Genomic DNA, 72,089 nt, shown 5'->3' on the forward strand with positions numbered 1-72,089 from the left:
CTCTGAAGAAGAATCCTCAGTAGAGGTATAAAGCTTAGAATAAAAGTCATGGAAGGCCTCCATTATTCTCCTAGGGTTTAGGGAGAATGAACCGTCAATCATCTTTATTTTAGGGAGAGTTCTTGATTGAAATCTAGGTGACAATTTATGTGCTAGCATTGGACCTATTTTATCTTTAAATTTATAGAAATTAGCTCCAGTCCATTTTATATCTTCCCCCGCCTTAGTCGTAAGTACCAGGTTCAGAGCAGATCTGGCCGCATCAAGTGCCTGAGTAGGAAAGTTATGAGGATCAGTTTTATGTTTTCTACACAGGTCTAAATAGTTGATTTCCAGTCTTTTTATTTCTAGGTTCTTCTGTTTTTTGAGGTTAGCGGCCAATTGTATTATTTTGCCCCTGATAGAAGCCTTGTGAGCAGCCCACAAAGTTTCAGGGGATATATCATCTGTATCATTGTGTTCAAAATATTCTAGAAGGGATTGCTCAATATCCTTTATTAGGACAGGATTTTTCAAAATAGATCTATTAAGTGTCCAATGAGATACTTTAGGAGAAGTATCCTCTCTCCTTAGTGACAAAAGAACCATTGAGTGATCCGACCAGGAAACATCAACTATATTAGATTTAATGGCTGCCGGGACGTGATGGTTTGATATCAATATATGATCTATACGAGAGTAAGACTGGTGGGGGTTAGAATAGTGAGTATAGCCTTTAGTTCTTGGGTTTAATTCCCTCCAGATATCAGTCAGTCTGTTTTGATGTAAAATACGTGCTACTTGTAAACTAATTTTAGTCGGTCTGATGACCTTATCGGCTTTAGATTTGGATTTGTCCAATCCAATGTCGAAAGCCAGGTTAGAGTCTCCTCCCATAACAATAATTCCCTCCATAAATGGACGGAGGGTATCAAGCATCTGAGTGAAAAACCGCTTTTGACCTCTGTTAGGAGCGTAATAAGAAACGAATGTGTACATTTTTTCATCAAGAGTACCTTTTATCAAGATAAACCTACCTTCCGGGTCTCCATATTCCTTGATCAAGTTAAAATTACAGTATCTAGAGAACAAAACGGCCACACCTTTAGTTTTGTTTTCCGCTTTAGCTAGAAAAAATAATGGATAGTGAGCATGCATAAAAGTGGGGTTGTATCGTTTAGGGAAGTGGGTTTCTTGAAGGAAAACCACATCTACATTAAGAGATTTGTAAACTTGAAGAGCTTTGCGTCTCTTAATAGGAGAATTCAACCCCTGAGTGTTGTGAGTGACAACACTAAGGGGTTTAGATACATCATTTGATCCAGCCATAAGTCTTGTCTACTACTATGGTTAGGCAGGACCGCAAGGATATCATCTGTAACACCGTTATTACGAGCAATGGCAGGCAGGCTAAAGAGAAGAAGAGGGCGAGAAGGAAAAAAGGGAAACAGAAAGAAGAGGCAAAAAGACAAGAATAAAAAAACATACTGCACAACAAGTCACTAAATCGTGCAAGGTCAAATCGTGACCCAGAATGGGGGAAGAGAAAGAGTCTCCTTCCCTCATTCAAACGAAAAACATTAGCATAGTCCCTTAAATGGACTATATTCTTACCCATTGGGTCGACAAAGTGTCGCTCCAAGAGGTAAGTTGAGGTCCAATACCTCACCGTCGTCAGTCGTCGACAGATTAAACTTTACATCATAAAAACTTTTTCAAGAACAATGGCATTCAATTAATAGGGACCATAAAAAATAAAAAATAAATAAGGAGAGAGGGGTAAAAAAAGAAAGGGGGAAAACCATACTATATATGTATTATATTATATATTTCAGAAATGAAGAAGTAACCTCCTCCGTATTAAATAGTAAAAATAAGAGGGGAAAAAAAATAATAATAATTTCCCTTCTCCCTTTTCCCTCTCTCCTAAAAAAATAAAAAAAAATCATCTCGGACACTGTGTGACATAAAAAAAATCCTGAGAGACACTTCCTGGGTAAGACTATTCAATATTCAGGTGATGGAGTCTTTTCCAACTTTTCTGTATTTGACCTTGTTCCAAGGATTCAGATTTGGACTAGTAGGTGTGGTCCTCTTGCCTGATGGTAGTTGAGGTGAAGTAGTGTCCATAGCTGGTTTAAGAGAGATAATTTTTAGATCAATTAGAAGTTTTTCACCCTCGCGGAGATTATGTATCACATGGTGTCTGCCATTGTGATTGAACTTTAAGGCGAAGGGAAAGGCCCATTTGTATTTGATGTCATTGTCCATGAGGGCCGACAATAACGGTTTCATCGCTCTTCTTCTCTGGATGGTGTATGGAGAAATGTCAGAAAATATTTGTATTGTAGCACCATGGTATTGGAGATTCTCCTGTTGTCTAGATCTTTTCATAACGTCCTCCTTGGTGGAGAAATAATGAGGCTTGACCACCACATCTCTGGGTAAACCATCTCTTCTTAGTGGACCCAATGATCTATGAGCCCTGTCTAATTCCATTTTTGGAGTAGGTATAGATGGTAGAAGGATTTTTATAATGTCCTGTATTGCTGAGTGGACATCCACAATGGATTCAGGAAGACCCCTGACCCTAAAATTCTCCCTTCTTGACCTGTTTTCTAAATCATCAATCTTATCCTGAGCAGCCTCCAGTTGATCTTGCAAGAAATGCATATGGCTATCATGTTGTTCAGTTTTCGAAACGTTAGCATCTAACTTATGTTCTATAGAATCAATCCTGTTGCCAAGACAATGAAAGTCAGCCCTGATATCGTTAGTGATTTTCTTGGCAGTAAGAGCTAAACCCCTTTCCATCATTTCAGATATTTTGTTATACGGTTCAGCAACATTGAAAGAAGCTTCCGGAACATGTTCAGTATTTGCAGTTACCTGTTTAGGATCCTGAGAGACGGACTCAATAGGAATCATGTGGTCAGCCATTGTAATTGTGAGAGCTCCCCCAATTGTAGAAGGATATAAATTTAGAAGCTTTGCTGAACCCAGAGAAGGAGGTGATGAGGTGGGAAGTAGAAGTGACGAGACTTGTCTGTCGAACTCAGTATCTCCAACAGATGTCTGAGGGCTTGTAGAAGGAGGGGAGTCTATATCATAAAGAGACTCTTTGATGATTCTATTTTTGTTTTTTTTACTTTGTTTCCCCTTCATATATATGAAGTGTTAAAATAAATATCTGACAACAGTATTCAAATATCAATGTATTGCGAAATCTGCAGTGTACTCCTATACCAGCTCCCTTAGGTAGAACTCTCTTACCACAATTATCAGTCAGCAGAAGTTAATCTTGCGAACAGCCTAAACCCAGCTTAGAGTATATAAGTAAAGGAAAAGACCATCTTTATGGGAATGCCATAAAGTTCATACCATTCAGATATCCTATTAATAATTAGGGAGATTCAAATCTGCTTCTTTCGTCGACAGACTTCGGACGGTGTGTAAGAATACCTCAGTGAATTCCCATTACAGGGATAATCATAGTATAATCCGACGGTGTATATGACAGCCACTGAGAACTGTATCCAGTCGGTAGCCTGACTTTGATATCAGCGGACAGTTTCCTAGTGCAGTCAGGTGGTCAGGGCATATGAATAAATAATCCAGTTTAGAAAGAAATAATAGCACAAAATATTAAAAAAAAAAAAAAAAATATATAAGAGAAAAAAAAAAAAAAACACTATAAAGTTGTCAGAAATTCATATTGACATTGACAGTCCTGTTCCTTTAATCTTCACAAAACCGAGGTATTATGGTCCATTTGTATAGTGAAATGTTATGGTGTCCAGACAACTAGATTTAATAAGATACTGTCAGTGCCCTGTAAGCGAATAGCTGGGTAATGGTTTTATGCTGTAATAAACGTGTATACCACAAGATGGCGTTGTTACCTCAATGGAAGAGTTTCACAGTGCATCACAACCAGGCAATTCCTGCATTCAGGTAGCTAGATCAGTGTTTCTCAACTCCAGTCCTCAGGGCGCACCAACAGGTCATGTTTTCAGGATTTTCCTCAGATGAAACTGCTGTGGTAATTACTAAGGCAGTGAAACTGATAAAATCACCTGTGCAAATTAATGGAAAGCCTGAAAACAAGACCTGTTGGTGCGCCTTGAGGACTGGAGTTGAGAAACGCTGAGCTAGATAGTAATAAAGCAATTCAGTAAGGGAAAGATTACCCGTTAGGTATCAAATATTGATAATATCAATAACAGACCGGGTCTTAAATCCTGCACTGTAGTGTGTTAACATGAATCACATAAATTGCAAACAGTTACATGAGACTTCTGAGGAGAAGGTGTTTCAAGAAACTATCAGGCCCTTGTAAATATATTGCTGGATTATGAGCCTCTGTCCCCACACTGAGCTGCAGTCTCCTGAGGTAAATTATATGAGGACAGCGGTCAAGTACATTAATTATCACCTCAGTTTATGTATTTCTAGCACTTGGAGATCCTAAAATGGTTTCGGATTCCTATTATATAACATATAATTATCTCTTGTCCGTGCAGAGTCTACAAAAGAGGGATGTCACATAGCCTCCTCAGAGCATATCCATATACCTCCCGTCCTGGCCTCTGACACCCTTTCAACTGTTACATATAACCATCAAAGGGTATTATGCCATAAAATAAAGAAATGGCCTATCCACCTTGAAGGATGTAGGGGAAGCAGTATTGAGCCCTGAGGAGAAAGGGGTATATGAGAGTTGAGGCAGTGGGTGAAGCAAGATGGCCGCCAGGCCTCCGGAGGTAGGCCGAGACCACGGGCCTTGAGTGACTGAGGGAGGTGAGGGAGTGTCGCCTGTCACTTCCGACGCCTATAGCAGTGTATCCCGGGTGGACGGAGGGGTGGATGCAGCTTAATGGGCTCAGCGATCCGTACTCGAGTCCGGGGCTGTCCGATAATCTGTAGGCCTCAAAATGGCGATGACGCCACTGTATGAAGAGGAGGCCCCGAGTCACAGCAATGGATGAGTTCGTATCGAAACTCCTCAAGAAAGGTATTTTATAGATCAGGTAAAGTCGCTGATACAGGATGGGGTGTTTTTGTAATTAAAACGGTAATACCGGTAACCGATGGCTCCAGATTACAATCTGCTAGACAGAGCTCGTCCAGAAAGCGTCCATCACCATCCTCGTCCGGCCACGCCCCCTGTTATCTTTCTATCACCTGGAACCAGTCTGACCATTCTCAAGGCATTTTCCTCCACACAAATGCCGCTTGTGACGGTATCGGTATGATATCCCCGTCAAGCATTCCCTCCTCTCCATACAAGAACATCACAGGATCATCCACACATGAGTCAAGACTGGATGCTGGAACCAAGACACTTTATTGACACAAAAACTCAGCTTATATGTGGTTACAGCCTGTTAGGTACGCCCCCCTCACACAGTGGGGTTTCCCATACAGATTATAGGAGACAAGTCGGAGCCGACCATGCAGACACGTTTCTTTAGATAAAGACATCAGGGGAGTTAATTAATACACTGAAGCAATCAGAATAATTAACATACTACTTCTCTAATCATTTAGCCTGATGATACAATACACATCTTTTAAGGGTAAACACAGATCTTCTTTACACAACACAATAGATCAATTAACCTTTAGAATAGTGAGGGGACATTAGCACGTCAATAACCGGTCAGAGGAATGAATCACACATGAAATTCCTTTCTACCTCTACAGATATGGCAAGCAGGGAGCAGTACACTGAGACATATAGGCAAATGTATCACAATGGCCCCCCTTTTGCTCCCTGCTCCGGCAAATCCGGTTGGACCTTCCCTGGTCCAGTAGGGTTGACGGGTTCAGAGCTTTTAGTCCGAGGTTAACTCCGTTTGGCATGACTGACCTCCCTTGGCAACTGCTTCAGACTCAGGTATGTCACCGGGTCGTCAGATCACACGCCGGTCAGTCCCCAAGTCTTTGTGCGATCTGCAAAGTCACCAGAAGTCAGTGTGAAGACAGCGAATGGGTCTCTGCGCCGCCGTCTAGGTGTCCCGCTATGGGAGGGGCAGGTTATGGCTCTGAAGTGACGATCACAGGAGATTCATAAAAAGAAAAAGTTATATTTGTTGAAATGCTGTAGCACTGGTGCTCAGAGTCCGGGGGGGGGGGAGGGGGGACTCAGAGCCCCATAAGGTCAGCCACCCCCTGCTCCCTCCGCAGCCGCCGGTTCTCCTCTTGGAGCTTCTCCAGCTCCATCTCCAGTTCATGGAGCCTGGGGGGGTCAGCCCGCTGTGACCTCAGGTGGTTGTTCTCCTCCTCCATGCGGCTTATGCACTCCTCCAGCTCTATGTACTCACGGATCAGCTCCTGCTTGCTCATGTCCTGCAGGCTCTCCACGTGGTCCTTCATCATCAGGAACTGGGTGGTGGTGTAAGGGGCCACCGGTGGGCTCTTGGCGAACATCTCGGCCCGCATCTGGGACGCCCGCTGCGACTCCCTCTCCTCCAGTTGCTTCTTCTCCTCCCAGGTCAGCTTGTTATACGGCTTCCAGGACCTCTTCTTCTTGAAGGGTGGCCGGCGGTGCCTCTTTCTGCCCAGCTCCCTCCAGGGCCCCTCCGGCTCAGGGCTGGAGCCCATGACCAGCTGACAATGGTGTTCCCTGTTGTCCGTAATAGCAGATTGTACCATGAGGGCTTCGTAAGGGGTGCCCAATGGTTCTTCCCGACCCAGCTCCTGGGGATCCCAAGCCGAGTCTACACAATGGGCTGCTGCTGGTGGGCGGTACCCAGGTTGAGACCAATTTGACCTGGTGTTGTCATTCATAGGGCAATTCTGCTTGAAGTGACCCAACTGTTTGCACCGGAAGCAGCGTTGTTCGTTGTCCTCCTGGCGTGGGTAGCGAGGGCTATATGTCATCGGTCTGTTAGGCGGTTGGTATCTAGCGGCTGGTGGGTGTGAGGGCGCCGTTGGTTGTGGGGGTTGTACCCGTGGTGTGACCTTGTTTGTCTTGCGAGTATCCGCATATTCATCCGCCAACTTCGCGGCCTCTGGTAGAGTCATGGGCCTGCGATCTCTCACCCAATCTTTGACATCCGTCTGGATGTGATTGTAAAATTGCTCCAGGAGCATTAGTTGCAAAATGTCCTCTGCGGAGGTGGCCTGGCTGCTGTTAACCCAGTTAGAGGCCGACAGGGACAGCTGGCATGCCCATTCTGCGTAAGAGTCTTTCGTGGTTTTGCGTGAGTCCCTGAACTTCTGTCGGTGGGACTCTGGGGTTACTGCATAACGAGCCAGGAGCGCTTCTTTAACCCGGGCGTAGCTATGGATATCCTGATCTGGCACGGTCCGGAAAGCATCAGAAGCTTTGCCTGACAGTTTGCCTGACAATATTGAAACCCACTCTCCTCTAGCTATTCGGTGCAGGTTACATTGTCGCTCAAAATCCGCCAGGTAGTTATCAATCTCACAGTCCTTTTCATCAAAAGCTTTAAAAGCGCTAAACGGAATCTTCCTTGCGTCTGCTGTGCTGTACTCACTGTTCGTAGAAGGTGCGGCTGCTTGTTGGACTGCTGCCAGTTTTAACTGTAGTTCTGCGTCCCTTATTTGTTTATCCTTCTGTAGCTCTGCGTCTCTTATTTCTTTAGCCTCCTTCGCTAACAGGTCCATCACTTTCAGCACCACATCCGGCGTTGGGTTCGGGCCGAACCACGCTAGCTTCTCTCTCATTAGCTTGTTGGTTGGTGACTCCTCCTGAATCACTGGTGTCTCCATCTCTTGTACCGCTGGCGTTGCTGCAATCACGTTCTCCTGGTCTAGCTCCATTAATTCTGCTATGATGACCCGCTTGGTTTTGTTGCTAGCAATCCTTCCACGAACTTCCAGTAGTTCTTCCAGTGTCTGCTTGGAATCCGGGTGTAAAGGAGAGTAGAAGGGAAGATCCCGCTGCTGCCAACCAATTTGTGACGGTATCGGTATGATATCCCCGTCAAGCATTCCCTCCTCTCCATACAAGAACATCACAGGATTCCCCACACATGAGTCAAGACTGGATGCTGGAACCAAGACACTTTATTGACACAAAAACTCAGCTTATATGTGGTTACAGCCTGTTAGGAACGCCCCCCTCACACAGTGGGGTTTCCCATACAGATTATAGGAGACAAGTCGGAGCCGACCATGCAGACACGTTTCTTTAGATAAAGACATCAGGGGAGTTAATTAATACACTGAAGCAATCAGAATAATTAACATACTACTTCTCTAATCATTTAGCCTGATGATACAATACACATCTTTTAAGGGTAAACACAGATCTTCTTTACACAACACAATAGATCAATTAACCTTTAGAATAGTGAGGGGACATTAGCACGTCAATAACCGGTCAGAGGAATGAATCACACATGAAATTCCTTTCTACCTCTACAGATATGGCAAGCAGGGAGCAGTACACTGAGACATATAGGCAAATGTATCACACCGCTCACTGGATATTTTCTCTTTTTCTCACCATTTTCTGTAAATCCGAGAGATGGTTGTGTGTGAAATTCCCAGAAATACTCAGACCAGCCCGTCTGCCACCAACCACCATGCCACGTTCAGAGTCGCTTCAATCCCCTTTCTTCCCCATTCTGATGTTCAGTTTGAACGCATTTTCAAGTCTAGATGCTTTGAGTTGCTGCCGTGTGATTGGCTTATTTGTGTTACCAAAGCCTCGGAAAGGCTTGGGGACAGCTTAGCTGAACTCGGTAAACCTTGGAAAGGAGTATTTTCAAGTTTTTCTGAGTATTTCTGAACGGGTCCGATTGGCTCCGCTCCAGCACCCCACCTCAGGCCAAATGCGGTACTGCACACTGCTGTGGCTTGAATCACAAACCGAGTCAGGATTTAATAAAATACAGTGCCGTATATTGCGAAACGCTCGTTAAACGCGTTACTCGGAATCCGAGGTTTCACAGTATATTACTTTAACCACTTAAGGACCGCCTCCTGCACATTTACGGCGGCAGAATGGCACGGCTGGGCACAAGCATGTACAGGTACTTCCTGTGCTATTGTCCAGCCGTGGGTCCGAAGCTCCTTGACCGCGGGACTCGCGGACCCGATCGCCGCTGGCGTCCTGCGATCGGTCCCCGGAGCTGAAGAACGGGGAGAGCTGTGTGTAAACACATCTTCCCTGTTCTTCACTGTGGCTCCGTCATCGATCGTGTGTTCCCTGATATAGGGAACCAAAATCAATGATGTCACACCTACAGCCACACCCCGCTAGAGTTGTAAACACACATGAGGTCACACTTAACCCCTTCAGCGCCCCCTGTGGTTAACTCCCAAACTGCAATTGTCATTTTCACAGTAAACAATATATTTTTTGCTGTGAAAATGACAATGGTCCCAAAAATGTGTCGAAATTGTCCGAAGTGTCCGCCATAATGTCGCAGTCACGACTGATCGCCGCCATTAGTAGTAAAAAAAAATCATAAAAATGCAATAAAACTATCCCCTATTTTGTAAACGCTATAAATGTTGCGCAAACCAACCGATAAACGCTTATTGTGATTTTTTTTTTTTTACCAAAAATAGGTAGAAGAATACGTATCGGTCTAAACTGAGGAAAATGTTTTTTTTTTTAATATATATATTTTTGGGGATATTTATTATAGCAAAAAGTAAAAAATATTGCATTTTTTTCAAAATTGTCGCTCTATTTTTGTTTATAGCGCAAAAAATAAAAACCGCAGAGGCGATCAAATACCACCAAAAGAAATCTCTATTTGTGGGGAAAAAAGGACGCCAATTTTGTTTGGGAGCCACGTCGCAACGACCGCGCAATTGTCAGTTAAAGTGACGTAGTGCCGAATCGCAAAACCTGGCCGGGTCCTTTAGCTGCCTAAAGGTCCGGGTCTTAAGTGGTTGACACGTTTGAACACATTTACTCCCATGGACAGATCTATGTGCTTTGCTAATTCACAAGCCTTCCCTTGGAATGTGTGGTCATGTGTGAGCAGCTTTTTTTTGGGCCTGGAGCTCCCCTTTAACATTTCCCCATAGCGGTTTCCATATCTCAGTCTTTGGCCCCCCAGTGGGGAGTGCCGGGATTACGTCACACATTGGGCTTCGGGGCTCTCGGCACGGCTCCGCAGTCTCTGCATTGTTCTCATGTATGACGGCCTACAATATGTCATTGTGTTCTGTATATACAGTGTATTGTCCATACCGACCCCCCCCCCCCCCCGACACATGGAAACCTCACCGCTTCCCCCATTCCGGGGCCCAGATAGCGATCGGCTCATGGGAGACGCGATTACGTCATTTTCAAGAGATCAGCAGCATTGTGCTTTGTATGACTTAACCACTTCCACACCGGGGGGCACTTACCCCCCTTCCTGCCTAGGCGAATTTTCAGCTTTCAGCGCTGTCGCTGTTTAAATGACAATTGCGCGGTCATGCTACACTGCACCCAAACAAACAGTGGCCCGGATTCAAGAAGCAATTGCACCTGCGTAACCATAGGTTACACAGCGCAATTGCTTACTTGCCCCGGCGTTACGAATGCTCCTGATTCAGGAACATCGTAACGCCAACTGCAGCCTAAAATCTGCGTGGCATAAGGCTCTTATGCCACGCAGATTTTAGGCTGCATTCTTGCGATGGCCGCTAGGGGGCGCTCCCATTGTGCTCAGTGTATAGTATGCAAATTGCGTACTAACACCGATTCACAATGTTGCGCGAGCCCTGCGTACGCAATTTACGTCGTTTCCGTACGGCTTGTTTAGCATAAGGCTGCCCCTTCTAATAGCAGGGGCAGCCAATGCTAAAGTATACCCGTCGTTCCCGCGTCGTGACGTTCGATTTTTACGTAATTTGCGTAAGTGATTCGTGAATGGCGCTGGACGCCATTCACGTTCACTTTGAAGCAAATGACGTCCTTGCGACGTCATTTGCTGCAATGCACGTCGGGAAAGTTTCCCGACGGAGCATGCGCTCTACGCTCGGCGCGGGAGCGCGCCTAATTTAAATGATTACGGGATCATTTACATTAGGCGCCCTTATGCAGGGCAAGTTTACACAGCGCACACGCAATTTACGGAGCTACTGCTCCGTGAATTCGCGGGTAGCGCAGTAAATTTGCGGGGGCGCAGGGCAAAAATGCTGCCCTGCGCCTCCGCAAATAAGGGGCAATTCTACCTGAATCCGGGCCGAGTGTTATCATTTTTTCCTCCCACAAATAGAGATTTCTTTTGGTGGCATTTGATCACCTCTGCGGTTTTTATTTTTTGCTAAACAAATAAAAAAAGACAATTTTGCAGAAAAAAACGTTTTTTTTTAAAACTTTGTAAATAAGTATGTTTTCTCCTCCACTTATGGGCACTGATAAGGCGACACCGATGAGGTGGCGCCAATTTGGTGGCACTGCCGGGCATTGAAGGGCACTGATAAGGCGACACCGATGAGGTGGCGCCAATTTGGTGGCACTGCCGGGCACTGACAAGCAGCACTGATGGGCACTGATAGGCATCATTGATGGGTGGCACTGATATGTGGCACTGATAGGCGACACTGATGGGCACTTAAAGGCTGCACTGATGGGTACTTATGGGTGGCACTGGCACTGCTGGGCACTGATAGGCATCACTGATGGGCACTGATATGTGGCACTGGTAGATGGCACTGGTAGGCATCCCTGGTGGCAATGGCAGTGGTAGGCATTGTGGGTGGGCAGTGATTTGCAGCTGCCTGGGCACAGATTGGCATTCCCTGGTGGTCTAGGGGGGCACACCTGGTGGTGCGGTGGGGTGGCCGTCCTGGTGGTCCTGGGCGGGATCCGAGGTGGGGCTGCGCTGATAAACTATTAACACAGACCCCCGCCCTGTTAGGAGAGCAGCCGGTCGGCTCTCCTCTACTCGTGTCAGACGCCAATGAGGAAAAGCCGATCAACGGCTCTTCCTGTTTACATCGTGATCAGCCGTGAAAGACTGTTTACCACATGATTAGCCGTGTCCAATCACGGCTGATCACGATGTAAACAGGACTAGATGTGCCCCCCTTAGACCACCAGGGAATGCCAATCTGTGCCCAGGCAGCTGCCAATCAATGCCCAGGCAGCTGCCAATCAGTGCCCACCCACAATGCCTACCAGTGCCACCGGGGATGCCTACCAGTGCCATCTACCAGTGCCACATATCAGTGCCCACCCACAATGCCTACCACTGCCAGTGCTACCAGGGATGCCTACCAGTGCCATCTACCAGTGCCCATTAGTGCCACATATCAGTGCCCATCAGTGCCACCTATCAGTGCCACCCATAAATACCCACCAGTGCAGCCTTTCAGTGCCCATCAGTGTCACCTATCAGTGCCCACCAATGCCACCCATAAGTGCCCATCAGTGCTGCTTGAAAGAAGGAAAGTTACCGCTCCAGGTGGATTGTGTTGGGATGATCAGTGTGGTCTCAGGAGGGTGCTGGCAATGCACAAGGCAACAAATAGAAAATATGGACAGCCGCACTCCAAAAAACCTTGAATCTTTATTTAAAAAAGGAAAAATGCACTACAAGTCACAGCACACAACACGGGAGTAAAACAGCTGACGCGTTTCGCACCATAAATTAGTGCTTAATCATAGCTTGCTGTGACTTGTAGTGCATGTTTCCTTTTTTAAATAAAGACAACCATCAAGATTTTTTGGAGTGCGGCTGTCCATATTTTCTTTTTCCATCAGTGCCGCCCATCGATGCCCATCAGTGCTGCATATCAGTGCCACCCATCAATGCCTCCTTCCAGTGCCCATTGTCAGTGCCCGGCAGTGCCACCTATTTGGTCCGTCGGAAACTCTTTACCTAGATCGGAGTTGCCGTGTGTCAGACTGACACACCGCAACACCGATCGCCGCGATGCGCGCCCCCCGGGGGCTTGATATCCTGCCGACATCGTATGACATCGGGTCAGGATATCGCACCCACTTTGCCGCCCTCATTTTGCTATATGGCGGGTGGCAAGTGGTTAAAGTGGAGTTCCACCTAAAAATGGAACTTCCTCTTAACCCACTCCTCGCACCCTTACATGCCACATTTGGCATCTAATTTTTTTGGGGGGGGAGTGGGGGCTTCAGGAGAAGGGGACTTCCTGTCCCACTTCCTCCTTCCGCCGAGGGGCTGGAAAGGCGATTAGCTTAATCGCCTTTTTGCAGCCCCTCCCTGTAGGCGAGCGCCTGTCCAATCGGACCGCGCCGCTCGCGCATGCGCAGTGGGTGCCCGGCCGTGAAGCCGAAAGCTGTCACTGCCGGGTGCCCACACTAGGAATGAAGACGCCGGCCGGCGAGGGGGGGCGAGGAGCGGAGCCCCGGCCGGCGCGTCGCTGGAGCCGTGGAGCAGGTAAGTGTCTGTTTATTAAAAGCCAGCAGCTACACTTTTTGTAGCTGCTGACTTTTAATAAACTTAAAAAAAAGGCTGGAACACCCCTTTAAGAAGAACTCTGGATCTAACTTTGCTATTAAATTGTATCTAAACCAGAGAACAAAAGATGTCATATATTGCGGCTTACCAGCCCTTAGAAGAGGCGGCTGCATTTGTTTTCTTCTTTTTTTCCCCAGCCTTTTCTCCTAGTAATCCTGCCTGTCACACACTTCCTGTGCTAGGGTGACAACGCTCACTCACCGCACTGTATCTATGGAGGAGCCGCATTGGCTGTTCGCTCCTGATTTGGACTACAGCGGAACCTCGGATTACGAGTATAATCCGTTCCAGGAGAATGCTTGTAATCCAAAGCACTCTCATATCAAAACGAGTTTCCTCATAGAAGTCAATGGAAACAAAGACAGTGGGCTAGATTCAAGTAGCCCGCCGTAAGTTTGTGCGGGCGTAGCGTATGTTATTTACGCTACGCAGCTGCAACTTACACGGGCAAGTGCAGTATTCACAAAGCACTTGCTCCGTAAGTTGCGGCGGCGTAGCGTAAATCAGCCGGCGTAAGCGCGCCGAATTCAAATTTGCTAGAGGTGGGCGTGTTTTATGTAAATAAAACATGACCCCGCGTAAATGACGTCTTTAACGAACGGCGCATGCGCCGTTCGTGAAAGAATCCCAGTGCGCATGCTCGAAATTCCGCCGCAAATCGTCAATGCTTTCGACGTGGACGTAATTTACGCAAAGCCCTATTCGCGAACGACTTACGCAAACGACGTAAAAAATTCAAAATTCAACGCGGGAACGACGTCCATACTTAACATTGCCTACGCCTCATAGAAGCAGGAGCAACGTTACGCCGGAAAAGCCTTACACAAACGACGTAAAAAAAAATTCCGCCGGGCGCACGTACGTTTGTGAATTGGCGTAACTAGGTAATTTGCATATTCTACGCCGAAAACTACGGAAGCGCCACCTAGCGGCCAGCGTAAATATGCACCCTAATATACGACGGCGTAAGAGACTTACGCCAGTTGGATCTTAGGCTAATTTCGGCGTATCTTGCTTTCTGAATACCGAAGGAAGATACGCCGGCGCAGCTTTGAATTTACGCGGCATATCTATAGATACGCCGGCGTAAATCAATGCTGAATCTAGCCCAATTTGTTCTTCTATGGCATGCAATACCGCATGTGGCCAGAGGTGGGGGGGGGCACCGGAGAGCCTCGGAAAGGCTCAGGGACAGTTCGGCTGAACTTGGAAAACCTTGGAAAGGCTCGGGAACTGAGTATTTCCAAGTTTTTCCGAACATCTCCGCTCGGCTCTGCTCAGGGACGGCGCCCCCCCGCACCTATGGCTGAATGCGGTACTGCACGTCCCTTTAGCTTGAATTCTGCTCGTTTAGCGAGACAACACTCGCAAACCGAGTCAGAATAAAAAAAAAAAAAAAAGTTGCTCGCTATTCAAAATGCTTGTTAACAGCGTTGCTCGTAAACGGAGGTTCCACTGTACTGAACACCTAGGCCCAGATTCTCAAAGGGCTTACGACGGCGCAGCGCCATGTACGCCGTCGTAAGTCCTAATCTGGCCCGTCGTATCTATGCGACTGATTCTTAGAATCAGTTACGCATAGATATCCATTAGATCCGACAGGCGTAAGGCTCTTACGCCGTCGGATCTAAACTGCAATTTTTTTTTTGCCCGCTAGGTGGCGCTTCCGTCGATTTCCGCGTCAAGTATGCAAATTAGCTAGATACGCAAATTCCCGAACGTACGCGCGGCCGACGCAGTAAAGTTACGACGTTTACGTTAGGCTTTTCCCGGCGTAAAGTTGCCCCTGGGTCTATGAGGTGCAGCCAATGTTAAGTATAGGCGTTGTTCCCGCGCCGAGTTTTGAAATTTTACGTTGTTTGCGTAAGTCGTTCGCAAATACGGCTGGACGTAATTTACGCTCACGTCGAAAGCATGACGATTTGCCGACGTCATTTGGAGCATGCGCACTGGGATTCAGTCGCGGCCAGCGCATGCGCAGTTCGTTCGGCGCGGGGGGGCGCATCATTTAAATTATACACGCCCCCTACCCGCCAAATTTGAATTCTGCCGGGTGATTTACGCTACGCCGCCGCAACTTTACAGGCAAGTGCTTTGTGAATAAAGCACTTGCCTGAAAAACTTGCGGCGGCGTAACGTAAATGAGATACGTTACGCCCGCACAGTTTTGCGCGTATATACGTGAATCTGGGCCCAAGTTCCTCTTGACTTCCTCTCCCTCTGCACTGCCACTGCGGTTGAGCGCCACCTACAGTGCAGAGAATAGACTGCACCCGCCTACAGGCATTTACACAAAAGGGTAATAATAACGCATTAAAAACACATTTCAACTTTTTTGAATACAGATCTATGTTTGCCCCAAGCTTTGTTGGGAACTTTCCTTACCCTTTAACCACTTCAGCCCCAGAAGGATTTACCCCCCTTCCTGACCAGAGCACTTTTTTGCGATTCGGCACTGCGTCACTTTAACTGACAATTGCGCAGTCGTGCGACGTTGTACCCAAACAAAATTGACGTCCTTTTTCCCCCCCACAAAATAGAGCTTTATTTTGGTGGTATTTGATCACCTCTGCGGTTTTTATTTTTTGCTCTATAAACGAAAATAGAGCGACAATTGGTACGTGATTCAGCGCAGGAGAACCGCCTTGCTGCCGTACATCGAAGTGACGCGGTCATCAAGCGGTTAATATTGCTGTATTTACTACATTGTTGGAAACGTTGGACTGAGCTTTGAGGCTGTGGCCCCTTTCATGTTAATTAGATTTTTACTTCTGATGAAATCACTGAGACAACAACGTGACTCAACTGGTGCTGCTTTCCATAAATCATTCACAGCCATTGTGTGTCAGGAGCGACGTTCACTGCCGGTAATAGAGAAACACCGGAGGCGGGGAGTCTTATACACACAGACCTTCATATACTGTATATACACACAAATAAGATACATTATATTGCCAAAAGTATTGGGACACCTGCCTTTACAAGCACATGAACTTTAATGGCCTCCCAGTCTTAGTCCCGTAGGGTTCAATATTGGGTTGGCCCCGCCCTTTGCAGGGACGTGTCCGGTGAGTCGTACAGACGACCGAACATGTCCGACGGACAGGCTTCCAGCGGACATGTTTCTCAGCATGCTAAGAAACATTTGTCCGCTGGAAACCTGTCCGATCCGCCGGACATTTGTCCCGTCGGCCGTACACACGACCAAACATGTCTGCTGAAACTGGTCCGCCGCGGACATGTTCGGTCGTGTGTACGAGGTCTTACATTAAAGTGAGAAGCGGGGAGTGCTGACTTCTTACCTCTTCTCCCATGCAGCCAGCGAGTTGAGAAGCGGGGTGAGGGGCCGTGAGGGTGCAGGGACTTCTCACTATGCGGGCCTTTAGTACTTTGGGGGGCCCTCTGCAGCTTTGCGGGGCCCTAAGCGGCTTGCATAGTTTGCCTATAGGGCGGATCGGCCCTGGACAACGCCCACATGTGATGCTGAGCCACCGCGATTGAAGCGTCTCCCCAGGGGCGCCTCATTGCCCCCCGGGACGGAGGAAACGATCATTTCTTAGCAATCTATGGCCGGGGGCCACAAAGTGAGAAGTGATTTCGCTCATCTCTATAAATACGGCCAATGAGGTTATTACATTCTTCCCAGGCACCTTCTTCCATGTCAGCTGAGGATGGGAATACAAGTGTGGGTGTGGACCAATAAACACTAATCGTCCTTTGTTACATGATAATTATATGGAAATGGGTGACTGCGATTCCTGATGTGTGAATCTTCGTGCTCAACAGGATTGGCCGGTATGAGCTCTAAAAATAACACAGGTAAGTCTGATGATATGACCTCCGTCCTTCCCTTCAGTCTGGCACAGTTGTATGGGCTTCACTCATGGCCTGAAATGGCTGCTTCTGATTTTACTGCACACTGTGAGCTTCTCACAATGTGCATTAGAAGCTGCAGCAGTTCTTTCAATCATGGCAGCTCAGTGTCACATGGGGGGGGGGGGGCGTTCTCTAGGGTGGTCTGCATTAGGGGTGGCTGGTGAAGTTTTAGGATGAGGGGGTGCCAGCCCCCGCCCTTCCTTTTTGACCATCCCACTTCTCATAAACTCCACCCCTTATAGAATCCACCCACTCTGTCCCCTGTATTCCACTTGGTTCCACCCATAGTGTCAGGAGTGTACAGCCCCAGAATCACAGGACAGAGTATACAGCTCAGTAGCACAGACAGGGTATATAGCTCAGCATCACAGATAGGGTATATAGCTCAGCATCACAGATAGGGTATATAGATCAGCATCACAGATAGGGTATATAGATCAGCATCACAGATGGGGTATATAGCTCAGCATCACAGATGGGGCATATAGATCAGCATTACAGATAGGGTATATAGCTCAGCATCACAGATGGGGTATATAGATCAGCATCACAGAGGGTATTCAGATCAGCATCACAGATGGGTATATAGCTCAGCATCACAGATGGGGGTATATAGGTCAGCATCACAGATGGGGTATACAGATCAGCATCACAGATGGGGTATACAGATCAGCATCACAGATGGGGTATACAGATCAGCATCACAGATGGGGTATATAGATCAGCATCACAGATGGGGTATATAGGTCAGCATCACAGATGGGGTATAAAGATCAGCATCACAGATAGGGTATGTAGCTCAGCATCACAGATAGGGTATATAGCTCAGCATTACAGATAGGGTATATAGATCAGCATCACAGGGTATATAGCTCAGCATCACAGATAGGGTATACAGATCAGCATCACAGATAGGGTATATAGCTCAGCATCACAGATAAGGTATATAGATCAGCATTACAGATAGGGTATGAAGATCAGCATCACAGATAGGGTATATAGATCAGCATCACAGACAGGGTACAGTATATAGCTCAGCATCACAGATAAGGTATATAGCTCAGAATCAAAGATAGGTTATATAGATCAGCATTACAGATAATGTATATAGATCAGCATCACAGATAAGGTATACAGATCAGCATTACTGATGGGGTATATAGATCAGCATCACAGATGGGGTATATAGATCAGCATCACAGATAGGGTATATAGATCAGCATTACAGATAGGATATATAGATCAGCGTCACAGATAGGGTATATAGATCAGCATCACAGATGGGGTATAAAGCTCAGCAGCACAGATGGGGTATACAGATCAGCATCACAGATAGGGTATATAGCTCAGCATCACAGATGGGGTATAAAGCTCAGCATCACAGATAGGCTATATAGATCAGCATCACAGATGGGGTATATAGATCAGCTTCACAGATGGGGCATATAGCTCTGCATCACAGATGGGGTATATAGGTCAGCATCACAGATAGGGTATATAGCTCAGCATCACAGATAGGGTATATAGCTCAGCATCACAGATAGGGTATATAGCTCAGCATCACAGATAGGGTATATAGCTCAGCATCACAGATAGGGTATATAGCTCAGCATCACAGATAGGGTATATAGCTCAGCATCACAGATAGGGTATATAGCTCAGCATCACAGATAGGGTATATAGCTCAGCATCACAGATAGGGTATATAGCTCAGCATCACACATGGGGTATATAGCTCAGCATCACAGATGGGGTATATAGGTCAACATCACAGATGGGGTATAAAGATCAGCATCACAGATAGGGTATGTAGCTCAGCATCACAGATAGGGTATATAGCTCAGCATTACAGATAGGGTATATAGATCAGCATCACAGGGTATATAGCTCAGCATCACAGATAGGGTATACAGATCAGCATCACAGATAGGGTATATAGCTCAGCATCACAGATAAGGTATATAGATCAGCATTACAGATAGGGTATATAGATCAGCATCACAGACAGGGTACAGTATATAGCTCAGCATCACAGATAAGGTATATAGCTCAGAATCAAAGATAGGTTATATAGATCAGCATCACAGATAAGGTATACAGATCAGCATTACTGATGGGGTATATAGATCAGCATCACAGATGGGGTATATAGATCAGCATCACAGATAGGGTATATAGATCAGCATTACAGATAGGATATATAGATCAGCGTCACAGATAGGGTATATAGATCAGCATCACAGATGGGGTATAAAGCTCAGCAGCACAGATGGGGTATACAGATCAGCATCACAGATGGGGTATAAAGCTCAGCATCACAGATAGGGTATATAGCTCAGCATCACAGATAGGGTATATAGCTCAGCATCACAGATGGGGTATATAGCTCAGCATCACACATGGGGTATATAGGTCAGCATCACAGATGGGGTATATAGGTCAGCATCACAGATGGGGTATAAAGATCAGCATCACAGATAGGGTATATAGCTCAGCATCACAGATAGGGTATATAGCTCAGCATCACAGATAGGGTATATAGCTCAGCATTACAGATAGGGTATATAGATCAGCATCACAGATAGGGTATATAGCTCAGCATCACAGATAAGGTATATAGCTCAGAATCAAAGATAGGTTATATAGATCAGCATTACAGATAATGTATATAGATCAGCATCACAGATAAGGTATATAGATCAGCATTACTGATGGGGTATACAGATCAGCATTACAGATAGGGTATATAGATCAGCATCACAGATAGGGTATATAGCTCAGCATCACAGATGGGGTATATAGATCAGCATTACAGATGGGGTATATATATCAGCATTACAGATAGGGTATATAGCTCAGCATCACAGATGGGGTATACAGATCAGCATCACATAACATCACTAAACACCCCCCGCTCGCATATCTTGCTGCACTAAAAGCACCCCCGAGGCGCGTGGCTCACCGCATAGTGACACCCCTCCCAGCCCAGGCGCGGGGCTCGCGGCACACTTAGAGCTACTTAGCACTCACCGGGCTTGGATGTCCTCTCCTCCTGTGTCTCCTCCAGGCAGCAGCAGCGGCGGCGGCAGAGGAGTGCGCTTCTCATGCTTCCACCGCTCTGTCTCCTCTTCCGCCAAAGCACTGGCCATCCAATAGGATCGCCTGCCGCTTTGGCCAATTGGGGAAACAGGTCTCACTGACCTGCCTCCTGATTGGCGGGGAGGCATTGTGGTGTAAAAATAGAGAAAATGCATTCGCTATGGTCACACAATTGGGTGGGATCAGGGCGCATTCTCTACCCCCCGAGCCTCATCTCACCCTTTTTTGAAGCCTATTAGAGCCTCTGGCTCTAATCAGGTGCTTAAAAAAAACACCCCCTCTCACCCCCCCCATCGGAGTCCATGCGTCCTGAAAGGGGCCGGGGAGCATGGATAGGGAGGTGGCGGCAGGGACGGGGGGCGGCACCCGTGGGCCCACAATGCACGGGCCGCCACTGGCCTGCATGCAAATACAGAATGCCCACTCCTCCAGACTGACATCCCCCATAATGCATAGGCTTTTTTCGAAGCCTATTAAAGCCTCTGGCTTTAATCACGTGCCTAAAAAAAAAAACACCCCCACCATTGGAATCCATGTGTCCGGTGCCCTGCATGTAGATCAGGTGGCCGGATGCATGTATGGGGGGGGGGGGGGGGCGGGGCCCGTGCGACCCTAATGGATGGGCCACCGCTGGTCTTAGGCCGCATTCACACCTGAGTGTGAAGTTTGGGAGCATTTTTTTTGCTTTTTGTTGTGTGTTGTTGCATGTTTTTTGTACGGCGTTTTTAAAGTGTTTTTGCGCTTTGGAGTTTTTTAATTAGCCAATAGAGAGAAATATCATCTGGTTCATCATTTGTTGTAATGTTTTTCATTTTTTTTCATCTGTTTTTATTTATTATTTATTTATTTATGTTTGATGGGGTTTATTTATTTATTATTTATTGTTATTATTATTATTATTATTTATTTATTATTATTATTTATTTATTATTTGTCGTTGTTATGATTAGTATTTATTTATGATTATTTATTTATTATTTGTTGTTGTTATCATTATTATTTATTTATGATTATTTATTTATTATTTGTTGTTGTTATTATTATTATTTATTTATGATTATTTATTTATTTATTATTTGTTGTTGTTATTATTATTTATTTATTATTATTTATTTATTTATTATTTGTTGTTGTTATTATTATTATTTATTTATGATTATTTATTTATTATTTGTTGTTGTTATCATTATTATTTATTTATGATTATTTATTGATTATTTAACCACTTGACCTCCAGAAGATTTACCCCCTTATGATGAGGTCTCTTTTTGCGATACGGCACTGCGTTACTTTAACTGACAATTGCACGGTCGTGTGACGCTGTACCCAAATAAAATGTATGTCTTCCCCCCCCCCCCCCCCCCCCCCATAAATAGAGCTTTCTTTTTGTGGTATTTGATCACCTCTGCGGTTTTTATTTTTGAATTTATAAACAAAAGACCAACAGTTTTAAAAAAAAAAAACACACAACAATATTTTTTACTTTTCGCTATAAAACATATCCAATAAAAAAATATATAAAAATTTAATTTCTTCATAAATTTAGGTCAATATGTATTCTTCTACATATTTTTGGGGGAAAAAAAAATCCCAATATGCGTAAACTGATTGGTTTGCGCAAAAGTTATAGCGTCTACCGTCTATAGAGGATGTATAGTAGCACCTAAGAGATACTGTATATCAATATCAGAGCTCAGAAGAGGATACATTGTATTATTAGGAGAATACATTTTATTGTTGTGCATAAATAGAAACACGGATCAGATATACAATATGATTGCATAGAGGAGGGAGGGGTTGCCATTCTGTGCACTGTATATTGTATATTGTATATCACCCTGTATAGTATATACATAGAAACACAGATCAGATATACTACTGTACTCTACAGGTATATTATAAAGGAGTATATAGTATATATAGAAGTACAGCGGAGGGAGGGGGGGGGGGCATTCTCTGCACTGTACAGGTATATTATAAAGGAGTATATATATATATATATATATATATATATATATACAAAAGTATAAAAGTACAGACAAGAGAGGGAGGGGGCCATTCTTTTCACTGTACAGGCATATTATAAAGGAGTATATAGTGTATATAGAAGTACAGAGGAGGGAGGGGTGTCATTCTCTGCACTGTACATATATATTATAAAGAAGTATATAGTGTATATATAGAAGTACGGAGGAGGGGGGGGCATTCTCTGTACTGTACAGGTATGTTATAAAGGAGTATATAGTGTATATAGAAGTACGGAGGAGGGAGGGCATTCTCTGCACTGTACAGGTATATTATAAAGGAGTATATATATATATATATATATATATATATATATATATATATATATAAGTACAGAAAAGAGAGGGAGGGGGCCATTCTTTTCACTGTACAGGCATATTATAAAGGAGTATATAGTGTATATAGAAGTACAGAGGAGGGAGGGGTGTCATTTTCTGCACTGTACAGGTATATTATAAAGGAGTATACAGTGTATATATAGAAGTACGGAAGAGGGAGGGGGGCATTCTCTGCACTGTACAGGTATGTTATTATTATTATTATTATTATACAGGATTTATATAGCGCCAACAGTTTGCGCAGCGCTTTACAACATCAGGGAAGACAGTACAGATACAATACAATTCAATACAGGAGGGATCATAAAGGAGTATATAGTGTATATAGAAGTACGGAGGAGGGGGGGGCATTCTCTGCACTGTACAGGTATATTATAAAGGAGTATATAGAGTACTGTATATAGAAGTACAGAGGAGGGAGGGGGGGGGGGGGTCATTCTCTGTACTGTACAGGTATATTATAAAGGAGTATATATATATATATATATATATATATATGTGTATATATGTATATATATATATAGAAGTACAGACAAGGGAGGGAGGGGGGCATTCTTTTTACTGTACAGGTATGTTAAATAGGATTATATAGTGTATATATAGAAGTACGGAGGAGGGGGGGGGGGCATTCTCTGCACTGTGCAGGTTACAGATCAGCAGGTGCACACACAGATCACCTTGCATGGAATGTTCCTGCCCTTCCCTTGTCATCACAGGCATCAGCCAATCAGTGCAAGCCCTCAGCTGAGGAGGAAGAGATAGAATTTCTACCTGTTGTGAACAATAAACAAGTGCGGAGAATCTCAGGGAACTGAGAAAGAGGAAGGCGACATTTAAAGAGGGAGAGACCCCAACACATGGCCTGATCCCTATGGTGCTGATCCCTATGGTGCTGTGTCCAGGGCTGGACAAGACTCTGCTGGCTCCAGGTGAGGAGGTGAGTCTTCACTTCTCTGGAATCTTTCCCATAAAAGGGCACGTCAAGTCTTTCTGGGTCATGCTGTAAAAAACTATATAGAACTACAAGTCCCAGGATGGGGGCATTTACCTGCACAACAGCCAGAGAGTAAGGGGTTAACCCAGGATATTCTGGGGGAATAGAGGACTCAGGAAGTCTTTCGTGGGCCCCCATTTACCTCCCGGGCGGTCCACAATAGATGGACCGCCCGCTGGCTTTTCTGGCCATACATAGCAGTGGCGTCTTCCTCCTCTTCCAGCACTCCCTGTAATTTCGCTTTCAATAGATTTTTCATTTTTCAAATACAGAATGCAATTACAGTATGACCAAAGGCTGGGTCTACATCATCATAACATTCAACAAACAAGGCATGGTGTCAGCAACAAGCAGTGGCGTCACTAGGGTTGGTGTCACCCGGTGCGGTAAAACATGGTGTCACCCCCCCTCTGTCTAGGCTGCCCAGCACCAAGCAGGCAGCGCACGGGGCGCACCCCAAACCAGCCCCTGTAAATGATAGTATAGGGCAGTATAGTGGCAGGTTAGGGTAGTATAGAGTGGTATAGTGGCAGGTTGGTGTAGTGGGGTGGTATAGGACAGGTTAAGGTGGTATAGGGCATGTTGGGGTGATATAGGGTAGTTTGGGGTGGTATAGGGCAAGTTAGGGTTGCATAGGGCAGGTTGAGGTGGTATAGGGCAAGTTAGGGTGGTACAGGGCAGGTTGGGGTGGTATAGTGCAAGTTAGGGTGGCATAGGGCAAGTTGGGATGGCATGGGAAAGGTTGGGGTGGTACAGGGCAAGTTAGGGTGGCATTGGGCAGGTTGGGGTGGTATAGGGCAAGTTATGGTGGCATAGGGCAGATTGGGGTGGTACAGGGCAAGTTAGGGTGGCACAGGGCAAGTTGGGGTGGTATGGGAAAGTTTGGGGTGGCACAGGGCAGGCTGTGGTGGCACAGGGCAGGCTGGGTGGTACAGGGCAGGCTGGGGTGGTACTGGGCTGTTTGGGGGGTACAGGGCAGGCTGGGGTGGTATAGGGCTGTTTGGGGTGGTACAGGGCAGGCTGGGGTGGTACAGGGCAGGCTGGGTGATACAGGGCAGGCTGGGGTGGTAAAGGGCAGGCTGGGGTGGCACAGAGCAGGCTGGGGTGGTACAGGGCAGGCTGGGGTGGTACAGGGCAGGCTGGGGTGGTATAGGGCTGTTTGGGGTGGTACAGGGCAGGCTGGGGTGGTACAGGGCAGGCTGGGTGATACAGGGCAGGCTGGGGTGGTACAGGGCAGGCTGGGGTGGCACAGAGCAGGCTGGGGTGGTACAGGGCAGGCTGGGATTGCACAGGGCAGGCTGGGCATGTCAGGTAAAAAAAAAAAAATGGGATGGTGTCACCCCTCTAGCGGGTGTCACCCGATGCGGACCGCACCCCCCGCACCCCCCTAGCAACGCCTCTGGCAACAAGGCCTCAATTGATTTCATTTTGCCCAACTGTGGGCTGATTAAAGGAAGCATACAACCTTGCTAACAGGGGAAGGGGAGGAAAAGAAGTGAATAAACATCACCCAAAAAAAAAAAAAAATTCTTCATGAGTTTAGGCCAATATATATTCGTCTACATATTTTTGGTCAAAAAAAAATCGCAATAACGTATATTGATTGGTTTGCATAAAAGTTATTGGGCCAGATTCAGGTAGATCGGCGTATCTTTGTTCCGGCGTAGCGCATCTCATATGCGCTACGCCGACGTATCCCGGAGAGGCAAGCAGAGTATTCACAAAGCACTCGCTCCCTACGTTGCGCCAGCGTAACGTAAATCATTCGGCGAAAGCCCGCCTAATTCAAAGTAGGTGGACGGTGGGCGTGATTCATTTAAATGAACCGTGACCCCATGCAAATGATGGTCCGAACGAACGGCGCATGCGCGCGCATGCTCAGAATCACGTCAAACATACTCTCTAAGATACGACGGCTCAATGCCTACGACGTTAACGTAACCTACGCCCAGCCCCATTCACGTACGACTTACGTAAACAACGTAAAATACGACGGCTGTTCCGTCATCCATACCTTTGCATGGGATGCGCCTCCTATAGGTGGAACAACTTTACGCCAGACGTACGCCTTAAGTAAACGGCGTATACTACTGCGACGGGCGCAAGTACGTTCGTGAATCGGCGTATCTCGGTCATTTGCATATTCGATGCGTAAATCAATGGAAGCACCCCTTGCGGCCCGGCGTAAATATGCGGACGGCGTAGGAAACTTACGTCGGTCGGATGAAGCCAAATTTCAGGCGTATCTTGTATTAAGAATCAGGCGCATAGATACGACGGCGCATTTGTACACTTACGCGGTGTATCTACACATACGTCGGCGTAAGTGTTACCTGAATCCGGGCCATAGCGTCTACAAAATAGGCAATAGATATATGGCATTATTTTATTATTTAACTAGTAATGGTGGCGATCATCGATTTTTAGCGGGACTGCGACATTGCGGCAGACAGATCGAACACTTTTGACACATTTTTGGGACCAGTGACATTTATACAGCTATAAAAATGCGCTGATGACTGTGTAAATGTCGCTGGCAGGGAAGGGGTTAACACTAGGGGGCGATCAAGGCGTTAACCGTGTTCCCTAGTGTGTGTTTCTAACGGAGGGGGGATGGGACTGACTAGAGTAGGAGACATATCGCTGTTCCTACTTAGTAGGACCACACAATCTGTCTCTCCTCTCCTGTCAGAACAGGAATTTGTGTGTTTACACACACACACACACATCCTCGTTCTAGCTGTCGTGCCCGCAAACGTGCGTGGCCGGCCGACATCGCGCCCTCCGGCCACGAGCATCGGTCCCAGTTGCGCACGCCTGCTATAGCTATTGAAGGGCCGACATACAGCTACGGCGATTTGCGGGAAAGAGCCAACCTGCCGCAGAATAATGGCGACGGCTGGTCGGCTAGTGGTTAATAAACGCACACTCACCTGTCCCACGGTCCAGCGATGGGGTCATCCGAAGCCTCGCTTCTCTCCGTCTCCTCTCTGCAGCGCCTGCATCACTACTGTGGGCACCCCAGGCTGTGACAGCTTGCGGTTTCACAACCGGAATGCGTGCTGCACATGCGCAAGTTGCGCTGCATGTCCTAAATGGCTGGTCAATAGTCTGGGACCTGTGACATGTCCCAGAAGATTGCAGGGAGGGAGGGGCTTCCTAGCTTCTTAGGCAGTCCGAGCGGAAGTGGGAACAGGTGGCCAGATTCACAGCGGAGATACGCCGTCGTATCTCTGTTTCTATCTATGCAACTGTTTCATAGAATCAGTTACGCATAGATAGCCCTAAGATCCGACAGGTGTAATTGTTTTACACTGTCGGATCTTAGGATGCAGTACCGCGGCCACCGCTGTGGGGAGTTCGCGTCGTAAACCAGCGTCGGGTATGCAAATTAGGAGTTACGGCGATCCACAATGTTTTTTCGCGTTCGCTACGTCGCTGCTAGTCTAGTTTCCCGTCGCAAATTTAGTCGTCGTTTTGGGTGCCCTAACTTTACACAGCAAACGTATTGCTGTATAAAGTATGGCGTAAAGTAAACGGCTTACGTTACACGGGCGCAATTGTACCTGAATCTGGCCCAGGGTACCTGTCAAAACGATATAAATATAATATAATATAAATGACAACACAAAAACTTTTCTCTCACTCATGGTTAGTGTTTGGCTGAAGCCATTTATTATCAATCAACTGTGTTTACTCTTTTTAAATCATAATGACAACAGAAACTACCCAAATGACCCCGATCAAAAGTTTACCCTGGTGATTTTGGCCTGATAACATGCACACAAGTTGACACGAAAGAGTTTGAATGGCTATTAAAGGTAACCATCCTGTGATCTGTTTGCTTGTAATTAGTGTGTGTGTATAAAAGGTCAATGAGTTTCTAGACTCCTGACAGACCCTTGCATCTTTCATTCAGTGCTGCACTGACGTTTCTGGATTCTGAGTCATTAGGGTTAGGGGGTTAGGGAGTTTAGGGTTAGGAGTTAGGATTAGGGGTTAGGAGTTAGGATTAGGGGGTTAGGGATTAGGGGTTAGGAGTTAGGATTAGGGGGTTAGGGTTAGGAGTTAGGATTAGGGGTTAGGAGTTAGGATTAGGGGTTAGGGTTAGGGGTTATGGGTTATGGGTTAGGGGTTAGGGTTTTCCCTTGAAGAAGAAGGGTAGGACTCAGGAACTGGAACAGGGACCTCCCCCAGAGGTCAACGGTCAGACGGCGGGTTCTCAGAGGTCAAAGGTCATGGGGTGTGGCTGACCCACCCCCACCAAAGTGTACCGCCTACCCAAACTAAGTCGGGGAATGAACAAGTCGAGGAAAACGTCATGGGGAAAGCAAAAGAATTGTCAAAGGATCTGCGGGAAAAGGTAGTTGAACTGTATAAAACAGGAAAGGGATATAAAAAGATATCCAAGGAATTGAGAATGCCAATCAGCAGTGTTCAAACTCTAATCAAGAAGTGGAAAATGAGGGGTTCTGGTGAAACCAAACCACGGTCAGGTAGACCAACTAAAATTTCAGCCACAACTGCCAGGAAAATTGTTTGGGATGCAAAGAAAAAGCCACAAATATCTTCAGATGAAATACAAGACTCTCTGAAAACATGTGGTGTGGCTGTACAAGAGGCACAATAAGGAGGCACTTGAAGAAAGACGGGCTGCATGGCCGAGTCGTCAGAAGAAAGTCATTACTACGCAAATGCCACAAAGTGTCCCGCTTAATTACGCCGAACAGCACAGAGACGAGACTCAAACCTTCTGCCACAAAGTCATTTGGAGAGATGAGACCAAAATTGAGCTTTTTGGCCACAACCATAAACACTACATTTGGAGAGGAGACAACAAGGCCTATGATGAAAGGTCCACCATCCCTACTGTGAAACACGGAGGTGGATCTCTGATGTTTTGGGGATGTGTGAGCTACAAAGAAAATATGATCAAAATTGATGGCAAGATGAATGCAGAATGTTATCAAAACATACTGGAGGAACATTTCATTCATCAGCATGGAAGCTGCACATGGGACGTACCTGGACATTCCAACATGACAAGGATCCAAAACACAAGGCCAAGTCCACCTGTCATTGGCTACAGCAGAATAAAATGAAGGTTCTGGAGGGGCTATCTCAGTCTCCTCACCTCAATATCATTGAGCCTCTCTGGGGAGATCTCAGACGTGCCGTTCATGTGAGACAGCCCAAGAATTTACAGGAACTGGAAGAGGAACGGGGAGCTTCACCACCTGAGAAGATAAAGAGCCTTCTCCACAAATACCACAAAACACTTCAAGCCGTCATTGATGTCAAAGGGGGCAATACACGGTATTAAGAACTGGGGTATGCAAACTTTTGATTGGGGTCTTTTGGGTGGTTTCTGTTGCCATTATAATATAAAAAGAGCAAACACAGTTGATTGATAATAAATGGCTTCAGCCAAACACCAACCACGAGTGAGAGAAAAGTTTTTTAGCCAGATTCACGTATCGCGGCGTATCTTTATGCCGGTGTAACGCATCCCATTTGCACTACACCGACGTAACATAGTGAGGCAAGTACAGTGGCCCAGATTCAGGTAGGGGCGCGCACTAATACGCTAAGTAATTACTGGAGCTACGCTGCTTACACGAAGCATTTGCTCCGTAATTTGCGGCGGCGTACCTTAAAAGGGGCCGGCGTAAGCGCGCGTAATTTAAATGATCCCATAGGGGGCGTGGATCATTTAAATTAGGCGCGTTCCCACGCTGAACGTACTGCGCATGCTCCGTCGGGAAAATTTCCCAACGTGCATTGCGGTAAATGACGTCGCAAGGACGTCATTGGCTTCAACGTGAACGTAAATGGCGTCCAGCGCCATTGACGAACGAGTTACGCCAACGACGCAAAATTTGAAAATCGCGACGCAGGAACGACGTCCATACTTACCATTGGCTGCGCCTCCTAATAGCAGGAGCAGCCTTACGGTGAAAACGACGTACGCAAACGACGTAAAAAACGAGCGCCTGCCGCGTGTACGTTTGTGAATTGGCGTAAGTATGCAATTTGCATACTCTACACTGACAACTACGGGTGCGCCAAGAGACTTATGCCAGTCGTATCTTAGGCTACAGTCGGCGTATCTATCTTTCTGAATACAGAAAGTAGATACGCCGGCGCTACTTAGCAATTACGCTGCGTATCTATGGATACGCAGGCGTAATTGCTCTCTGAATCTACCCCAGTATTCACAAAGCACTTGCTCCCTAAGTTACGTCGGTGTAGCGCAAATGGCCCGGCGTAACCCCGCCTTATTCAAAGTAGGCATGTAGTGGGTGGGCTTCATTTAAATTAACCGTGACCCCATGTAAATGAGGGCCGTTGGTACGGCGCATGCGCGCATGATCAGAATCATGTCGCAAATACTCCCTACGTAACAACGTCGGCTCAATGCTTTCAACGTGAACGTAAACTACGCCCAGCCCCATTCACGTCCGCTTACGCAAACGACGTAAAATACGACGGCTGTTCCGTCGTCCATACCTTGCATGGGCTGCGCCATCTTTTTGGTGGTTTATCTTTACGCCGCAAAAACGCCTTACGTAAACGGCGTAGCTTACTGCGACGGGCGTACATACGTTCGTGAATAGGCGTATCTTGCTCATTTACATATTCGACGCGTAAATCCACGTACACTCCCCTAGCGGCCAGCGTAAATATGCACATAAGATACGACGGTGTAGGAGACTTAAGCCGGTCGTATCTTAGCCAAATTTAGGCGTATCTGGCTTCCAGAATACGCTTAAATATACGACGGCGCGCATTCGGACTTACGGCGGCGTATCTACTAATCTTTTTGAATCCGGCTATTTGTGTTTTCATTCATATTCTCTGAAAAATGGCCAAGAAATCATAAATTCTGCCAGGGTGTGTAAACTTATGAGCACAGCTGTGTGTGCGACTCCCGATATCGCTCTGCGCCCGTGACCGGGGGCTTGGGTCCAAATTTCTGTATGAAGGACTCGGAGATGGGAAAGGAACTCTCTTGTCTCTCTTCTTAGGTACAAACACGGGGCCAGATTCACAAAGAGATACGACGGTGTATCTCCTGATATCTACAGATACACCATCGTATCTCTGACTTACACTGGTCCTATCTATGCGCCTGATTCATAGAATCAGATACGCATAGATAGGGCTAGATCCGACAGTGTTACAATGTGTTACACTGTCGGATCTTTTTTTAAATTTAAAAATGGCGCCGGGGGCGTTCCCGCTGATTTACGATAAATAATATGTAAATCAGCGAGATACGCAAATTCACGAACGTACGCGGACCCGACGCAGTCTTCTTACGACGTTTCCGTAGCGGCGTACCCGTCGTATACTTACCCTTTCTTTTATCAGGCGCAGCCAATGTTAAGTATAGCCGGCGTTCCCGCGTCGAATTTGAATTTTTTAACGTCGTTTGCGTAAGTCGTTCTCGAATACGGACGGACGTCGTTTACGTAAGCGTCGCAACCACTGACGTCCAAGCGACGTCAGTGGGAGCAATGCACGCCGGGAAATTTCGCGGACGGCGCCTGCGCATTTAAATCGGCGCGGGAACGCGCCTGATTTAAATATGACACTCCCCTAGCCGCGGAATTTGAATTCCGCCGGGGGAATTAGGATCCGCCGTCGCAAGTTTGGAGGTAAGTGGTTTGTGAATTATCCACTTGCCTCCTAAACTTGCGGGAGCGGATCTTAATTCACGTAGATCGAGCGGATCTATAGATCCGCTGAGCTACGTGAATCTGGCCCATGAACTTTACTGACAGTGAAACTTGGAACTTCAGCCTTGGAATGGAAAGTGACGTCAGTAAAAGTTCCTTCGCAGATAATAAGGAAAGTTCCGGAGCCACAATCAGGGCTGTGTGTTGATACAGAAAGGCGTAGCTCCATTTATTACCAAGTGCAATGTCCGCTGTGCTGGGTGATTGGAGTTCAGATCATCGCCCATATAGGGGGGCGGGGGGGTGCTTTACATTCTTCATCCATTACAAACGGGGGGCTTACTTTACAATCGTATTACACCCTCTGCGTTTTTTTACAGTAGCTAAACACATTGAGAAAAATAAAATAAACATTCCCCAAGTAAACTGAATTCTTACCCCAGGACTTGCAGTGTGCAACTCAATGCTGCTGACTCCTGTTTTCTCAGTGCTGCTTCTCTGAACCTTTGATCCTCACAGTGGTCAGTGTAGTGCCCACTTACATTGGTGGTCAGGGTAATGCCCCCCTTACATTGGTGGTCAGTGTAATGCCCCCCTTACATTGGTGGTCAGTGTAATGCCCCCCTTACATTGGTGGTCAGTTTAATGCCCCTTACATTGGTGGTCAGTGTAATGCCCCCCTTACATTGGTGGTCAGTTTAATGCCCCTTACATTGGTGGTCAGTGTAGTGCCCACTTACATTGGTGGTCAGTTTAATGCCCCTTACATTGGTGGTCAGTGTAGTGCCCACTTACTTTGGTTGTCAGTGTAATGCCCCCCTTACATTGGTGGTCAGTGTAATGCCGCCCCTTACATTGGGGGTCAGTGTAATGCCGCCCCTTACATTGGGGGTCAGTGTAACTGCGGCGGCTGGTCGGCAAGCAGTTAAAACACCGCTGCACGAATACCGCGTGACATAAAATATTGCAACAATCGCCATTTTATTCTCTAGATTCTCTGCTAAAAATATATATAATGTTCGGGGGGTTCTAAGTAATTTTCTAGAAAAAAATACGGGCTCGGATTCAGTAATATTTGTGCATAAATTACGGAGGCACAGGGCAACGATTTTGCCCTGCGCCCCCGCAATTTTTTTGCGCTGCCCTCGATTCACGGAGCAGAATCTCCGTAAATTGCGCGGGCGCGCCGGCAAAATGCCCGGCGCAAGAGCACGCAATTTAAATGATCCCGTAGGGGGCGGGAATCATTTAAATTAGGCGCGTTCCCGCGCCGAGCGTAGTGCGCATGCTCCGTCGGGAAAGTTTCCCGACGTGCATTGCGGCAAATGACGTCGCAAGGACATCATTTGCTTCAAAGTGAACGTGAATGGCGTCCAGTGCCATTCACGATTCACTTACGCAAACTACGTAAAATTCAAATTTCGCGACGCGGGAACGACGGGTATACGTAACATTGGCTGCCCCTGCTAATAGCAGGGGCAGCCTTGCGCGAAAACCGCCGTACGTAAACAACGTAAATTGCGTACGCAGGGCTCGCGCAACGTTGTGAATCGGTGTTAGTATGCAATTTGCATACTATACGCTGAGCACAACGGGAACGCCACCTAGCGGCCATCGCAAGAATGCAGCCTAAGATATGTGGGCATAAGAGCCTTATGCCGCGCAGATCTTAGGCTGCATTCGGCGTAACGAGGTTCCTGAATCAGGAGCATTCGTAACGCCGGAGCAAGTCAGCAATTGCGCTGTGTAACCTACGGTTACACAGGCGCAATTGCTTCTTGAATCCACCCCAGTGGTGTTAGAAGATGCACATTATACAATGAGACTCTTTTATTTGGAATTTTGATACATTGTATATGATTTTTGATACTTTGTGTATTATTGGTCATTGCTGATCCTTTGCTACATCGTATATTTTTACTGGTTGGAATTTATACATTTTGATTATTTCTATTTGCTCTTTGGACTTGCTGATCATTCTGACTTGCGCTTTTCATTGGAGGACACTCCTGCTTCTGTATTTTTTTCGTAACAGGTTCTGCTTGAATTGCACGGTTTTTATGACATCATAAACCATGATCAGGATCGTTTATTTTTTATTTTTATTTTAGACTTCCCAGCCTAAAGGAGAGATGTGAGGTCTTATTGACCCCCCCCCCCCCCATATATCACTGTAAAGAGGACCTGTCATGCCATATTCCTATTACAAGGGATGTTTACATTCCGTGTAATAGGAATAAAAGTGATCAAAAAAATATTTATTTTTACAAAAGTGTCAAACTAAAAAAAGTAAAGTACAATTAACAATAAAAAAAAACGCCCCTGTCCCCGTGTTTGCACGCAGAAGCGAACGCACGCGTATGTCCCGCCCCCACATATGAAAACAGTGTTCAAACCACACATGTGAGATGTCGAAGCGATCGTTAGAGCGAGCGCAATAATTCTAGCCCTTGACCTCCTCTGTAACTCAAAACATAACCAGCAAAATAAATTCAAGCGTCGTCTATGGGGATTTTTAAGTAGCGAAGTTTGGCGCCATTCCATGAGCGGGCGCAGTTTTTGAAGCGTGGCAAGTTAGGTATCTAGTTACTCGCCGCAACTTCATCTTTCACATTCTACAAAAAAATTGGGCTAACTTTACTGTTTTTTTTTCAGTGGTCCCTGCTATCTTCTGGGAACCGTGGGGGGGGGGACATTGTAGGCGCCGGAAGTGGCGTAGGCCAAGAAGTGGGAGTAAATACCTGGATTAGACAGGATTCCGAAATGTGAAAGTTCAATTGTTGGATGGAACTCCACTTTAAACAAGTATGTTGTATGGACCTCAACTCGCATCAAAGTCGGACCAAAGTAGTGCAGGGACCACTTTGAAGTCGCACAGATATGAACGGCACTCATTGGAAATCATGGGTGGGGGGGGGGGGGGGTACGACTTGCCTCGCGATTTTGCAGTCCCAAGTCGCAGGACAAGTCGCACGCGTGTGAAAGGGGCCTTATCTATGAAAGTTGTAAACTGGAATTGCCGGGGGAAAATAATTTTTAACAAATAGTTTACCGGGGAATGTTTATTTTATCCGTAAGCCAAACGCCTCCGAGGGTTCAACGCCGCTTTACCTCCCCGGCTTCTCTCCAACCCTGAAATATCAGTTGTAGGCGGAAGGAAATTTTGGAAAGCCACCAAATTAAACATCTAGAATCTGATGCGGCGTGATTACGTACTTCGACTTTCTGCCTGTGTTCAATCAGGAAATCCGTAACTCAAAAGGTTTCTATAATTAGCGCAGAGTGGTGCGAAAACACAAACGGGGGGGAGATAAAGGAGCAGGCCTGAAGTTTTAACTCCTAAAATCCCCGTGAAATAGACGCCGAGGAACCAAAAGACCTCCATGGTTGGCGACGTGGTGAGTTAACGCCTAACCGGGCTGTAGGACCTCGGTGAATTAGGTCGGCGCATTTCGGCCGTCTCCATCCTGAGCGCAGAAGATGAAAGCTGTGGCGGGAAGTTGTGCGGAGTGCAGACAAAACACGTCTTTTTCATAGAAACTGCAACAACTCCTGTCGTGTATAACCTGGGATGTCTTTTTCGCATGGGCACTGCCCAGGGGCCACAGGGGCATCGGGGGGCCCCTGAAGATTTCCCCATTTCCCAGCATGGGGAATTGCATGTGGATAGAGCAGGCAGGGGGGGGGGGGAAGAAAAGCTGGAAGCTGGCAACCTTTTGTGGCTCACCCTGCAGCAGCTGAAAGCCGGTGTTCTGACGAGAAAAGCCCCCTGTCGAAAAATGCCCGCCCAGTACTGCGCATGCGCAGTTCGGAGCGACCGAAAGCCGCGGAACATTGGGAATACGCTCACGATGCTCGTGCAAGGCTGCAAGGGGCAGACTTGTTGATGATGGGCGTGTGTGAGGGGTGGATGGCAACAGAAGGGGGTGTATGTTGTAATGATGGGCAGTGCTATTAAGATGGGGGCAGTTAATGATGGGATGTGGGGTTCCAGCACCTTGTACCGCTGGACCCCTTTACATTACATAGCACCGCACCTCTGCACCCCTTTACATTACACAGCACCCCGCACCTCTGGACCCTTTTACATTACACAGCACCCTGCACCTCTGGACCCCTTTACATTACACAGCACCCTGTATCACTGGACCCCCTTATATTACACAGCACCCTGCAACTCTGGATCCCTTTACATTACACAGCATCCTGCACCTCTGGACCCCTTTACATTATATAGCACCCTGCACCTATGGACCCCTTTACATTACACAGCACCCTGCACCTCTGGACCCCTTTACATTACATAGCACCCTGCACCTCTGGACCCCTTTACATTACACAGCACCCTGCACCTCTGGACCCCTTTACATTACACAGCACCCTGCACCTATGGACCCCTTTACATTACACAGCACCCTGCACCTCTGGACCCCTTTACATTACATAGCACCGCACCTCTGAACCCCTTTACATTACACAGCACCGCACCTCTGAACCCCTTTACATTACACAGCACCCTGCACCTCTGGACCCTTTACATTACACAGCACCCTGCACCTCTGGACCCCTTTACATTACATAGCACCCCACAGTTTGTTACACAGACACCCCCTAACAGTTTTGGACCCCCCTGCATGTTACACTGGGGGAGACGTGACATGCGGCCCGCGGGCCGCCACGGCCCACCGGGCATATGCCCGGTATGCCCTATGGCTAGTCCGGGCATGCTCCTAAACATACACGGTTTAGGAGATATTTTCAAAAAAGACAGCCACCGATGTCTATGGCGCATGTGCGCCATAGACAACGGCGCAGGCGCACTGAGCGTGCCGTCAGTGAATGGGGTCACGCCGTTAGTGGCGGCTCCCGCGCACATGCGCGCCAGTGACGTCATCGCGGCTCCGGCCAGTCACAGCGCTGGACCTGCGATACCCGGAAGTCACTCCGGGAGACATGGCGGCGACGGAGGAGGCGAACGAGGGCGTCTGCGGGGGCTTCGATCTCAGGTAAGTACTTCATAATGAGCTAGTATGCTATGCATACTAGCTTTTTAAGGAGGCTTTACTTCCTCTTTAAGGGCAACACACGTAGGAAGAGTAGCTGGATTATAAGCTCTTCTACCTTCTTCATCCATCCATGATATCCTAATAGATTGTAAGCTCTTCTACTGTCCTTATCCGTCCCTTATACCCTAATGCCTTGTACACACGATCAGAATTTCCGATGGAAAAAGTCAGACGGAATTTTTTTCACAGGATATTGTGTGTGTGCCCCATCTGAGTTTTTCCATCGGAAATTCCGACGGACTTAGAAAGAGAACATGTTCTCTTTTTTTTTACGATGAATAAAAATTCTATGGGAAATTCCGTTCGTCTGTATGGAACTTCCGACGGAGAAAAAAAAACCGCATGCTCAGAATCAAGTCGACGCATGCTCGGAAGCATTGAATTTCATTTTTCTCGGCTCGTTCTAGTGTTGAGCGTCACCGCGTTTTGGACGGTCGGAATTTGGTGTGATAGTGTTAGGTTGATTCAGGTACATTGGTGTAAACTTGCGGCGGCGTAGCTTAGCGTGTTTAGGCTACGCCGCCGTAAGTTATCTAGGCAAGTACATGATTCACAATGTACTTGCCTGCTAAGTTACGCTGGCGTAGCCTAAATCGGCGGGCGTAAGGGCGCCTAATTCAAATGTGTTTGAGGGGGGCGTGTTTTATGTCAATAGTGCTTGACCTCACGTTTTTAACGTTTTTTGCGAACTGCGCATGCGCCGGGCGCCTACATTTCCCAGTGTGCATTGCGGCTAAGTACGCCGCACGAGCCTATTGATTTTGACGTGGACGTAAACGACGTAAATCCCGATTCACGGACAACTTACGCAAACGACGTAAAAAAAATCAAATTTAGACGCGGGAACGGCGGCCATACTTAACATTACTATTCCAATAGGGCTAAGCTCTAACTTTAGGCGGCCTATCTCTTGCGTAAACGGCGTAAAAGTACTGCGTCGGCCGGGCATACGTTCGTGAATCGGCGTATCTACTCATTTACATATTCTACGCCGACCGCAATGGAAGCGCCACCTAGCGGCCATCCGAAATATTGCAACCTAAGATAGGACTGCGCAAGCCGTCGTATCTTAGATATGTTTAAGCGTATCTCTGTTTGAGCATACGCTTAAACATAATTCGGCGTAGATTCTGAGTTAGGTCGGCTTATCTACTGATAAGCCGGCCTAACTCTTACTGAATCTACCTATGTGTGTGCAAGACAAGCTTGAACGGAATTCCGTCAGAAGAATCCGTCCGGATAATCCGTCCGGGACACACTGTCACACCAAATTCCGACGCGTCCAAAACGCGGTGACGTACAACACTAGAACGGAAATTCCGATCGCGTGTACGGGGCATAACAGATTGCAAGCTATTCTGTATCCTCCTCTTCTATTTTAATAGATCTTGTGTTAGCTTTTCTATATCTTCCCTTGTTACAAATAAAACATAATACAGTAAAACCTTGGTTTGAGAGTAACCTTGGTTTGAGAGCGTTTTGCAAGACAAGCAACATTTTTTTAATAAATTTTGCCTTGATGTACAAGCGATGTCTTGATATAAGAGCAGCGTCATGTCACAACTGAGGATAAAAGAGAAGAGAGAAGCCTCTAAGTGTAGCAATATGGTTACATTTAACCACTTAAGGACCGCCTAACGCCGATATACGTCTGCAGAATGGCACGGCTGGGCATTGTATATTGCCCAGCCGTGGGTTCCGGACACGAGCCCACGACCCGGTCCGAAGCTCCGTGACCGTGGGACTCGCGGACCCGATCGCCGCGGGAGTCCCGCGATCGGTCCCCGGAGCTGAAGAACGGGTAGAGCTGTGTGTAAACACGGCTTCCCAGTTCTTCACTGTGGCGGCGTCATCGATCGTGTGTTCCCTGATATAGGGAATCACAATCGATGACGTCACACCTACAGCCCCACCCCCCCTACAGTTAGAAACACACACTAGGTGAAACATAACCCCTTCAGCGCCCCCTAGTGGTTAACTCCCAAACTGCAATTGTCATTTTCACAATAAACAATGCATTTTAAATGCATTTTTTGCTGTGAAAATGACAATGGTCCCAAAAATGTGTAAAAATTGTCCGATGTGTCCGCCATAATGTCGCAGTCACGAAAAAAATCGCTGATCGCCGCCATTAGTAGTAAAAAAAAAAAAATTAATAAAAATGCAATAAAACTATCCCCTATTTTGTAAACGCTATAAATTTTGCGCAAACCAATCGATAAACGCTTATTTACCAAAAATAGGTAGAAGAATACGTATCGGCCTAAACTGAGGAAAAAAATTGTTTTTTTTATATATATTTTTGGGGGATATTTATTATAGCAAAAAGTAAAAAAGTATTGCATTTTTTTCAAAATTGTCGCTCTATTTTTGTTTATAGCGCAAAAAATAAAAACCGCAGAGGTGATCAAATACCACCAAAAGAAAGCTCTATTTGTGGGGAAAAAAGGACGCCAATGTTGTTTGGGAACCGACCGCGCAATTGTCTGTTAAAGCAACACAGTGCCAAATTGCAAAAAGGGGCAAGGTCCTTTAGCTGCATTTTGGTCCGGGTCTTAAGTGGTTAATGAAGGTACAATATTTAGGAACTTATTGCTACACTCAGGCCTTGTACTCACGACCGGATCTGTGCGCTGGAAACTGTCTGCCCGACAGTTTCCGGCGTACAAGGCTGATTTGTGTTTTGTTCCGCTGGCGTGTACACACCAGCGGACCAAATTCCCGTCGTACCGGAACGCGTGCACGTAAACTACGTACGACGTCACTATAAAGGGGAAGACCAAAGTTAATGGCGCCGCCCTCTGTTCCTCTTTTGCTAGTTACGTGTTTGCTCGTGTTAGTGAAGGTTTGGTTAGAGCTGATTCGCGCTTCTCGGTCTCCAGGCTTTGACAGCGTGTATTCACGGGTTCAGTGCGTGTGCTTGCGGTAACGTAGTTGTCATTCGGCTATAGGCAAGCAGGTTGTTTCTGCTTTAGCAGTTGCATCCTGTGCGCTCGTATCTGTTTGTCACGCGTTTGTCGCAGGTAGTGCTGGATTTGCGAGTGCTTTCTGTTTCAGTGTGTTCTTGACTGACCAGCCGGCCGGTTTGAAGCCATGATGGAGCAGCAGCGTCAATTTTCGCGAGTTGGTGCTGTTTATGGGATGGCTGCTGGATATGTTCATTTGTCCAGTACTTTGGCCAGAAACAGGGGGCGGAGGCGTTTCTGGACCAAGAATTGGTTGCGCCAGCGTGACCAGTTCTCACATATGCCTCTGCTTAGGGAACTCCAGGAGAATAATCCTAATGACTTTAGGAATTTTCTCCGCATGACGGACCCCGTATTCAACCGTCTGCTGGATCTTCTGTCCCCCTATATCACGAGGCAGGACACTGTGATGCGCCAAGCCATCACGGCCGAGCAGAGGCTTATTGCCACGTTGCGGTACCTGGCGACTGGGAGGAGCCTGCAGGACCTCAAGTTCTCGACAGGCATCTCTCCGCAGGCGCTTGGGGTCATCATACCGGACACGTGTGCTGCCATCATCAAAGTTATGCATGAGGAGTATATTAAGGTAAGTTTCCTGGCTCTAATAATGTGGCCAACTAACTTTATTTTTATTTTCCCAGATATGCTGTGTGTTTAACTAACGTTACCTTTTCTCCCTATGCATGTTGATATCAGCTTTACATGTTTTATTCTTGGCCTACCTGCATATTTGTCCCTTACCCAATATTAACCTGTCCAGCATGCTATCCTAGGGACAAACCCACCTTGCCATTTTTTCAAACAGGACTTTTTGGTTTTTGTGTCCCCCCCTTCAAACTTTTATTGTCCCCATCAGAGGGCTGTGGAGTCTCTTAATGAAGTGGCCCTATATATTTCATTTCCCAAATTCTCCATGCACATTTTTCTAATGCAATTTTAATACTGTGAACTGTCACAAGGATGCTTGTAGGATGTATTTGTTACAAAGTACTAAATCTCTAATTTTGTTTGTCCCCACAGCTACCCTCCACACCACAGGAATGGCAGTCTGTGGCTTCCCAATTTGCCCAGCGGTGTGATTTTCCAAACTGCGGTGGAGCAATAGATGGGAAACACGTCCGCATTGTGCCCCCACCCCGCTCGGGGTCCTACTATTATAATTACAAGGGTTATCATAGTATTGTGTTGATGGCGGTGGTGTCGGCACAGTATGAGTTTCTATATGTGGACGTGGGGAAGAACGGCCGGATGTCTGATGGGGGAGTGTTCGCACGGACTGATTTCTATGATCGTCTCCAAGCTGGTGGTCTGGCATTGCCACCAGATGAAGATAATGTGGAAGGACTTCCGTTTGTGTTCCTAGCGGACGAGGCTTTCGGGCTTGGTCCTCACCTCATGCGGCCTTTTCCCCAGAGGACCCTCACCTCAGAGAGGAGTGTGTTTAATTTTCGGTTGGCCAGGGCTCGGAGGGTAGTCGAGAATGCCTTTGGGATACTCACCAACCGGTTCCGCCTGTTCAGGACATCGATACATCTGGCGGAATATAAATTGGACACCGTTGTATTTGCCTGCTGCATTTTGCACAACTTTTTACGCAGGCACTCCCAGACGTACCTACCCGACATCGGTTCTGAGGCAAGACTACCCTCAGATCCCCTTCCCGGGCTGGACACTGGTCGCGCTGGCTTGGCCCCCCAATCAGCTCGTGAGGTACGCGACAAATATGTTGAGTACTTCATGGGTCGGGGGGCCATTGCTATGCCAGATCATATTTCTTTCTAATTCGGCCCCCAAAGAAAGGAATATTCTAAAAAATAATAAATAATTAGACCATTGGACTTTATACAGTTGTTTGTCATTAATGCTTTTTCTCTTTTTCTGTCTTCCTGGTTCTCTAACTAACTTCTTCAATTGTAATGCATAATTGATTTCTCCACTTTTAGTAACTAACCACATTTTGCACAGTATTCACTCATCTACAAACAGGGTATTGAGTCTAGAAATAAGAAGCAACTCCATTTGTAAATGTTGAGGTCAAGTTTTTTTAATTTTTGCTTGTTCATGACCCCAAAAATAATTTTATATTTTTTTCATTACTCCCTGCTTTTGTACTTAGGAGTCTTCAAAAATTTTTTAAACTTTTTTTTTTTTTTCAGGTAATTCAACCAAAAATATTATGCAGATTATACATTTATTAACAAGTTCACTTTTTTTTTACTCAAATATAGTTAGATTTATTGTTTACATATATATATATATATAGATTATATTTGGTGGGGTGTTTACCGCCTTAAATTTTTTTTTGGCCATATTTTTTAGGCACAAAAAACAATAATTTTTTAACCATTTTTTTTGTTTTTGGTGTGTTTTTCTAAAAGAAAATTTTTAGGTGAGAATTTGGAGTCAAATCTCTACTTCACTAAATTCAGTGATTAGAGAGATTTATAATTCTATATATATATTTTTAAAAATTTTTGGCGTTGTTTATTCTTTATGGTCTAAACTTTATAGTATCCCAAAATGTTCAACATGGTCAAAAAGTAACAAAATCCAATTCCAAAAATATAAAAACTCACAACAGCAGTCAGTCATGGTGTGCTTTCACACTGGAACACGCCAAAATTGGAAGATACACACATTCAGTGCAAACTCGCCAAATGTCATTGGTTCAACAGACAAATGGCCACATGTGCTATCTGACATCATGGGTGATCAATGTCTGTGTTTTGTGGGAGCAAACCCTTCCTCTCAACTACTTGAGGATGGAGGAGGGGGTTGGACCCACAAAGCACAGACATTAGATATTCTGTGATGGCAGATAGCACATGTTGGCACACTGTGTGTGTATCTTCAAATTTTGGCGTATTCATTATTCAAACTGTAAAAATGTTTGTGGGGGCGGGGGATGGGCGGGGGGTGTTTCAGTCTTTGACACGGCCCATCATGTCAATAATGTTCTTAAAATTAGATTCGATGACCATCATTCTTTGCCGCATATTGTCCATTTCCGTGCTGCATTCCAAAAGGACATTTGTTACATTCTGTTCCATGAGAAACATCCTTTCACGCATATTGTGCATTTCAGTGCTGCACTCCATTACCTGCTGAATAATTATAGCAGCACTTGCACGTGAAAATATTGGCACACCATCCTCCTCCCCTAAAACAAAAAAAAAAAATGGCATTTACAATATTATTTTTCAATGAGGCCTATCTACATATGTTTTTTTGAATCAAGCTAGGGTGACACTGACCTGATGGGCTTCTCCTTTCCACCTCTTCGACATCTTCTATCACTCCTCCTTCTTCCACCACCTCCCCATCATCTTCAATCACTCCTCCTTCTTCCACCACTTCCCCATCATCTTGGACTCCTCCTTCATCCATCAATCCACCTTCTTTCAATTCGCCAAATTGTTCTTCCGCCACTTGCCCTTCATCTGCTATGACTTCTAAGTCCAAAATTACTTCTTCCTCCTCTCTTCCTTCCTCCTTTCTTCCTTCCTCCTCTCCTTCCACATCCTCCTCTCCTTCCACATCCTCCTCTCCTTCCACATCCTCTTCTCCTTCCACATTCTCCTCTCCTTCCACATCCTCCTCTCCTTCCACATCCTCCTCTCCTTCCACATCCTCCTCTCCTTCCACATCCTCTTCTCCTTCCACATCCTCCTCCTCCTCCACATGTTGAGATGGCAGATTTTGGCCTTGTCTGGCCCTCTCTGCCTCCTCCAAATGCTGGCGACTTCTTTCCCCTGAAATAAACCAAAAAAAATGTAGACTCATCAGCACACAGATATTGGAGAGCATAAATCGCACACATTGCTTAGAAGATGCTTTCATTTAGTTACTTTTATCTTTCACCAAACCTACATTTTGCAATTACTTCTATATGGCAAGCTCTGATCCTGCCCCTTTTTAGCAAAGTGACACACATGGATGTCCCCCCTAAACTGTATTTCTGGGAGACCCTACCAAAACCCATTTTTGATTTGGGGAGACACAGGTGCTCTGCATTGCAGATGTGAAAACATCTGCTTTATTACCATATTATTTCTAGAACTAGCTTTTACACAATGTTTACAAACAAAGTTTTTGGCCAGTGAGCCATGTCCAGGTGTGTTGTTCCTGGAATAACCGAGCCTTTCTGATAAACTATGTGATGTTACGTTGTTTACTAAGAACACTGTTTGTAAATATGTAGTTATTTATGTTCTAAAAAATAAATAACAACATGTCTTTAAAATTACAAGCAGGCCAAGGAGGCAGATGGTGAAATATACATGGCAACACATTATTGCAGACAATCACCACCCCCCCCCCCCCCAACCCCAATATATATTTACTTACTTTTACGCAGAATTTTAAGTATTTTCTTCATCTGATGTGGCTCCCTCAATTTTAAGTCTGACCAGCGTTTCCTCAGCTGTTCCTTGGACCTGGTGATCCCAAACATCCTCTGCATTCTCCTCGCCACCTTGTCCATAATATGTGCCTTTCGGCGGTTAGGGGTCTTGTATGGCCCTAATTCACCATCATAGTCCTTTTTTCGCATGATGTAAACTAACTCCACCATTTCCTGGAACCGCATATTAGTGGCTTTATATCTTCTTTTCCTTGATCGGGACGTCCCTGCCTCTGTCCCTTCACTTGTGGCATGAGAGCATCGTGCCCGCTCGTGTGACATCGCCATCTTTCCTTTCCCGCAGAGATTATGGGCGTGGAAAAGATGAATTCTTACGCCATGGGCGGAGAAGAGGGCGGCGTTTAATACATACGCGGAGTGTAGAGAATGCAAACAACGTGTTTACGTCCGTTACGCGGAGAATCTTCGAGCGCATCCAGAACATACACAGTTAACGCCATATTTCCTAAACTCATTGATTAGGGGCCTCGCAAAGGTGACGAGGGCGGGGTTTCATAAATACGCGGAGTGTTTAAAAGGTTTACGCCGTGATTACGCATCTTACGCGGTAATTAGGCGAGCGTGAGAAACGAGGAGCGAGAGACAGGAAGGTAAGGAAATTAAAAATGTGATCAGCAGAGGCCTTGAAAATGTAGACACATGGGATGGGGGTTTGGGCTGTTGGTTGCACCCTTTTTAAGCTATTCTGTCTATGGGGTACCACAATGTTATTTTGGTATCCAAATGCTTTTGGACACCTCACAAAATAGAGATGTGAACAATGCTGTACCTCATTGACAAGTTTTTGAATGGTGTATTCAGATCAGGCAAAGTATTGTTCAAGTGTTGGTTGTACAGAGGTCATTAGGAAGTGTCTTTTATGTCATCCATTGTCAGGGGTATGAGATTTACACATGAAAGAGTGCCTAGATGAAAACTGTCATTTGTAAGCATTGTTTAATTTAATATATTTAAAATATTTACTGCAATGTGAACAATGGCTCTGCATCTAGCAAATCAATGTTTGGTACAAGCAATGCGGCCGAGCTGCCAATCATTGTTTAAACAAGAGAGACTGTGTTTGGAATTAGATATAGGTAATAAATTTGAAGACACATATTAGATCAAGGTCAACGCTGATCCTTTGGAATATTTATTTTTCTGTGGTTTATGTTTTTGTAATCTAGACTCAAAAAGAAATATAATTTTGCAAAAATTGCAATGGACCTCCTACAAAGCAAGGAATCTATAGAGGCCTTACTTCAAAAATACCAGGACACGCCCATCCTGTGGAATTCAAAACACTCGTTATATTGCAATAAAGAGGTACGAGCGGCAGCACTAGAAGAGCTAGCAAATTATATGCAAACTTGGGTGCCAGGATGCACTGCCAACATGGTGAAGGATAAACTTGCCAACCTCAGAAGCACATACAGGAGAGCATACAAAGCTAATAAAATCAAAAAATCGGGAGCAGCAGCAAGACAAGCAAAGGAACCCAAACTGTGGTATTATAAACAGATGGCTTTTTTGCGGGACGAAATGGAAGGCAGGAAAACGATGTCCAGTCTTTCTTCCAACCTTTCCTCCATGCTACCTTCCAGCGGACATTCCCCAGATGACCACAGCCCTGCAGAGTCGGAGGAAGAGGGCCTGGCTGACAGAGATGCAGATCTGCCACCCTTCGATGAGGAGGTATAGTAGTTTCCTCTATATTTATGGCGTAAATAATTCTTGGTGGATTAATGATTAGATATTGTAAAAAAAAAACCAAGCTGGAAAAAAGCAAACAAAAAGGTGTACAGACAAATAGGTGTCAGGGATGACAACTGCAGGGGTCAGAAGTAGAGTGTATTCAAGTAATAATGAACAGAAAATACTGAACGAAAAACATGAAAATGAGTGTGGTTTTATTTAGCGAAATTGTAAAAAAATTCTTTTTTTTTCCACACAGGAAGAAGAGATCAGCCAGGAGGTGGCAGATCCTCAGGTGTCTGTCAGCCAGGAGGAGGCCGGGGTCAGTGGCAGCCAGGAGGAGGCCGGGGTCAGTGGCAGCCAGGAGGAGGCCGGGGTCAGTGGCAGCCAGGAGGAGGCCGGGGTCAGTGGCAGCCAGGAGGAGGCTGGGCCCAGTGGCCTGCAGCAGGTCCACCCGGCCAGGAGAACCACCACCAGCCAGTCTTCTCCCCCCCAGGTGAGGCCATCAGGCCGAAGGAGGCAGTTGAGGCCTGTGGAGGAGGCAAGCCTCCGCATGATCCAGGAGGCAAGCGCCATCATGAGGGCCCCCCTCAACCCCACAGAGGCCTTCAGTGCCTCATTGGCCCATGATTTAAATGAAGGGGAGGAGGACCAGAGAAGACTGGCAAAGGCCCTGATGAACCAGGTCCTTTGGTGGATGCAGAGGGGCCTGCTGACCCCAGACACTGGGCTATGTGACCCGGCCCGGCTTGCGGAACACCATCCTCCTGCTGCCACATCAACCCCACCTGCAAGACCCCGTGTTCGATCCGCTGGAAGGCTGCCTGGAGGGAAGGCTGGAAAGAGGAGGAAACGTTGATTTTCTGCCTTCCATTTCCTTCCACATAAAGGACATCTTGTTTGTACTACCACAGTTTGGGTTCCTTTGTTTGTGTGCTGCTGCTTCATATTTTTGTGTTTGGCTCCTGAGGCTTGGAAGTTTATCCTTCACCATGTTGGAAATGCAAGTTTGCATATAGTTTGCTATCTATTCTAGTGCTGCTGTTCTTTTTATTTTTTGTGATGACATTTGCCTGAATAAAAGGCCTTTTGCTTTCATTTGAAAACATGTCTATTGTTTGATATACTGTGGGGATTATTAGGCAGCAAACCTTTAATAAATATACAATGGGTAATTTACAAAGGACACACTCCTTGGGGGGGGGGGGGGACATTTGGTGTGCCAACATGGTTTAATATTCTCTAATGAAACACCAACAAAAAAAAAAAAAATTTAAAAAAACATGTAAAAAAAAAAAAGTTTAAATGGTGACATAACTAGAAACAAAAAAGAAATTAAAAAAATGCACATTCCTTTACAAAAATGACTACTCTAAATTATGGAGGACCACCAACCAAAACACACGTCTGGCATAGAAAACATTATTAAAGGATTACATCACAAGCAAGAAATGTGACATTTCAGTATGGGACAACTCTATTGAAATTGCATCAGCAAGAGAACGGGGTTATTCTAGCAAGAGAAGAATTAATAAAACGAGGCTTTAAAATGTGGTTTAGTGCGCCTTTTTAAGACATTGTTCTCTTGCTAGAATAAAAGGTTTCTAATGACGAATGTGCCATATCCCAAAGAAACGCGAGTTTTACCTGAACGAGCGCTCCCGTCTCCTCATTTGGACTGAGCATGCGCGGGGTTTTTGTACGCTGCTTTTGTGTACAGACGACCGAACATGTCTGACGGACACGATTCCAGCAGACTGTTTTAAAGCAAGACCAGGAAACAGTTGTTCGTTGGAAAACGGTCTGGCCGACGATTGTTTGCTGGAATTCTGTACGTTACTGCCTACACACGAACGAACATGTCCGCTGAAACTGGTCCGCGGACCAGTTTCAGCAGACATGTTTGGTCGTGAGTACGAGGCCTCAGAGGTGCCTCTCTTCTCTTTTATACCCTGTAAAAAAAAATGCTTTGATATACAAGTGCTTTGGATTACAAGCATGTTTCTGGAACGAATTAGGCTCGCAATCCAAGGTTTTACTGTAATAACAAAAGCAGTAACAAGAACAACAACAAAAAGAGAAGACAATGAAAATGAAAATGATGACAATGATAATATATTGTCTACCTCCATATTTCTGTTATTTTATGTTCAATATCTATTGTAAAACCCTGTGTATGTATACGTAAATTAATTGTATTCCAATTTTAACTTTAATAAAATGTTTGAAACAAAAAGAGAAGAAAAAAGGTTACAATGAAATCATAATATGAATATTACAAAAAGAACAACAATAAAGTGATACAATAAAAAGAAAGGACAGGTTATATTTACATTACAATAATAAAAAAAACCAATACAGATACAAAAGAAAGAAAGTTAGAAATAAAACATAATGATAATAATAACCGGACAGATAAAATAAAAAAGGAGAGGAGGAAGAAAGGACGGGATGTTTTTATTTTCAGCATGTGCACCCCTCCTTCCCCAACCCCACCATGGCGGAGGAATCAGCTTTGTGTTCCCAGCTCTCTGATCCTATGTCACTGTACATGGAATGTAAAGAGTTACAGGAGACTCCTCCCCCCCGCCATTGTCAGTGTGCAGTCAGAGTAACTTGGTGACAGGGAGAGCAGCTGGTGACAAGAGTCACACTCAGTGACAGCAATGAAAGGAAACCGGCTTCTTCTGCTAGGTCTCTGCATTACCCCACTACTACTGGGACCCCTCTACTACTCTGCTTCCCTACACTACTCTGCTTCCTTACTCCTGGGACCCCTCTACTACTCTGCTTCCCTCCACTACTCTGCTTCCTTACTCCTGGGACCCCTCCACTACTCTGCTTCCCTACTCCTGGGACCCCTCCACTACTCTGCTTCCCTACTCCTGGGACCCCTCCACTACTCTGCTTCCCTACTCCTGGGACCCCTCCACTACTCTGCTTCCCTACTCCTGGGACCCCTCCACTACTCTGCTTCCCTACTCCTGGGACCCCTCCACTACTCTGCTTCCCTACTCCTGGGACCCCTCCACTACTCTGCTTCCCTACTCCTGGGACCCCTCCACTACTCTGCTTCCCTACTCCTGGGACCCCTCCACTACTCTGCTTCCCTACACCTGGGACCCCTCCACTACTCTGTGTCCTTACTCCTGGGACCCCTCCACTGCTTTGCTTCCCTACTCCTGGGACCCCTCCACTACTCTGCTTCCTTACCACTGGGACCCCTCTACTACTCTGCTTCCCTACTCCTGGGACCCCTTCACTACTCTGCTTCCTTACACCTGGGACCCCTCCACTGCTTTGCTTCCCTACTCCTGGGACCCCTCCACTACTCTGCTTCCCTACACCTGGGACCCCTCCACTACTCTGCTTCCCTACTCCTGGGACCCCTCTACTACTCTGCGTCCTTACTCCTGGGACCCCTCCACTGCTTTGCTTCCCTATTGCTGGGACCCCTCAACTACTCTGCTTCCTTACTACTAGGACCCATCCACTACTCTGCTTCCCTATTCTTGGGACCCCTCCACTACTCTGCTTCCCTATTCTTGGGACCCCTTCACTTCTCTGCTTCCTTACTACTAGGACCCCTCCACCACTCTGCTTCCTTACTACTAGGCCCCCTCCACTACTCTGCTTCCTTACTACTAGGACCCCTCCACTACTCTGCTTCCTTACTACTAAGACCCCTCCACTACTCTGCTTCCTTACTACTAGGACCCCTCCACTACTCTGTTTCCCTACTCCTGGGACCCCTCCACTACTCTGCTTCCCTATTCTTGGGATCCCTCCATTACTCTGCTTCCCTACTCCTGGGACCCCTACACTACTCTGCTTCCCTATTCTTGGGACCCCTCCATTACTCTGCTTCCCTACTACTGAGATCCCTCTGCTGCTCTGCTTCCCTACTGCTGGGACCCCTCAACTACTTTGCTTCCCTACTTCTGGGCCCCCTCCGATGCTCTGCTCCCCAACTCCTTAGAACCCTCCGCTGCTCTGCTTCCCAACTCCTTGGACCCCTCCGCTGCTCTGCTTCCCAACTCTTCGGACCCCTCCGCTGCTCTGCTTCCCAACTCTTCGGACCCCTCCGCTGCTCTGCTTCCCAACTCCTCGGACCCCTCCGCTGCTCTGCTTCCCAACTCCTCGGACCCCTCCGCTGCTCTGCTTCCCAACTCCTCGGACCCCTCCGCTGCTCTGCTTCCCAACTCCTCGGACCCCTCCGCTGCTCATCTTCTCTATTCTTGGCACCCTTCCTCCTCCCTGCCTCTGCCCCACTATCCCTGAAACCCCTCCGCTGCCCTGACCCTCTCTCCTTTGCACCTTTCCCAGATTGTTCGCACCGATCCTTGGCACTGCACAGCATCCAGGCACCATGCCACTCGCACAGGACTCTGCTGGACGCAGGTAGGTACTCCAGGTGTTCCAGGAATGGCCAGAGCCTCAAATCCTGTGTACACTTACTACTATTAAATATGCATAGCGCCAATCTATTCTGCAGCATACATCTCTAGGGATGGCAGGATTACACAGAACACTGCTCAGATGCTACTCGGAAAATAATGAGATAGTATAAATATGTATGGGGCATTAATAGGAAGGTAGGGGCATGCACCTTGTAACAAGGTAGACCTACTGCTGGACTAGAATGTCATTTACTATTGATGGTCCCGGAGGGAGTGAAGATAAAGGGCCAGATTCTCGTAGTTTGGCGTAAGGCTGCATTCACACCTGAACGCGGCGTTTTGTCCCGTGATTTGCCGCGACAAAACACGTCGTTTTTTAAGCCTAACATACGCTGGAGGGGTGATTAACATTGCCGAACGCCGAAAGCCGCCTGAAAAAAAGGCTCCGGGACTTGTTTTGAGCTTCAGGCGTACGCCGTTTCGGTGTTCGGCGTGGAGATGTGAACCATCTCCATAGCCGACAGTGTTAAATCACCCCTCCAGCGTATTGCAGACTGCAATAGCGTCGGGCGTCGGGCGTAAAAACGCCTAGGTGTGAATGCAGCCTAACTTTGTGCGGGCGTAACGTAACCTATTTACGTTACGCCTCCGCAGCTTAGACGGGCAAGTGCTGTATTCTCAAAGCACTTGCTCCGTAAGTTGCGGCGGCGTAGCGTAAATCGGCCGGCGTAAGCCCGCCTAATTCAAATTTGGAACAGGGGGGCGTGTTTTATGTAAATGTTCTGTGACCCGACGTGCTTGACGTTTTTCACGAACGGCGCATGCGCCGTCCGTGGAAAACTCCCAGTGTGCATTGCTCCTAATACGCCGCAAGGACATATTGGTTTTGACGTGAACGTAAATTACGTCCAGCCCCATTCACGGACGAGTTACGCAAACGACGTAAAATTTTCAAATTTCGACGCGGGAACGACGGCCATACTTAACATTGGTACGCCGCACTTACGCCACCATATAGAAGGGGTAACGATACGCCAGGAAAAGCCTAACGTAAACGGCGTAACTGTACTGCGTCGGCCGGGCGTACGTTCGTGAATTCGCGTATCTAGCTGATTTACATATTTCGACGTGTAAATCAGCGTACACGCCCCTAGCGGCCAGCGTAAATATGCAGTTACGATCCGACAGGCGTAAGAGACTTACGCCTGTCGGATCTAAGGGAAATCTATGCGTAACTGATTCTAAGAATCAGGCGCATAGATACGATGGCGCAACTCAGAGATACGACGGCGTATCTGGATATACGCCGTCGTATCTCTTTTGAGAATCTGGCCCAAAGAATAGAGAAGACTAGAAGAGAAGAATATTAGTGGCTTGGGGTTTATTCAGTATGTAGAAAGAGTGGTACCCCCTACCAACCAATCAGAATTCATCTTTACCGAGTCTGGTTTACATAAATTGAAATGTAATGTAAAGTTATTAGTTATACACCGTATTTGCGCAGGGGTCTTACAAGCGCGCTTTTTTGGAAAAACAGTAAATTTAGCCCAATTTTATTTTTATATTGTGAAAGATAATGTTACGCCGAGTAAATTGATACCCAACATGTCACGTTTCAAAATTGCGCCCCCGCTCGTGGAATGGCGACAAACTTTTACCCTTAAAAATCTCCATAGGGGACATTTAAAAAATTCTACAGGTTGCATGTTTTGAGTTACAGAGGAGGTCTAGGGCTAGAATTTTTGCTCTCGTTCTACCGATCGCGACGATACCTCACATGTGTGGTTTGAACACCGTTTACATATGCAGGCGCTGCTCACGTATGCGTTCGCTTTTGCGTGCGAGCTTGTCAGGACGGGGCAAGTTTACATTTTTTTTCTTATTTTTTTTACCTTTTATTTTTATTTTTTACACTGTTCCTTTTAAAAAAAAAAAAATTCAATTTTATTCCTATTACAAGGAATGTAAACATCCCTTGTAATAGAAAAAAGCATGACAGGTCCTCTTAAATATGAGATCTGGGGTCAAAAAGACCCTAATCACCCTGCAGAACAGATTCTCCCTACTTACCTCCCCCCTTCCCCCCCCAAAGCACTGCTCGCTTCCCTCCTCTCCTGCTACCTGTTGCTGTGGGATGTTTTAGGATGAGTGGGGGAAGGGGCCAGTAAATATATCATTTACCAACCCCTTCCCTTTCTGAATGAACATCGTGAGTGATCAGTAGTGTGTGTTTGTGCTTTGGGGTGCACACCCAAATGTCATAGGCTGCACACACCTATGCCTGCCAGTGCCACCTGCCAGTGCCCACGAGTGCCACCTATCAATGCCCACCAGTGGTGCCAATCAGTGCCTCATCAGTGCCACCTAGCAATGCAACTTACCAGGGCCGATCAGTGCCCATCACTGCCACCCATCAGCGCCCATTACTGCCAGCTATCAGTGCCACCTATTAGTGCCACTTCTCAGTGCCCACCAGTGCCACCCATCAGTGCCACTTCTCAGTGTCACCTGTCAGTGCCCACCAGTGCCACCTATCAGTGCCCTCCAGTGCCGCCCGCCAGTGCCGCCTTATCGGTGCCCATAAATGCAGCCCATCGCTGCCCATCAGTGCAGCCTCATCAGCGTACATCAATGAAGGAGAAAAATGACCTGTTTGCAAAATTTTATAATAATTTTTTTAAATCAGTATTTATCACCAAAAGAAAGCTTTGTTTATGGTAAAAAATGTATTTGGGTACAGTGTTGTATGACCGCGCAATTGTCATTCAAAGTGCATCAGTGCTGAACAGGGCCACTATCAGGAATTATGGGGTCCCTTACACAGCTTCAGGCATGGGCCCCCTGGAGCAAAGAACTGTGGGGGGGCTGCCGTAAATTGAGAAGCGGGGGGGGGGGGGTTGCCACTGCAAATTGAGGTGGGAGGGTTGCCTCGGGGACCTCTGGACCCTTTACAAAAATAAAAATAAAATATATATAAAAAAAGGGGGGGTATCCATCCGGGGCCCTGGGGACCTCCGGGCCCTTTAATGAAAAGGTAAAAGAAAAAAAAAGAAAGAAAAAAATATATGAAAATAAATATATGAAAAACAAATGTACAATTTTTTTTATATAAAAATAAAAGGGGGATTGCTACCCGGGCTCCTGGGCACCTCTGGGCCCTTTAATAAAAAGGAAAAATAAATATATAAAACAAAAAATTAAATTTATTTTTTTAATACAAAATAAGAAGAAAAAAAAGGGGGTTGTCATCCGGGGCCCTGGGGACCTCCGGGCCCCTGGGGATCTATGGGCCCTTTAATAAAAACAAAAAAAAAATATATAAAAAAAATTATGAAGAAATAAAAAAAAAGGGGGGGGGGGGGATTAACATCCAAGGCCCTGGGGACCTCCGGACTCCTGGGGACCTATGGGCCCTTTAATAAAAACAAAAAAATAAAAAATAAAAATATAAAAAAAAATTATGAAGAAATAAAAAAAAAAAAGGGGGGGGTTAACATTCGGGGCCCTGGGGACCTATGGGCCCTTTAATAAAAACAAAAAAATAAAACATTTAAATATAAAAAAAAATGTATAAAAAAAATTATGAAAAAAAGGGGGGGGATGCCATCCGGGCCCCTTACAGGTGTACTGCCTGTACCCCCCTGATGGCGGCCCTGGTGCTGAAAATTGGTCTGGGCAGGAGGGGGGTTTGAGTGCCCAGTAAGCAAGTGGTTAATGCCTGTTGAATTACTCCAAGTGGCCCCTGAGAAGTCCCCATTGCTCCACATTTGTTCCATGGATCGCTAACTTTTAGGGCTGAGTTGCATAGAGATTTTGTAGGTGCGTTTTACACAATACAAGAACCTGATAATAGGCCACTAGTGATTTTTTTTGAAGGGCAGATGTTTGTATTGCAGACAACTGACCCATTGTACTTTGTATTTCCATAACATCCGGATTGCTTGACATACTCCCCCCCTCAATCCTTTGTTCTCTTTCAGGTGACACCAAACACCTCAGAAGATTAAAGGGATTGGCCGTTCGTAGTCATCGGAAAGGAAGAAGCTGTCGTGGATCAACAGGAAGAAGCTCAGAGGATATTGTGACCCTCCTGACGTGGAGTTGTTGACGTCTTCTTGTCTCTGCCCCGCATCTTCCTGTTTTTGTGTCCATGGGCGGCCTTCCCACGTCCTGCCGGCCCCTTCTGAAGATCTACACTTCCATTTGCAAATGATTATTGCCAGCATACGGCTCAGGATTATTTATGTGATTATGACCACCAAAAAAATGGATGACTCTGCTGACAAGTTTGCTCCGGAATTAACTCTGAGCGGCGCCATGGCACATCATTTTCTTTGAGGTTTCTTCCGAAACTTGAACACTGTTGTTTTTGCCAAAATGGCAGGTGTTGATGCTTTACGTCCTCCGAGGGCCCCACCCGACCAGGACCGGATGCAGACCGAGGCCTTAGAGGAGCATACAGAACTCTGGTGGTCTAGGCAGCCGGTTACGTCGATCGCGTGCTACTGCTTGGCTGTCGTCCTTATCCTAGTTTGTGGCATCGGTGGCATTTATCTATTATCCACCACCACCAGCCGGTCGGGAGAATGGAGACTCGCCGTGGGGGCCACCTTGTGTATTCTTTCCCTACTCATTTTGTTGAAGCAACTTTTGAGCTCGGCGATCCAGGACATGCAGTGTGTAACCAGAAGGCGCCACATCGATATGCTGAAGAGCGGCGGTCTCTCAGACGTTATAGTGTTCCTTGTAAGTGCCATCATCATCTTAGTGTGTGGTGTGGTTCTTCTCGTTCTTTCCTTTTCTGGAGAAACCCAGGGGTTCCCTCCATTTCTGGTCACCATGCACGCGGTAGGGGTCACACTAGTTGTCATAGGGGTCATTCTCCTTGCTGCTGTTGTGACATTTGAACTTGTGGTGTTGTGTAGGTCTTGTGCTCCCGATCGATTCCATCCAAGGAACATGAACATCTTCTCCGTCTCCGGGCAGCTCACTCAGCGGCAGAACACAACCTCAAGTTTGGCCAACCTCATCTAAGCCATCTTAGAATTGACCAATTTATCTTCGTGTGTCTTCACAATGTTTGTAGATCTGAGCCAAATTGAGACCATGCTACTTTTTCAGGAACGCTGGATGAACCCTGACCCAAATGTTCCACTAACAGTTTTTGTCGCATTCTGAAACACAATCTCTGACAGTCATTAAGTTGAATGAAGTAAAGTAGTGAACGTTAAATTCCATTTTGGAGGAGCGATCCTCTGTGAAAAAAAGGCAAGCCGACCAATCTTGGTCATAGATAGGCCTATGGTTCGCAAAGGTATATAGCCAACATGTTTCGGGGCAGTTACAGTGTACTCTTCCTCGTGGCTTTTTATCCGGAACCTAATATGTTCTTGAGGTGTAACCTATACCAGTGTTTCTGGGGTAATTACTAAGCCAGTGAAACTGATCAAATCACCTGTGCAAAGTAATGGGAAGCCTGAAAACATGACCTGTTGGGGCGCCTTGAGGACTGGAGTTGAGAAACACTGACCTAGACAATTGGCCCTTCTTCTTACAATGTAGAAAATGTATAAGATGGGCTATATCTCACCTTAGAAACAAAGGGCTAGATTCAGGTAGATTTGCGCATTGTTACGGCGGCGTAGCGTATCGTATTTACGCTACAACGTCGTAAGTAAGTGAGGCAAGTGCTGTATTCACAAAGCACTTGCCTCCTAAGTTACTGCGGCGTAGCGTAAATGGGGCCGGCGTAAGCGCGCCTAATTCAAATGAGGATGAGGGGGGCGTGTTTTATGTAAATTACTTGTGACCCGACGTGATTGCCATTTTTTGAGAACGGCGCATGCGCCGTCCGTGTACATATCCCAGTGTGCATTGCTCCAAAGTACGCCGCAAGGACGTATTGGTTTCGACATGAACGTAAATTACGTCCAGCCCCATTCATGGACGACTTACACAAACGACGTAAAATTTTCAAATTTCGACGCGGGAACGACGGCCATACTTAACATTGACTACGCCACCTAGGGGGCAGCTTTATCTTTACGCGGCGTATCTCTTACGGAAACGGCGTATCTTTACTGCGACGGGCAAGCGTACGTTCGTGAATCGGCATATCTAGGCATTTGCATATTCTACGCCGAACTCAATGGAAGCGCCACCTAGCGGCCAGCGTAAATATTGCACCCTAAGATACGACGGCGTAAGAGACTTACGAGGCTCGTATCTTAGCCTAATTTAAGCATATCTGGTTTCCAGAATACGCTTAAATTTACGACGGCGCAGATTCAGAGTTACGTCGGCGTATCTACTGATGCGCCGGCGTAACTCTCTCTGAATCTAGCCCAAAGATTCCAGATAAATAGCCCTGACAAAGGGGACACTGCCCCGAAACATGTTGGATCTACATCTCTACCAACAATAAATCAATCTACAAGACCAATCTGCCTGTATTATGTCATTGGGGTTCACTCTTCTGATGTTGAGTTGAGCACTGACTATCCTATACTAAATCCCATTTTGGAGGAGCGATCCTCTGTGAAAAAAGGCAAGCCGACTAATCTTGGTCATAGATAGGCCTATGGTTCGTAAAGGTGTATAGACAACATGTTTCTGGGCAGTTACAGTGTACTCTTCCTCATGGCTTTTTATCTGGAACCTAAAGTATGTTCTTGAGGTGTAACCTAGACAATTGGCCTTTCTTCTTACAATGTAGAAAATGTATAAGATGGGCTATATCTCACCTTAGAAACAAAGATTCCAGATAAATAGCCCTGACAAAGGGGACACTGCCCCGAAACATGTTGCATCTACATCTCTACCAACAATAAGTCAATCTACAAGACCAATCTGCCTGTATTATGTCATTGGGGTTCACTCTTCTAATGTTGAGTTGAGCACTGACTACACTGAGATTTAATTCAGTTTTGTGTCTCACTTATTGTATGGTTTATATACTGCCTGGTTCCTTCCCACTACAGGATGGACCTTCGTTGTGCCGAATGATATCTGTACATCTATTTATTTGATTGAACTGGACATGATAACTTAATTGAAGTTTGAATTTAAAGGACCACTAAAATGAAACCAGACAGTTTATGTGAAAGAATTAATAATAACTTCTATCAACAGGTACGGAAAGGTGCCCCCCCCTCCCCCAATGCAGATATCCGTCATTTGTAGGACTTCTCCATGCTTTCACTTTTCTATGTTATGGCAACATGAACGTATGTGATTGTTATAAAAACCTCTTTTACATGATTTCAGCTTATGTTTAGTGGCCCTTTAAATCACTTGTTATATGCTGGAGTCCTCCTTATATTTTCCCTTACCCCTGATGATGTCCCTGCACTCACCTCCTTTACCCTTTACATATCCCTTACCCCTGATGATGTCCCTGGACTCACCTCCTATACCCTTTATATTATCCCTTACCCTTGATGATGTCCCTGGACTTACCTCCTATCTCCTTTTTTTTTTATCCCCCACCCATGATAATGTCCCTGGACTCTCCTCCTACCCCTTTATATTATCCCTTACCCCTGATGATGTCCCTGGACTCACCTCCTATCCCCCTTATATTATCCCTTACCCCTGATGATGTCCCTGGACCCACCTCCTATACCCTTTATATTATCCCTTACCCCTGATGATGTCCCTGGACTCACCTCCTATACCCTTTATATTATCCCTTACCCTTGATGATGTCCCTAAACTCACCTCCTGTCCCACTTATATTATCCCTTACCCCTGATAATGTCCCTGGACTCACCTCCTATACCATTTATATTATCCCTTACCCCTGATAATGTCTCCTTGGACTCACCTCCTATACCCTTTATATTATCTCTTACCCTTGATGATGTCCCTGGACTCACCTCCTATACCCTTTATATTATCTCTTACCCTTGATGATGTCCCTGGACTCACCTCCTATACCCTTTATATTATCCCTTACCCTTGATGATGTCCCTAAACTCACCTCCTGTCCCACTTATATTATCCATTACCCCTGATAATGTCCCTGGACTCACCTCCTATACCCTTTATATTATCTCTTACCCTTGATGATGTCCATGGACTTACCCCCATCTCCTTTTTTTTTATCCCCCACCCATGATAATGTCCCTGGACTCTCCTCCTACCCCTTTATATCATCCTTTACCCTGGATAATGTCCCTGGATTCACCTCCTGTCACCTTTATATTATGCCTTACCCCTGATGATGTCTCTAGACTCACCTCCTGTACCCCTTAAATTATCCCTTACCCCAATGATGTCCCTGGGCTCACCTCCCTAGCACCACCATTTTATCCCTTACCCTGATAATGCCAACAGACTCACCTCTTACCTCTTTATATTATCCCTTACCCCTGATGATTTTCCCAGACTCCCCTCTTGTTTCCTCTATATTATCCCTTACCCTGATGATGTCCCCAGATTCACCTCTTGAACCTTTTAACTTATCCCTTACCCCGATAATGTCCCTGGACTCACCTCTTACCTCTTTTTATTATCCCTTACCCCTGATTAAGTCCCTGGACTCACTTTCTATCCCCTTTAAATTATCCCTTACATCAAGAATGTCCATGGACTCACTTCCTGTCCCATTTATATTGTCCCTTATCCCTGATAATGTCCCTGGATTCCCCTCCTTTTCCCTTATATATTGTCACCTACCCCTGATAATGTCCCCAGGCTTCCCTCCTGTTCCCTTTATATTATCCGTTACCCCTGATCAAGTCCCCTGGCTCCTCTCCTATCCCATTTATATTATCCATTACCCCTGATGATGTCCCTGGACTCACTGCCTATCCCCTTTATATTACCCTTACCCCAATGATGTCCCTGGACTCATCTCCCTACCACCTTTATATTATCCCTTACCCTGATGATGTCTCACCTCCTATTCCCTTTATATTATCTCTTACCCCTCATGATGTCCCTTGACTCATCTCCTATCCCCTTTATATTATCCCTTACTCCTTATAATGTTCCCAGACTCACCTCCTATCCCCTTTATATTATCCCTTATCCCAGTGATGTCCCTGGACTCACCTCCCTACCACCTTTATATTAGCCCTTACTCTGATAATGTCCCCGGACTCACCCCCCCACCCCCTTAATATTATCTATTACACCTGATGATGTCCCTGGACTCACCTCCTATCCCCCTTATATTATCCCTTACCCCTGATGATGTCCCTGGACTCACCTCCTATCCCCCTTATATTATCCCTTACCCCAATAATGTCCCCAGAATCACATCCTATCCCCTTTATATTATCCATTACCCCTGATGATGTCCCTGGACTCACCTCCTATCCCCTTTATATTATCCCTTACCCCTGATGATGTCCCTGGACTCACCCTCTATCCCCTTTATATTATCCCTTACCCCTGATGATGTCCCTGGACTCACCTCCTATCCCCTTTATATTATCCCTTACTCCTGATGATGTCCCTGGACTCACCTCCTATCCCCTTTATATTATCCCTTACCCCTGATGATGTCCCTGGACTCACCTCCTATCCCCTTTATATTATCCCTTACCCCTGAAATTGTCTGCGGACTGGCCTTCATCCTTTCTACAACCCTGATCCTATCACACAACCTTGCAAATGTCCTTGGAGTTATGGCTCCCCCCCCCCCCCACATCAAATTAATAATAATTCATTGATTGCTTTGGCAATGCTAAAGTGTATTTGGTTCTGCTGAGAGAGTGTAACAGTATAAAACATACAACAGGAGCACCGGCCCAAATGGCCCAATCCAAAATGTTTTTACTGTTCATTACATAAAACAGCCTACGCGTTTCGGGGGGGGCCAAACATTCATCCTTATCAGGGCTCAGTGGACTATAACAAGGCTTAGACGCAGGGCCGTTTGAAGGAATTTGGGGGGCCCCAAGCAAAATGGGGGCCCCCAAGCACCCACCCCGCACACAAAACCTACATTAGCGCTACATTAATTTTTTACACCCATGTTCTTACTCCCCACCCCCTCCCTAGTCCCTATGTTTTTCTATTCTCACCTCCCCTTCTTCCCTGTAGGCTGTAGCGTGGGCAAGCTCCTCTTCCTCCTCTTAGTCCGGTGTTCTATCATTATGGGTCTCCAGTCCCCTATCAGATAGTACCGGGGCCGGGCCGGGTACCGCGCGGTACAGGACATTCAGTTTCCTGTGTTCCCGGCCGGACTGAAAGGAAGTGAGCACTCAAAGGTAGATTCAGGTAGATGTGCCTACACTTACGGCGGCGTAGCTTAGCGTGTTTAGGCTACGCCGCCGTAAGTTAGCTAGGCAAGTACATTGTTTCACAATGTACTTGCCTGCTAAGTTACGGCGGCGTAGCCTAAAGCGGGCGGGCGTAAGGGCGCCGAATTCAAATGTGTGTAAGGGGGGGCGTGTTTTATGTTAATAAGGCTTGACCTTACGTTTTTGACGTTTTTTTTTACTGCGCATGCGCCGGGCGACTACATTTCCCAGTGTACATTGCGACTAAGTACGCCGCACGGGCAGTGATTTTGATGTGGACGTAAACGACGTAAATCGCTATTCGCGGCCAACTTACGCAAACAACGTAAAAATTTCAAATATCAAAGGGGGAACGGCGGCCATACTTTAACATTACTATTCCATCTAATAGATGGAATAACTTTAGGCCTGATAATGGCTTACGGAAACGGCGTAAATGTACTGCGGCGGCCGGGCATACGTTTGTGAATCGGCGTATCTACTAATTTACATATTCTACGCCGACCGCAATGGAAGCGCCACCTAGCGGCCATCCGAAATAGTGCAACCTAAGATAGGACGGCGCAAGCCGTCGTATCTTAGATATGTTTAAGCGTATCTCTGTTTAAGCATACACTTAAACATAAGTCGGCGTAGATTCTGAGTTAGGTCGGCTTATCTGCTGATACGCCGGCCTAACTCTTACTGAATCTACCTAACAGTGTGCACTTCCTGTCAGTCTGGCCAGGAACCGGAAGCTGAATATCGTGTACCACGCGGCCGGACTGACAGGACTCCAAGAGGAAGGAAAAGGAGCTCGGCCACACTACAGCCTGGGAAGGGGAAGTTGGGGGCCCCAGGCAAGCTCGGGGGCCCCAAGCAATTGTTTGTTTTGCCTGTCCTGTAGCGACGGGCCTGCTTAGACGGACTCAGTGCAATGAGATGCTAGATCAGCGATGGGGAACCTTATTACCCCAGATGTTTTGGAACTACATTTCCCATGATGCTCAGGCACTCTGCAGTGTAGGTGAGCATCATGGGAAATGTAGTTCCGAAACATCTGGGGTGCCAAGGTTCCCCATCAGTGCTCTAGATACATGGTAAATCACTAAAACAATTGTGTAGCGGATGTTAGTTTAGGCAGAGATAGCAAACCAAAGAGGAGAGAGAAGAGCACATTGAATTACCTACCTCCAGGGAAGTATACAAATACCCAACACTAAATATGGTCTATAGATCCCGAGGGCCCCATGCCACTGGGGGGCCCCATCAGGGTTGCCAGGCTCAGTGAAACCAGGGACAGTATGTAAAAATCTATGTTTTTTTTTTACATCTGTCCCTGATATGTCCGAAACCGACATGCTTTTGATGTGAAAATCCCGAGATTTTAGCTGCACTGCCTCCTGGCGTGGTGGCCATCTGTAAGCCCGGGGGCCCCATAATCTTCTGTTGCTCGGGGGCCCCATGAGTTGTCAGTCCGCCCCTGGGGTCGTGTATGTTTGTTCTGAACAGTCATGTATTTTCAGGCTTCTCAGAAGGTGTCCGAACTCAATAGAGGCGGCTCTAGGCTGGGTGAGGCCTTAGGCAAATCTGAGACATGAGGCCCCGCCCATTCACATCCATAATGGGAAGAATAATTCAAGCGATAAAAATTAACTGTATAAATTGCATATATTAAGAGTTTTAAATTCTATGAACTACGAATTCACCGTTTACATAATTTTCTCTAATCAATTCTTCAGGCAAATTAGGCGGCCGGGAGGCCCCTGTGGGGGGCGAGGCCTAAGGCGACCGCCTAATTTGCCTAATTAGAGAGCCGCCTCTGGATCTCAATGACAAGCCTTGAATAATGTGCAAGGAAAAAAAAAACAGGATTCTCTGTGTCCAACACTGCTGTGCATGAGCCCCTTTGTATCATTTCTTTATTATACTTTGCGGGAGATTTACTAAGGCTGGAGGAGAGTGCAAAATCCGGAGCAGCTGTACATGGCAGCCAATCAGTTTCTAACTTCAGCATGTTCAATTAAGCTTTGACAATAATACCTGGAAGCTGATTGGCTCCCATGCAGAGCTGCACCAGATTCTGCACTCTCCAGTTTTAGTCTTTTTTTTTTTAACCATACCTCCGTTGATTATAGAAAGAGAAACAAAACAAGCAAGTTCATTGGTCATTTATTTTGCAAGTAAACATGGGAGTCTATATATATATATATATATATATATATATATATATATATATATAAAATTGTATCGCTTATATTGTGTTTGTTCAGCAAATCTGCATGTACATTCATTCTATGTGAATTGAGAAAAAAAAGAATGTTGTTTAACCGGTTCCCGACCGGCTCACGCAGATATACAGCGGAGAAATGGCTCCCCTGGGCGAAATCCCGTATGGGTACGCCCTTCCCTTTTTCGGCCACCAGAGGGCGTGTGCGCTCCTGCTTCACGGCAGGGGACCCGATGCACGTGACCGGCGGGTGTGATCACCGCCGGCCACGTGCGATCGCGTGCACGCGACCGCGAGCATGGGGATTGGGATAATATTAAGGGGATGGGGGGGGTGAGTCCGGGGACATTATCAGGGTAAGGGATAATATTAAGGTGGTAGGGAGGTAAGTCCCTGTGTTGTCAGGGAGGAGGAAACATATCGTTTGTAGGAAAAACGATATGTCTCCTCTTCTAGTCACTACCAAGCCACCCCCCCCCCCACAGTTAGAACACGCTGAGGGAACACGCAGATAACCCCTTGATCGCACTCTAGTGTTAACCCCTTCCCTGCCAGTGACATTTACACAGTAATCAGTGCATTTGTATAGCACTGATTGCTGTATAAATGTCAATGGTCCCAAATAAGTGTCAAAAGTGTCTGCTGACACCCGCAATCACATAGGGACCAATGTATGTCCCGTTTTCATCCGCAACGGATGGATGAAAATGCGGACATACGGTCCGCACACGTGAAAGGGGCCATAGGCCCGGATTCACAAAGCACTTACGCCGACATATCTCGAGATGCGCTGCGTAAGTGTAACTATGCGCCGTCGTATCTGTGCGCCGTGCCCAAAATCTGAGATACGCCTGAAAATAGGCTTCCTACGACCGACGTAACTTGCCTACGGCGTCGTATCGTGGGCGCATATTTACGCCGGGCGCATTTGCCGCTCCCATAGATTTTCTATGCACATATGCAAATGAGGGAGATATGCCGATTCACAAACATAGTTGCGCCCGGCGCATCATATACGCGGTTTGCGTAAGTCGTACGTCTGGCGTAAAGTTATTCCCCATATAGGAGGCGCAACTCATGTAAAGGTATGGACCAGGGAACACAGCCGTCGTATCTTTTGTCGTTTACGTTGTACGTGAATATGACTAGGCGTAGGTTACGTTCACGTCGTAGGCAGTGATTTGGCGTATCTTAGGCAGTTGTCTCGACTTGATTCTGAGCATGCGCACTGGGATGCGGCCACAGAACGGCGCATGCGCCGTTCATTTTATATACTTCTATGGCGCTTGGCCCATCATTTGCATGGGGTCACGCCTCATTAGCATGGCTCACGCCCACTTCCACCTACACTGGCTTACGCCGAGGAAACCCAGCGTATCTTTAACAGCGAGTGGGAGCAAGTGCTTTGTAAATCCAGTGCTTGCCTCTGTGCGCTGCGCCGGCGTAGCGTAAAAGAGATACGCTACGGCGGCATAAATATGCGCCGATGTCTGTGAATATCTTTCCTATGCTCCTCACCTCTATCTAGTGGCCATAATGCAGTATTTTTATTACTGAAAATAATAAAAGAACATTTGTTTTTACCCGATTCGCACAGAACATCGCATGTACAGATTTGCTGGATGAATGACACTCCAATTTTTTTTTTTATATAAATAGACCCCCCCCCCCTTTTTTTACGATGTACATGGGGCTCTGGATTCATTGGCACTACATTTCCCACAAATTCTCTCTCCATGACGTCGGATAATGCGCAAAGGAAGAAATTTCACAGAGGCTTATCAGAAGCTGGTGTCTTGTCAATCTAATTCCTCTATCGAGATGGCTCCCTGCTTGACTGCGCAGGCGCAGATGAAGCCCACGGAAATCTCGGAACCTCGGGGGCGGCATCCAGGCTCATTCCTTAACATCCCAGTGGATTGGAGGATATTAAAAAAAAAGAGCCAGGAGGCCGAGCGAGCACAGCGACTGGCCACTTACAGCAAATTCCACGTCGCCCCTGGACCTCTTGCTACAGCTGCTCAGGTCCGGCTCGGATGGCACCTGCGCAGTCAGGACGGGAACCATATCTATAGGTGGAACCATATCGCCAGATCACGGAACGTGATTGGGTGTGCCAACGGCCATTCTACACACGAGTGGTAACGGTTTTGGGAGGAGTCGGTCTTCAGATGTAAGTCATGTAATGCCGGTATTGTGATGCATTTGAGATGCTAATATTTTAATATGAAGACATGGTACAAAATATATTTTTACATTACAAATGAACGATGATTATTTAATGAAAAGCTAATATATTAGAGACTTCAGGATTACATTTTAATAAAAACGAATTTGTGATTTAACCTGTTTTCAGTTTGCTTCATTTTATTTTTAAATTTTTTTAATTTGTACAATAAAGAATACCACCATCAATGAGCCTTCTCCCTCCCCGCCTCCATCAATGAGCCTTCTCCCTCCCCGCCTCCATCAATGAGCCTTCTCCCTCCCCGCCTCCATCAATGAGCCTTCTCCCTCCCCGCCTCCATCAATGAGCCTTCTCCCTCCCCGCCTCCATCAATGAGCCTTCTCCCTCCCCGCCTCCATCAATGAGCCTTCTCCCTCCCCGCCTCCATCAATGAGCCTTCTCCCTCCCCGCCTCCATCAATGAGCCTTCTCCCTCCCCGCCTCCATCAATGAGCCTTCTCCCTCCCCGCCTCCATCAATGTGTAGCTGGCCAGCTAGAACCTGTCCTAGGTAGCTAATATAACCTACATTCTTTATACAGCTAAACCTGCTAAATACCTAAATGTAATGCTCATGTTTATATGTGAGAGACAAAGCAAAGTTATTCACTGTGATTTTATGCTTGAATGTCATATAACAGTTGTATGTTGTGTTCACAGAAGCAAAAGAAAAAATATGCCTTTAAGAATCGTTTATTTATATGACAGTGAAGGTAAGCTCAAATTACACAGTAGAATTTATACCAGAAAGCATAGAGTTAAGCTTTTGTGACTCATCAGTAGCCTTGGCCAATCACAACTAATCTCGCATTGAGCAGAGTCTTGACCTATCACAGCTACCTTTGAATCCATTCTGTCTGGAAGGTTCCTAATACTGTACATGTGCTGCAAATTCATTCCACATGAAGACAGAGAGCAGGGCAGACATACAGGGGTAGATTCAGGTAGAATGGCGTCAATTTCTGCGTTAATAAAGAAGTTAATAAATAAGTTATTTTAAGCATTTGGTGTGCTCTTTAAACCTTACTGCTTGTATAGAACTGCAATAGAGGAATTTCAGAGTAATAGACAGTCTTGTTGGACTGAAAAGTCAGAGATATCACAATTCTTCTAATGCCACAGCGCATGAGGCACTTTATAGTGTTGCGCCTGCCACACAATGAGCCTTCCCTCCCCACCTCCATCAACGAGCCTTCTCTCCCACCTCCATCAATGAGCTTTCCCTCCCCACCTCCATCAATGAGCCTTCTCCCTCCCCACCTTCATCAATGAGCCTTCCCTCCCCACCTCCATCAATGAGCCTTCCCTCCCCCACCTCCATCAATGAGCCTTCCCTCCCCACCTCCATCGATGAGCCTCCCCTCCCCACCACCATCAATGAGCCTTCTCCCTCCCCACCTCCATCAATGAGCCTTCCCTCCCCACCTCCATCAACGAGCCTTCCCTCCCCACCTCCATCAATGAGCCTTCTCCCTCCCCACCTCCATCAATGAGCCTTCCCTCCCCACCTCCATCAATGAGCATTCTCTCCCACCACCATCAATGAGCCTTCCCTCCCCACCTCCATCAATGAGCCTTCCTTCCCCACCTCTATCAACGAGCCTTCTCTCCCACCACCATCAATGAGCCTTCCCTCCCCACCTCCATCAATGAGCCTTCCTTCCCCACCTCCATCACGGAGCCTTCCCTCCCACCACCATCAATGAGCCTTCTCCCTCCCCACCTCCATTAATGAGCCTTCTCCCTCCCCACCTCTATCAATGAGCCTTCTCCCTCCCCACCTCCATTAATGAGCCTTCCCTCCCACCACCATCAATTAGCCTTCTCCCTCCCCACCTCTATCAATGAGCCTTCCCTCCCCACCTCCATCGATGAGCCTCCCCTCCCCACCTCCATCAATGAGCTTCCCTCCCCACCTCCATCAATGAGCCTTCCCTCCCCACCTCCATCAATGAGCCTCCCCTCCCCACCTCTATCAATGAGCCTTCTCCCTCCCCACCTCCATCAATGAGCCTTCTCCCTCCCCACCTCCATCAATGAGCCTTCTCCCTCCCCACCTCCATTAATGAGCCTTCCCTCTCACCACCATCAATGAGCCTTCTCCCTCCCCACCTCTATCAATGAGCCTTCCCTCCCCACCTCCATCGATGAGCCTCCCCTCCCCACCTCCATCAATGAGCCTTCCCTCCCCACCTCCATCAATGAGCCTTCCCTCCCCACCTCCATCACCGAGCCTTCCCTCCCAACCTCCATCAATGAGCCTTCCCTCCCACCTCCATCAACGAGCCTTCCCTCCCCACCTCCATCAATGAGCCTCCCCTCCCAACCTCCATCAATGAGCCTTCTCCCTCCCCACCTCTATCAATGAGCCTTGCCTTCCCACCTCCATCGATGAGCCTCCCCTCCCACCTCCATCAATGAGCCTTCCCTTCCCACCTCCATCAATGAGCCTTCCCTCCCCACCTCCATCAACGAGCCTCCCCTCCCCACCTCCATCAATGAGCCTCCCCTCCCCACCTCCATCAATGAGCCTCCCCTCCCCACCTCCATCAATGAGCCTTTTCCCTCCCCACCTCCATTAATGAGCCTTCCCTCCCACCACCATCAATGAGCCTTCTCCCTCCCCACCTCTATCAATGAGCCTTGCCTTCCCACCTCCATCGATGAGCCTCCCCTCCCCACCTCCATCAATGAGCCTTCCCTTCCCACCTCCATCAATGAGCCTTCCCTCCCCACCTCCATCAACGAGCCTCCTCTCCCCACCTCCATCAATGAGCCTCCCCTCCCCACCTCCATCAATGAGCCTTTTCCCTCCCCATCTCCATTAATGAGCCTTCCCTCCCACCACCATCAATGAGCCTTCTCCCTCCCCACCTCTATCAATGAGCCTTGCCTTCCCACCTCCATCGATGAGCCTCCACTCCCCACCTCCATCAATGAGCCTTCCCTTCCCACCTCCATCAATGAGCCTTCCCTCCCCACCTCCATCAACGAGCCTCCCCTCCCCACCTCCATCAATGAGCCTCCCCTCCCCACCTCCATCAATGAGCCTTTTCCCTCCCCACCTCCATCAATGAGCCTTCTCCCTCCCCACCTCCATTAATGAGCCTTCCCTCTCACCACCATCAATGAGCCTTCTCCCTCCCCACCTCTATCAATGAGCCTTCCCTCCCCACCTCCATCGATGAGCCTTCCCTCCCCACCTCCATCAATGAGCCTTCCCTCCCCACCTCCATCAATGAGCCTTCCCTCCCCACCTCCATCACCGAGCCTTCCCTCCCAACCTCCATCAATGAGCCTTCCCTCCCACCTCCATCAACGAGCCTTCCCTCCCCACCTCCATCAATGAGCCTCCCCTCCCAACCTCCATCAATGAGCCTTCTCCCTCCCCACCTCTATCAATGAGCCTTGCCTTCCCACCTCCATCGATGAGCCTCCCCTCCCACCTCCATCAATGAGCCTTCCCTTCCCACCTCCATCAATGAGCCTTCCCTCCCCACCTCCATCAACGAGCCTCCCCTCCCCACCTCCATCAATGAGCCTCCCCTCCCCACCTCCATCAATGAGCCTCCCCTCCCCACCTCCATCAATGAGCCTTTTCCCTCCCCACCTCCATTAATGAGCCTTCCCTCCCACCACCATCAATGAGCCTTCTCCCTCCCCACCTCTATCAATGAGCCTTGCCTTCCCACCTCCATCGATGAGCCTCCCCTCCCCACCTCCATCAATGAGCCTTCCCTTCCCACCTCCATCAATGAGCCTTCCCTCCCCACCTCCATCAACGAGCCTCCTCTCCCCACCTCCATCAATGAGCCTCCCCTCCCCACCTCCATCAATGAGCCTTTTCCCTCCCCATCTCCATTAATGAGCCTTCCCTCCCACCACCATCAATGAGCCTTCTCCCTCCCCACCTCTATCAATGAGCCTTGCCTTCCCACCTCCATCGATGAGCCTCCACTCCCCACCTCCATCAATGAGCCTTCCCTTCCCACCTCCATCAATGAGCCTTCCCTCCCCACCTCCATCAACGAGCCTCCCCTCCCCACCTCCATCAATGAGCCTCCCCTCCCCACCTCCATCAATGAGCCTTTTCCCTCCCCACCTCCATTAATGAGCCTTTGCTCCCCACCTCCATCAATGAGCCTCCCCTCCCCACCTCCATCAATGAGCCTTCTCCCTCCCCACCTCTATCAATGAGCCTTGCCTTCCCACCTCCATCGATGAGCCTCCCCTCCCCACCTCCATCAACGAGCCTTCCCTTCCCACCTCCATCAATGAGCCTTCTCCCTCCCCACCTCCATCAATGAGCCTTCCCTCCCCACCTCCATCAACGAGCCGGGAACATCACACACGTGCGTCCTTTTTTTCGAGTTGCTCTGACCCAGTTGTCTTGCCATTACAATTTGGCCTTTGTCAAAGTCCCTCATATTCTTACGCTTGTCCATTTTTTTTCTGCTTTTAACACATCAACTTCAGGGACAACATGTTTACTTGTTGCCTAATATATTTCCCACCAAATTTCAGATGCCATTGTCATGGGATAACCAATTCACTTTACCTGTCAGTGGTGAAAATGTTATGGCTGATCGGTGTATATGACGATCAGTAAAATAGTTCCTTGTTGTTCGGAGAGCAGTGTGGCCAGCCACGCCTTTAATAACTGACATATCTTAGTTACACGCTATCTGTGATCAATTTGTTTTAGCCGATGTCTTACCAGCGCATGATCAGCCGCAGGGCCCGTGTACGCCCCTAAACACACAGACGCTGTTTGATTTCGGCCTGTAATTGCTTTGTTGTATCTGAACTGCAGAAGAACACACAGAGGAAATACAAACATGGGAGCCGCTTCACCTGCCAAAGGATTTGTATTTCTGTCTATCCAGACCTGAGATTTATACAGACCTGCCAAACAGCGCAGGTAGGCTGGTGACCTCATTATTCTCTACTGCAGATAGGAAACACAGCTTGGTCATCTCCCTGCCCCCATTGGAGGGTGGAGGGGTAAGAAGACAGGAAGCTGCAGGTCATTACCGGGCGCATTGTGGGAGTTGTAGTGTGTGAGGGTGCAATATTTAGGCTGGCCGCTAGGTGGCGCTTCCGTTGAGTTCGGCGTAGAATATGTAAATGACTAGATACGCCGATTCACGAACGTACGTGCGCCCGTCGCAGTAAAGATACGCCGTTCACGTAAGGCGTTTTCAGGCGTAAAGTTATTCCATCAAATAGCTGGATTAGTAATGTTAAGTATGGCCATCGTTCCCGCGTCGAAATTTGAAAATTTTACGTCGTTTGCGTAAGTCGTCCGTGAATGGGGCTGGACGTAATTTACGTTCACGTCGAAACCAATACGTCCTTGCGGCGTACTTTGGTGCAACGCACACTGGGATATGTACACGGACGGCGCATGTGCCGTTCGTAAAAAAAACGTCAATCACGTCGGGTCACCCCTCATTAACATAAAACACGCCCCCTCATCCTCATTTGAATTAGGCGCGCTTACGAAGGCCCTATTTACGCTACGCCGCCGTAAGTTAGGAGGCAAGTACTTTGTAAATACAGTACTTGCCTCTCTGACACGAGTTCAGATCTACCTTGAAATTTTTTTCAGGGGGGGGGGTGCTTCCGCAGCGGTTATACACATTTAACCCTTTCTTAAAACGCTAGCAGGGGTTAAAAGTGCCCCGCTAGCGGCCGAATAGCACAGCTAAAACGATGGTAAGCAGCACTTTTTAGCGGCGCTTTACCGATAACGCGGCCAGTTGGCAGTGTGAAATAGCTCTTGAGATAATTCAGCTTCACTCCATGCCCATATAAATATAGCCTAGAGAATGTACAGACCCCCCTTCAGCACAGACCCCTCCATTCAGCACAGATGAACCCCCCTTCAGCACAGCCCCCCCATTCCGCACAGACCCCTCCATACAGCACAGACCCCCCTTCAGCACAGACGGACCTCCCCTCCCCCATCCCATTCAGTAGCTCAGCCATCAGCACGGCCAGGTCACAGCAGGTTCCCTCCCCCTGTGTGCACATAAACACTGGGGGGGGAGGCGGCTTCATTCTGCTCGCTGTGTCTGTGTGACATCCGGCCCGGGACCGCTCAGACAGCCCGCGGGTGCGAGACTCCTCAACACCTTCTCGATTTCTCCCTCTCCCAGTCTGAATTCTACTGTACAGAAGGCTGATAAAACAAACAATTCCGGTACTTACACCAGAAACACTAATGCCGCGTACACACGACCGTTTTTTTGTCATTAAAAACTATCGTGTGTGGGCTTCAGAGCATTTTTTGGGTTCTGAAAAATGGGCAAAAAAAAATTGCTGTGTGAATGTTATACAAATAATCCCTGTATTGTGTGTACTATGGGGCAGATTCACAGAGATCGGCGTATCTCTGCGGCGGCGTAACGTATCTCATTTACGTTACGCCGCCGCAAGTTTTTCAGGCAAGTGCTTTATTCACAAAGCACTTGCCTGTAAAGTTGCGGCGGCGTAGCGTAAATCACCCGGCGGATTTCAAATTCGACGGGTAGGGGGCGTGTTTCATTTAAATGAAGCGCGTCCCCGCGCCGAACGAACTGTGCATGCGCCGTCCCTAAAATATCCCAGTGTGCATTGCTCCAAATGACGTCGCACGGACGTCATTGGTTTCGTCGTGAACGTAAAATGACGTCCAGCCCCATTCACGGACGACTTACGCAAACAACGTAAATTTTTACATTTTCGACGCGGGAACGACGGCCATACTTAACATTGGCTGCGCCTCATAGACCCAGGGGCAACTTTACGCCGGGAAAAGCCTAACGTATACGTCGTAACTTTACTGCGTCGGCCGCGCGTACGTTCGGGAATGCGCGTATCTAGCTAATTTGCATACTCGACGGGGAAATCGACAGAAGCGCCACCTAGCAGGCAAAAAAAAAAATTGCATTTAAGATCCGACGGCGTAAGAGACTAAGGCCCCATACACACGGGAGGATTTATCCGCGGATACGGTCCAGCGGACCGTTTCCGCGGATAAATCCTCTCGAGGATTTCAGCAGATTTTAATGCGATGGAGTGTACTCACCATCGCATTGAAATCCGTGCCGAAATCCTCTGGCGATGACGTGTCGCGCCGTCGCCGCGATTATGACGCGGCGACGTGCGCGACGCTGTCATATAAGGAATTCCACGCATGCGTCGAATCGTTACGACGCATGCAGGGGATCCCTTCAGACGGATGGATCCGGTGAGTCTATACAGACCAGCGGATCCATCCGTTGGGATGGATTCCAGCAGATGGATTTGTTTGGCATGTCAGCAAATATTCGATCTGCTGGAATCCATCCCAGGGGAGAAATATCCGCGGAAACAGATCCGCTGGCGTGTACACACCATAGGATCTATCCGCTGAAACCCATTTGCTGGGATTTTTCAGCGGATGGATTCTATCGTGTGTACGGGGCCTTACGCC

The 72,089-nt window shown here is 46.9% G+C and overlaps 1 protein-coding gene across 4 annotated transcripts; it reads left to right on the plus strand.

Annotated features, from left to right (window-relative positions):
• Nucleotides 1-23,485: 23,485 nt before the first annotated feature.
• On the plus strand, nucleotides 23,486-55,605 carry TMEM125 (transmembrane protein 125). Of its 4 annotated transcripts, none has more exons than XM_040360875.1 (3): nucleotides 23,486-23,675; nucleotides 49,870-49,944; nucleotides 53,924-55,605. In XM_040360875.1, the coding sequence occupies exon 3, from the start codon at nucleotides 54,321-54,323 to the stop codon at nucleotides 54,975-54,977; it is 657 nt and encodes a 218-aa protein (XP_040216809.1). In that variant the 5' UTR covers nucleotides 23,486-23,675; nucleotides 49,870-49,944; nucleotides 53,924-54,320; the 3' UTR covers nucleotides 54,978-55,605. The 4 variants fall into 4 exon arrangements, with proteins under 4 accessions (XP_040216809.1, XP_040216808.1, XP_040216811.1 ...); XM_040360876.1 differs by lacking the exon at nucleotides 23,486-23,675 and adding an exon at nucleotides 48,131-48,237; XM_040360874.1 differs by lacking the exon at nucleotides 49,870-49,944.
• The last annotated feature ends 16,484 nt before the right edge of the window (nucleotides 55,606-72,089 follow it).

This window comes from Rana temporaria, chromosome 7 (genome assembly GCF_905171775.1).
Source record: "Rana temporaria chromosome 7, aRanTem1.1, whole genome shotgun sequence".
NCBI classification, from domain to species: Eukaryota; Metazoa; Chordata; class Amphibia; order Anura; family Ranidae; genus Rana; species Rana temporaria.

Bases quoted from the DNA above. Each gene is read 5' to 3' on its own strand.
- TMEM125 (XM_040360875.1), top strand. From the start codon at position 54,321: ATGGCAGGTGTTGATGCTTTACGTCCTCCGAGGGCCCCACCCGACCAG.